The sequence below is a fragment of the Saccostrea cucullata genome, unplaced genomic scaffold (assembly GCF_032062105.1).
Source record: "Saccostrea cucullata isolate Sc308-1 unplaced genomic scaffold, CSIRO_AGI_Scuc_v1 ctg3961, whole genome shotgun sequence".
Classification (NCBI taxonomy): Eukaryota; Metazoa; Mollusca; class Bivalvia; order Ostreida; family Ostreidae; genus Saccostrea; species Saccostrea cuccullata.
The window spans coordinates 10,463-82,551 of record NW_026930164.1 but is presented as its reverse complement, the minus strand read 5'-3'; the positions used below and the strand labels follow the sequence as shown (position 1 = coordinate 82,551).

Below are 72,089 nucleotides of genomic sequence, written 5' to 3'. Positions count from 1 at the left end.
GAAAATTAACATTAAATACCATAGGGTTTATTACTGATAGGACGTTTGTGTAAATTATACACATGAAGAGGTCTGATTTCCTTTCCGAATGAAAAACGCTACCTGTTTACCTGGCCTGCTTTCAACTATGTATTACGCAATACCCCCGGTATAATCGAACACAAAACATTTTCATCAGATCAAAAAGGTGTCAAAGAACAATTTTATTCGTATAATCCAGATCGAAATATTTACCATTTTTGAGTTATAAAGCAAAAACTTTCAAGCTCCCTAAATCCCTAATCATAGGGGCCAGCCCCTTTTGAATAGTATTATATGAAAGCCCTTGCAATTATGCACAACTTTTGTTCAACATGTCTTAACAAAATATTTTTAGTTTTCAAGATAAAAAGGAAAACATGTGTAAATTTTCGCTCTTTTGGGCGTTCTATTTTTTGACCCCTATATAGCGCCATTTTGGATACAGAAATCGAAAAACAAAAACTGATGTGCACAACTTCAATCCTTCTGTTATCTAAAACCAGTAAAATTTCTGCTCCAGCTCTAGTGGTCTCTGAGCCTTTGTCTGGAAATGAAAGCCTACAATTTTTCGTTTAAATGGAAATAACTCATAACCGGAAGTCAATTTTTGAAATTTTAGACAGCATTCTGATAGAGTTTATTACCGTCTATAATGTCTGAAAATTTGAGCAAAATCCATTGAGAAATGAGTGAGATATGAGGCCTCAAAGTTGGCGTTTAGGAAGAAAAAAAAAAGAATAATAAGAATAATCTTAATCTTCAGAATCAGTAGAAGGTCTTCCGTTGGAAACGGAAGACCTTAATAACTAATCCCAAATTCCCCCTCCCCCATACTAAAGGTTATTTTTGACAGATCTAATAGGCGAAAGTAATCTATCGGGCATATATCAAGTTGATTTTTTTTAATCTGCAACAATTTGTTTTACACATTAATAATATGAATAGGTGCCAATTGTTCTGTATCAACTTCACTTTTTTATGCAGCAATCATTATCATATACATATGGTGTTTTCTTTTAGATTCGATACGCAAGGACATGCTTTACATATAAGATTTCTTAAACAATGCAAACTATAGAGAAAGGATAAAATGGTACAATGATATCAGTTGCCTCTTTTAAATTTACCACTTTGCAAATGTAATGACCGACACAATTATAAGCAATGACATGTACAATCTGCCTTTGAATGACTTGTTAACAGAAGTTTTTCTAGCAAATCGTTATGTCATCATTAAACATTGACAGAATTGTATTCATATATTTCTTCTGCCCGATCATACTAATGTTATCAGTCGACTGATTGATTGATTGTATACTGTTTAACTTCCCTCTCCAGAATATTTCACTGATATGGAGACGTCACCATTGCCGGTGAAGGGCTGCAAATTTAGGCCTATGCTCGGCACTTACGGCCTTTGAGCAGGGAGGGATCTTTATCGTGCCACACCTGCTGTGACACGGTGCCTCGGTTTATACGGTCTCATCCGAAGGACCGCCCCATTTAGTCGCCTTTTACGACAAGCAAGGGGGTACTGAGGACCTTTTCTAACCCAGATCCCCACGGGGCTGTTATCAGTCGACAGGGTATGCTTACAATTTGTACCCATCCATGGCCTCTGACCCTTTTTCTGATGTTTTAGGGTCCCTATCTGCCTTGATCGCAATTTAATTAATTAATTAACTTAATTAATCCTAATTTTGTTCTTTATCATCAAATGTCAAGAACAAAATTAAATAAAGCTGGTGTTTAAGATTTTTAAATAAAAAATATGGAGATAACGAACAAGAATTAGGCTCAAAAGTCCATTCAAACAAGACAATTCAGGAGATGAGCTTACACTGACCTCTAAAACATCAGAATTGGGATCAGGTACAATAGTTATGCGAAAAAAAAAATCTTCCGACCAAAAAAAAAAAATCCCTAATAAAATAAATTTCATTGTTACGTCACAATTGTGTATAATTGACTTGATAACTCCTTAATTTACGTAATAATCCTGTATTTTCACTATAAAGGATATGACCTTTTTAACTTCAAATACTCAGTATTGATTATTCCTTTTGACATAGAGTAATCCCTGCAAAGACCTTGACAAAGACCCTTAAATCGAAAAGGGTAACGATTTTGTATTCCTCTATATGATAATCAGGTATGAATTCAGGTATCGTGTTACTGAAGATTTGTATTCTTCCTTTATGGTTTGATGATCACTTTAATAATCATGCGCTGCTATATTAGATAAAGCTCATTCTGTTTGAACTTAAACAATTTTATGCTTTTGAAAGAAATTTCGTGAATAATGACACTGAGTATATGCAAGGAAAATGCATACAACTCTTTAACAAGACGTGTTTTACTTGCATTTTGAAGAATATTTTTTTCTCTGTTTTAACTACATAATTTGAATTTTTGCGCTCGACTCTTGTAACATGGATAACAGTTGCCAAACATACTGAATTTATCTACATGGCATTCTTTTAAATAATATAACCGGTCGACAGGGAGTGTTTACTCCCCATTTACATATAAACTATTTCTGGAAATTTTAGGGATCTGTGCTTTTTAATGAAGTTTTCAGATCGCTCACAATTAATTATCTAACCTATTTTGCATTTTAAAAAAAGTTTCTGAAATACTTCTAAATAATTATTCAGTCTGTTATATAAAAAAATAATGGAATAGGAAGAAAAAGGACACGCAGTTATCTTGTTCAAAATAAATTATATATATAATAAACAATGAATGTGTACAAATCTAACAAAATGATCTACATCTATATGAATTTCCATTAAATCAAAGAACATTTCCGACAGTCGTAATTAAATACTGAGTTAAATCTGAGTGCAGTACATCATTGATTAAAACATTTCATTTTCACTTTGATTCCTATAATTATCATAACTTTAATACTAACGCCTTTGTTTTAATTTTAACATAAAGAGTAAGGGGGTTATAAAAGTTATCTGAGACTTGGATTTATGTCTTTTTGCTGCAATTCAACTGAAATTGTATAATGTCTACAATATACAGGATCATTGCTTTTAAAAGTTTTTATCCTAACGATTAAATTTTAAATATGCTCTTCAGTGAAGTTTTGTTGAGAATTTTTTAGAAAAAAAGGTATTACGTCTTAAAAATGGCAATTGAAGACAAGTATATTTACCTTTGCAATGTTTTAAACAGCCTTGCTATGAAATAAGAAATTAAATATCAGTTCTGTATTCGTGTTCTTTATAAGGAAGAATAGCTATAAAATATCTATGGTATTAATTATAATACATATCTGTTTCGCAGGCATGGTGTAAGTAATATGTTTATCAACATTAACTATTTATGAATCAGAATAAGGAAAATATCCTAAAAATAATATAGTACTGTAGTAAACGGAAGGCAACGGACAAAAATAACTAAAAAAGTGGTGTTCTTTAACATTCGAAAGCAGAAAAAGTGTAAACATTGTGTTTTTTTTTTCTTCAGAAAAATATTTTGGGTTGAACGAGAAGCATTCAATAAATACACAATGAGAATATTAAGCTTTTTAAATTCATTTATATCCAATTTAAGTGAAACTGCGTTTCAGTTTCATAAAAGAATTGTGATTTATATATGTATAATAAGTATAAGGATGGAAATGGAAATTAACTCTCTTTTTTATATTCCTATTGAGGGCATCCTCTTTTAATCGATAAATATCTACGGTTGAAGTCCTGAAAGACAAAATTTCTTCATAAGCGGACTTCATAAAATAAAAAATGAGATTAACTTTTCTGTACTGTAAAATATAGTGATAGGGGTGAATTTTTCTTTCTTTTTTTAAATCACGTATTAAAAGATTGAGAGGCATTATGATAACCATTTTTCCTTCTGTATTGAATAATCCAGAAGTGAAAAAAATTTAGATAGATTGTCTGATTAGTACGTACTGGTCCCTGCTGACAAAGCAGGTAACAACATTGTCTTCGTTTGTAAGGCTTATTATATAAATTGTATTTTAGATGAACTTGGATTAATTTTACAAGTGGTAATCAATCTTACACTCATATTTCCCATTCTAAGGAAGAAATTCCTCAAAATCATATGTAAGTTTTGATTTTTTTTATATTCCAAGGAACCAAAATGAATTTTAACTACCATATATATTGGATTCCAATACATCATAAGAATTCATACAAAGATACATAGCCAGTTCCAGTAAATTTTCAACCAAGCCACATCGTTACTCCTCACTAAAGATATTGACACTAGTGAAGGAAAAACTTCAAGAGTACTGTGCAACAAAATATTCAAGAAATGGTGTAAATCAGATGCGGATACTTTAAAATTCCAAGGAGCTTTTGGACAATTTGAAATCAAAAGATTTCACAAAAATCAACAGCTTTAAAACAGCCAGACGATGGGCAAGATGGGAAAAAGAAGACATTGACACCTTTTCAGAATGGATCAAATGTATCAGATCCATGTTAAAGTCACGTATTAAAAGATTGGGGGGCAATATGAACCAGAAGTGAAAAAAGAATTAGATATATTACATGATCAGTAAGCACTGGTTCCTGCCGACAAAGCAGGTAACAACATTGTCTTTGTTTGTAAGGCTCATTATATAAATTGTGTTCTTCTACCCATACTTCCCTTTCTAAGGAAGAAATTCATCAAAATCATATGTCAGGTTTGATTTTTTTTAATTTTCCAAGGAACCAAAATGAATTTGAACTACCCTATATATATTGGATTCCGAAACTTCATAAAATCCTTACAAACAAAGATACATTGTGGGTTCCAGTAAATAATCAATTCAGCCTCTTTCGTTACCCCTCACTAAAATATTGACAGTAGTGAAGGATAAACTTCAAGAGTGCTGTGCAACAATATCTTGAAGAAGTGGTGTGGATACAAAATTCCAAAGAACTTTTGGACAATTTGAAATCATAAGATTTTATCAAAATCAACAGCGTAAAAACTTATAACTTTTCAACTTTATATAGAACCATTCACCACTATAAATTAAAGTCCAGGGGCCCGTTTCACAAAAGGACTTACGAGTTCAGACCACATTTAATTCTTCATGTAACTTTTTAATTCAAATCATATCGAAAATTATTTTAAACTTTTTAAAAGGAATATTGTAATATATTTTTGACACAAGTAATTTCAAAGAGAATCGATTATTTTGAAAAATTTTACTACCATCTGAAGATTTTTGCCTTAGTCGTAAGTTCTTTTGTAAAATCCAGGCTTTTTGATTCATTGCCCTCTACTTTTTCAATAAAAATGGAACTTCTAACTTTACTTACCTTGTCATTGGTCATTTGCGAAATTATTTTGTTAAAAATCATTCTTTTTGTACACGCAAGTACTCTGAAGTTGACATCAAAGTTCAGTGTATAAATAATTGATTAACAATTAGTTTGAAAAACGTCAGTCAGCATTTGATTAAAAAATAAATTGTATATGCTGACATGGTCATTTCATCGATCACAGAACTTACGAAATGATGACTCTAAACGACACTACTGATATTCTTGTTTCATAACTGTTTGTCAATAATTTACCTCGTTTTAGAAATTGTTCGTACGTAGAGCATGCTTTTGCGAATCGAATCAACTGAGATATATAAACTCAATATACAGGTGATGAAGGTATATTGCTGCAGAAGTAAGGGAAGTTGACGATAGAAAAGTTAAAGTCATCACGTTTATCATAGAGCTTTATTGTAAGATTACCATTAACATTCTTTTCAAGTAAAATATCCAAATATGAAACAGAATTTTCAGACTCTGTGGTATTTCTTTTTATCTCAAGCTCACCAGGGTACATCGTAACGACATAAAAATGAAAAATTCAAAAACAAAATTGTTAATTGACAATTCGTCGTCGATATATCTAAATGTCCTGTTGAATGCCACAACAAGTGTGTTTGTTTTCTTTTCACGCATACGATTTTGCACATATTCTGCTTCATGTAAATACAAAAATAGGTCTGCTAATAACGGGGAGTATTTGATACCCATGGGAAATCCAAAAGATTGTTGAAAGATCTGGTCTCCAAAAAAACATATATATTGTCATTCAGAAACTCAGGCATCTTTTTGATGTCGACGTCAGAGTACTAGTGTGCACAATCAGAATGGTTTTTTAACAAAATGATCTTGCAAATGAACGATGGCAAGGTAAGTAATTTAAGGAGTTCCATTTTTATTGAAAAAGCAGCTGTCAATGATGAAGAAAAACCTGGACGTTCTTTAAAAGGCATTATTTGGTCTTTGAATTGTACTTGTTTAAAGAACATCGACCGAATTCTGAGGATGTTGTAACAGTTTAAAAATATTGATTTTTTATATGAACATTATCCCTTAAGCTTATACAGACACTGGGCCAAAAGTGGGAGCGACCCGCCTGTTTTAAGGAGTTTTAAGGGTGTGCATGTTCCCAATTCATTTCTTGTATTGCTTAAACGATTTTTGAGATTGATCATAACTGATCGTTGTGCAATTTACCTTTTAATGACAATCTTTATTTACTTCACTTTGTACATTACATGTACCATCATTTGGTATTATTTAAAGATCAATAGATTCAATATTTTTAACAATAATAAAAAATAAAAAGTAAGGCACATCTTGTTTACACATTAAAAATATGTTTAAAAGCAGTATTTACCTTGTTCTTGTCCGCGCTACATGTGGATGAAATCGATTTGCATTTGATATAGTATCTCATATGCCTACATGATACATTTACATCGCATTGACAAAAGAATAAAAAGTATTATGATGCTGTATCGATTCTTACGAGGCAACATTGAAAAAAAAAATCTATAGTTGACCAACGCATTAAATTTGCATACAAAAAGCATTTCTCTACAATATAAAATATCATAATGATCTGCATAATTAAAAATTTATACCCTTCTACCTTATGAAATGAAATATCTGCAACAATGTACACGGTCTCACTATTACTTATCGATTCTGACATGTATTTTTGGATAAGCCCTTATTAACGAATTTTAAACTTTGGGAGGGGGTATAATATGAAAAGGTTTAGTTTTGGGGGTTATCAAGCATTAAAAAAATCCATGGTTATCCTTTTTAAGCCATTTGAGGTTATTATCAAGGTGGCATAAGCATAAAGAAGCTTCATCCTATTGTATACTAAATAATTCGTTTAAATGAGTAAACACAACATCCCCACATTCCAATAATTTCTTTTTGGAAAGATTCTAGAGTATGATGTTCATTTCTTGAGATAAATTTGTTATCTTGATGGAAGACAAATGATGACTGAAAACATTACATTAATGTAAAAGGATTTTCAAATGGTACATACATGTACTCCGTGTGACTGTAGTTAAGTTCATTGATCGACTCAGTCTAAGATGCATACTTTACAAAAATGTAGATGGAAACAGAAGTACAACCACGACACACTCTACATTTAAACTTTTTAAACCAGAAAAATTAAGAGCCAAAGAAAGACGGATACACAGACATACGTCTGTGGAATTTTCCGACGGCACATCATTATGTTTCTCCTGTTACCTTGTGCGTGTTAAAATATTATTCTCAGAGCCTCAAGTTTTGATTTTTGACCGTTTAAAAATTGTTTTAGTGCATATGTGATCTAAAGCATCCAAACAATGCCCAGTTCCCCTGTCACGCTCTGAAATTCAAGTTACTTAGATGAGGAGATGAAAACATAGAATTTATGAAATTATAATTTGTTTCATTTGAAATTCAAAAATCTATCTGTCTATTGAAATATATAATTGAAATATAATAACAGAAATGAAGATTCTTGATGTTATGTAAAATATTGTATAACTTTCTTTTGAAAAAGACGAAAAACAAAAAAAAAGTCTATATATAAGAAAAAGGTCAATGTCACAAAAACCTGACTTCAATTCAGCAGGCCTATGTCATCCAAAGACATTCAATACTGTACAAACATCATATTTAAAAATCTAATATATTTACCTGTATACTAGTATATATAAGAGAACAAAGCATAAGTGTACGGGTTTTTTTTATTTGTAAAGGTACAATATCCATTACTGTCCTATTGATGTTTTTGTCGATATCGTATTCAAGGATATAGCAAAATTCATTGTCTTCTATGCGACAACCATCACGATGGTATCTATTCTGTTCTTTATTGTCACGATATTATGTAACCTTTTTATTACCGGCAATATTCTTTTGCTTGATATTGCATATTGTATTTCATGTTCATTGAACCAATTTTGACGGATAAAAATAACTAGACTTCAAATTATTTCCTTTAAAAAATTCTTTATATCATCTGCCCTTAAGTACTCAATCACACGATTATTATACTAAAAATTCAATAGTTTGATAATAAAAGGCGATTTAGGACTGCTCTTATGTTTTCCTCTTTCACTTTTAAGCATACATTTTTTAAAAGATATATTTTTGCTATTTGTTGTTAGTTAAAACTAAGCAAAAAGGAGTAATTGAATCTTGAATCCGCCTTTTTATTAATTAAATTTTGAGTCTTAAAAGTCAAAAGTAAAACGTCGTATTTCCAGATCCAAATCTTAAATGAGTATTTTGGTTTATCATAAAAATTGAATGTAAGTTCTCGTATATTTCTAATAATCATGGATAATATTTATAAAGCGTACAAAAACAAAGTACTCTTAAATGTTGCGTTGGTCATGGACTTTCAAAAAATATTGTTCTTTAGTTATTTCTTCATTTAACAGTCAAGTCTTTGCATTGCTGTACATGTACATTGCTTTACTGAATGCCATGAAATTTTGAATTTAAAGAAAAACATATTTATTTTTTATAAATCATCTGTTAACAAAGGGAAGGGTGAAATACAAAACTACATAACATTTTGTTTATTTTCATTTTTATTTCAACAATTATTTAAATTACAACTACATATGCAAACTTTTTTTCCAACTTCTTTTTAATAATACACTGCTTAAATCCTTTTTGATGGGGGCATCAGCATGGTGTACATTGTATATACGGAAGCAAACAGGATATTTTTATACTGTATATACAGTCACATTATAAGAGATAGGGTCTAAAATTATCAATATACAGTAAAGCATGCAAGTATACGAGGGTTGTCCGTAAAGTTCGTGGACAACATTGATAATTACTGACAAACATTGATAAAATATATGAAACTATTATTTTCATTGAATTCATGTTTCATTTTATTAGCATACAAGTTTTCAACAAAAACAAAGCACAAATAGTTATATTTTTATTAGATTAAAAAAGACATACACTCAGCATTAAAATGAAAATTCTTGACGTTACCCGACGTCAAAAGCATAACGAGTACACGTTACTTTTCTCAACATAGTCACCGTTTAATTCAATACATTTCTTATGTCGCTTTAACCACTCATAAATATGTGTACAAAATGTTCAGGTTTCACACGTAAAATAATATTTAACAATGCCTGTCTCATATCCTGTAATCACCCAACGTCTCTCTCGTAAAAACGATTTTATTTGTGGAAATCGGTCGTCACGTTATGAAAGTCATTTTACAGCACTGCAATCTCGGAATGATGGTTTTCCTACACGCTTGTCATCCTTTAAAATGTTCTTTCCGTCCGAAAATATTATATCGTCGCTGTAATATCAAAATGTCGTAAGTCGATTTTTGGCGCGAAAGTTTTATTGCTATTTTGGAATCTGCAATATCGAATACATGTTCTGTCAAAACGTCATGTCTCTAGGCCAATTAGAAAGTGAGATACAGACATGTGATAAAAGGGCGTATGTCCATTGGATGCATTTTTTTTCTGACAAAAGGTCGTATGTCTCTGGGCACTGACAAAGATGTCACTGGCCGTCTGATATCAAGGGAAAAATTATAATTTTAGTTAAATCTTTTATATTTTTTACTAAAAAATGTGTTCAACATACAAAACAAAGTATATTTATTTAATAAACAGAGAAATCAATAGAAAGATTGATGAAAAGTTAGATGTTAGGTTACTTCATGACAAACTGAATTGTTTTCGCAGTTTGTAACTGCAATCAATTTATGAGTATGTTAATTCATATAATACATTTTAGAGCGTTCTAATATCAGATTCGTACGCTTACAATACACTGCAAGGGTTTGTTTCAATGCTTTTCTGGAGATACGACACTTTGTACTGAAAAAACATCCAGGACAGAAAGGAACACACAAGACATACGACATTTTGAAAAAAATTGTTTTTGTCTCTCCTGAAAAGTTGGGATTTTTGACTTACGACAATTTGATATTACAGCGACGATATGCCACTTAAATACTAATCTACGACTTCTTTTACTATGTTTTTCAGATTGTTTACAAAATGTATTGGTCCCTGTAGGTGTTTATCCGATCTCTACGCAGAATTTTATCACTGCTCACTGCTCCACCTATTCTGAAAACGTCCCTCTTTTGGAACAATTGCGATCTGTCTTGATAAGTTCTAACTTTGATTGCTCAGCCATTTTGCAATTTTAAACGTTCAAATTTTGCATGCTTGACGTGATAGCTTCGGTCAACCTCATAATGTAAAAGTCATCCAGATTTCAACATAGTCTTATAAAATACAAATGAAATTTATAAAGTGATACATAATTTTGTAATTAAAATTTTGTGGTGCTCCAGGTCTCCATTCCAAGTCTAATTATGAAGCCATAATTGAAAATAAACATTTGAGATTGAATAAGATTTTACATTTTTCAATTCACATATAGTAAAGAATTAGAAATATGCTAACAATAAATATCAATGACGCAACTTTTATTTGATTCTTAGCTTGTCCAGGAACTTAACGGACAACCCTCGTATATTCTACAAGAAAACACTTTCTATCATTAGCGTTGCAGAATCAAAATTTTGAGGTGCAGTTGCAAAGAAATTTTGTTTTACAGCTAGGAAAATATACATTCGCTTATGGTTTCCTGCACCATATACACCCATATGGGTCAAATCTTGTTAAATTCCTATGATACATTTTTTTCTCCTAATGCTGTTCTAAGAATGACAAAGGTTATTAGTTTGTTTTGAAGATACCGTGAAATCATTAATTTTAGTTTTCGTTGTTTTCGAGCTATGAAGAGACCCATAAATTTATGACCACCACGAAATCAAAAAACTCATATGCATTTCTAAATATTCTCCAACCACAAAATCAAGTTCCCACAAACCAATTTTTTCCTCAGACCTCAAAAATTTGAACTTACAAACACGTGGTTTTTCAGTGGTACGGTGTTCATGTTCTTTCAACAAATTTGCATAAACAATAATTCTATGGATATATTATTTCATATCTAATACGTAGATAGGGTAAACGACAAATTTACATCTGCAATGCTTGTTAATTGGAGAATAATTCAATCTTTGATATTAAGTCGTTTGGTTTCTTGCTGAAGTAGTTCAAATTGGTTTTCCAGAAAATCGTCGGCAAAGGACAACGTTTTCCGCAACGCTTTTAAAGCCAATATGTTTATGTTGGTTTTCAAGCAATCTTCCTTTTCATAATTCTTCATCGGAATTACATGTGCTCTTGGTATGGCAATTACATCCGCAATTTTGTTTACAATTTCCTCAACGGGTTTGCTGAAAAATACATCGCTGATTTCCTTGTCAACCAACGGGCACATCCTGTCAATTTTCGTTACATAAACAAGAAGTGGAATTCCTAAAACGAAAAATTGTTTAGGCATAATTTTTTTTTTTAAAAATCGACTTATTGCAAAAACTTCGTTAACAAGTGAAAATAGTTTAGAAATAAAAAAAGGAGACTTTTAGCGAAAACTTAATAAGTAAAAAGTGAATAAAATCAATTATTTTGCCATACTCTTTGTTCATGAAAATATGCCAATAACAAGGAAGACGTGAATGTTATCAAATTTGATACCAGCAAGAAATCTAGTGGCAGCCTTGAATTATTGTTTTAGGTCAATTTAAGAAAATACCAATATCCCCCTCCACTGAAAAAGGGAAACGGTTTTCATTTTGAATTCGATCAATTTTACAAAATGCCTTACTTGTCAGTGAAATAATTGCTTCAGATATTAAACATTTTATTTTAAGAGGTCTGGCTTGGTTTCAGTACTCCTCTCCATCCATTCTTCTTTCCCATGACAATGAAACACTATGCAGGACAATGTTAAGGATATATGAAAAGGGTTGATTCACCTGCGGCACACTAAAACGTTATGTGCGTCATAATCGGATACACTTGTAAATCAGTAGTACGATGAAAATTGGTCAGCTGAAACTGGACAAGACAAAAAACAACTAACAAACAGGATAGTACAGGGCTGAAGATGAGTTTACGAGAGATTACACATGGGGTCCTTCATTTTGTGCTGGAATTTTACATTCAGCTGTTACATTAATGCATTATGTGCTTCAAGCACATTGAATATTATAATGTCCAAAATATACATATACAGCTCTGTAATTTTTTATCATTTGTTTTAGGAACAGGGAAATATTTCCTTTGTGTTTATAATCTTCAAACCAAGGATGATCACTACCATAATGCAAGCTCCATTTGAAAATGATTCTTATGGAAGCTGTTATCCACAAGGTTGAATTTATGAAACATTATTATAGCATCTCAAAAGTTGTCCAAGGTAAAACTGTAATCGCCTTGAGTATCCTGAATCTGATAGGAATTTAAAAAGGAGGACCGAACTTCTAAGAATTAAAATACTTTATGATATATATTAAGTCACTTGTTTCATTTCAATGTATGGTATACTAAACGTAATAGTCTTGAATTTCGTACTTATACAGCTTTTTTAAATCGCATTGCCAATTGATTATGAAATTTTCGATATTAAAACTACGGAAACTCTTTGACAGTTGTACATGTATATGTGTCATCAATATATAGGACACAAGCAAGTTCAGAACACTTTTTTCTAAGACAACAATCGTAAAGGGGGTTTTCAATCCAGTAGGAAGAATATCATTGTATGTGTCTGTGATGTAGGTAGGTGCATAAAGTGCAAATTTAAATGAGACTTAAAGCAATCATTTTTATTAGCAACATACATATTAAAAGTTGATGCAGTTGTTAACTTTTCATACTATCTTTAAAATTGCTTGCTTTAACAACATTCATTTGTTACATGTAACAGGTGTAATCAAGTATATAAACTCTAAAAGAGAACGCAATTCAACTATAAAAATTAAATACGTAATGATTGATATGATGCATTTGATTAATGGATGCAATTCTATATTGACTAATCGCCCATGATCAGCTATCAATAACGTCATAAGAAAATTTATTTAATGCAATTCATCAACAACACTAACATCTTTCAGGAAATCAGGATGAAGACTTTCGTGATTCTCGCTTTGTTATTCTGTAAGTAAGCATTGAGTCGTGTGTGACAGGTAGACATAAGATGATTCCACCTCTGGAATATCCTGTGGTCCTTGTTTTATGCCCTTTTGAAATATTTGTGTTGTTTGTAGGTTTTTGAGATCAATTACTATTCGGTATCTTCACGCCATTTTTCATATATCACTAGATATAAAGACTATAAAGAAAAGCAGTCCATATGCTTTACTTTGAAGTAAATAAATTTATGGAATGACCCAATTAAAGGTCTTCATTATTTTGTTATGTTGTTTCTTCTGTAATGAAAAGAAGCCTTAATTATCAAATTAGAATCGTATGCTTAGATACACTCCATTATTTCAATACATCATTGATTTTATGATTTGCTATTTTAGGTACCGCAATTTAATATTGTTAAATGTATTTTCATAAATCAATATATTTTTGTACCGATTCTAGTGTTAGAAAATATTACATATTCAATATTGAAATCTTGCGAATATGTTAAATTTCTATAATTAATATCATAGTAAAAATTAAACCAAAAAAAACCCCAGTTTTTTTTTCAATATTGCATTCGTCATATACAACCAAAATCTGTATTGAAATTCAAAAAGCAAATTCAACTAACCAAGAATCAATTTTATCATCATTTTCAAATGTGATTTAAAACATTGTTTCAGTTGTTCACAGGAAGTTTGCCTTAATGAAAGAATGTGTTCTTTGAGAAAGCTCTAAACACTGCCTGCACACTAAAAAGCTCTATTTATAGTGTAGTTTAATGCAGTTAGAGTGATTTGCCCTTAGAAGTAAGATTTAAAAAAATGTTATTTACATTTAATTACATGACTTTTAATAGATTAAAATATTTTTAGTATTACATACATGTAAGACCAAGAAAAAGTATTTGAATTCATTATTTTCATTAATTTTTCCATGGTGAATAAGCAATAGTGATTTCTGCTCACAAATAGTCCATTGTCTTGAGATATTTTGCCTGAGGAAATAAGGCAGGTACCCTGTGTTACAAATAAATGAAATTGCCTCAATATGTACACCTTTATATATTATATCTTTCTTCAAGTCTAAAAAGCAGTTTCTGTTAGTGTTTAGAGCTTCCTTTAGGGAACTATTTTTTTCCCGTTTCAGGTATTTTTGGAACTGGTGAGTGAAATTTTTATTTCTTGACAAAATTGATCTTTTCATCATATGAAAGAAAACATAATGAAATGAATATACCACTTGACATTGTGATAACGATAGGAAACTATTTTGTGTCCTCACATGAGTAAACCGATTTTAAAACGGTTTACATATACTTGTGTCGATATACTTGTGTTGATCAAATCGATATACATATACAACATATTTACCATTGAACCGCTGATAGCGTACATGTATATGACTAACGATGCCTCACTGATAGCTGTTACATAATCAGAACAAAATAGATATGTATTAATTGTTTTTGTTATAATTACGATGTCTGAGCAAAGGCGTTCATACTGATAAAGCCTTCTAAACAATAATGAAAAAAACTTGAAATCCAAGTGGTTCTATCTAGACACAGTCATTTCTGTGAACGACAAAATTAGCCCCATAGTTCGCTTATCAAGTTGAAAGCGCCTTTTTCGCTGCCTTTTATCAATTTAACCATAACAGTTTCTGGAAGGCGTACAAATTCACAAGAAGCAGTGATGGCATGATCGATTAGCTGATTCTTTCACCTTCTTTTCCACTGTAATGAATGTCACCACCCGAACCTGTGAGTTCTTTTAGAATACCCTTTAAAACGAACTCAAAAAAACGATTGGCTGTTTTGTATCGTCTTGTCAGATTTATTCGCATTAAGATTCGATTTGTCTTTTACTTATAACAATGTCTGCTATTAAAAAAGCCCAGTGATTCCCTAAATTGTATAAAACATAGCGATAATAGATTGCATTTCAACACCAGTTGTGGGGTTGTCCGCCGGCAACCAAAATTTTGTCTGAAGTTAGCAGATGAAAAGCTATCTTAACTCCTTATGGTATTGCCACTAAAAAATAATAAGAATATATACATTCCTTTTTTGTTTTTTACATGTACAAAATTATGTTCATCAGTTGAAATAAGTTTCCATGCAGAGTTGCATTTTCAAGTTTTAATCAAGTGCAGTTTGAAAAATGGAACAAAACCTAAGTTATGATAAAGATACATATGTATCATCAGCACACTAAATGAATTCATGATAATTTAATTTATCAGACAAAAAATTAATGCACACGGCGGTTGTGACCTGTCGGCACGCGATGCTCAATCCTCCATGGCACGTGATCCCACCTCTGATGTTTTGGAGGTCGCTTTTTTCCCTGATCCTATTCAATATTGTTTTATTGACTTTGCTATTGAATATTGTTCGTTATCTCCATATCCTTCATGCGCAGTATCTGATGATCAAAAACAAATTTAAAATTCCATTTATATTCCTAATGTAACAAAAAAAAATACTTAAAGTGGAGTATGTTTGTTTAATGTTAGTACATTTATTAAGTAAAGTCGCCCGCAAGACGCAGTGGTTAGAGCGTCTGCTCTAGAGGCGTGAGGTAAGCAGTTGATCCTTACGTCGTGGGTTCAAATAGAATTGAGGGACGTGGAAAGTGGTCTTTCGGATTAGACGATATAAACCCAGTGCCGAGCATAGGTCAAAATTTACATCTCTCCACTAGCAAGTGGTATCCCAACATGAGTGAAAAAAATTCTAGAGGGACTTTAACAACAAACATACATGTTAAAAAACTTTTTCAGTTGGAGAATGAAGACACCCCAGGCAAACAGATATAAATTAAGATTAACAGTATTAAAAATTGCGTAAAGAATGATTCATTGCAATGTCTGTTTCTCACCTACATGTCAATCAGAGGCTCCATCAAAAACATTAGAACAGTAAATAACCTATTTATGAAGTAATGTAAAAACATATGGGAGGTATTTAAGATCACAACCTTAAGGTTTTCTGTATATGAGATAAATTTACAAGATTTGCTCAGAGAAAATTCAACATTTTTTTTTCAGCAGGCTTGGAACATTGTATCAATAGATTAAAATATTTATTTTAAATACATCAGATTACCATAGACGTGCAATCAAACAGTCTTTATTCTAGATGAAAATGTTAATTGTTAGTGGTACATAGAAATGTAAAATGCATGTTTATTATAATGCACTTGAATAATTTGTTGAACCTTTATATAAAAAAAAATGATGTATGATTAATTTATCTATGCTTTTTTCAGCCTATATGGAAACGGCAGATTCTTTTGAAGCATCTCATAATGGTCAGTAGAAACATACTTTTAAATACTTTATAGGAAATGAAAATTAAACAAAATAAAGACGCGTGTGTTGTTTAAATCCTTGATAAAAAAGTTTTTAAAGGTCAAAGAATCGTTTGACATTTTTGTCTAAACAACCTCTTGTAGCACACTCCAAAAGGACGTGTTAGACATTATGAGAAGTTTTTGATAACAATCACCTGCAAAACATTTGCAGACAGCTGACTCCAACCCACATAAGCATTGTTCGCAACATTATTAAATCCATGATTTACGAGGACACCACTGTTACCCTCTATTATCCCCGACATCTACTTTTTTGAAATACATTGTATATCAAAAATCATTTTGTTTTTATAGGCAAAGAAGAGAAGTAAAAAAAATGTTTTGAGATTTATATAAAATTTCTTGAGATTAGAACTTAAGGGACAAGGCCCTTGTGAATAATTAATAGCTAATATAAGATATTATAGAAATTATATGCGTTATATTGCATATTTTTGCCCACACAAAAGTCATATTTTGAAAATTTCTTGAGACGTGCTAAATAATATAAATTGTATGAGAAATATAAGGTAACAAAACATATTATATTTTCAAAATTGGTTATTGACAATTTCTGTTTTTATGATCTGATAATTATAAACTAGCCTGGTTTTGTATTATTTTTCAGAAAGAGGAGAAAATATACAAAATTTGCTCAATTTTTACTATAAAACTTATAGAGCAGAGGTCTGCCCAGGAACAATGTTTATATATTTCATTGACATCGTCATTCTTCACATTATATCAAAATATTGAGCCTGAGCAGTCCTGCACTCAGTGACTTTTACTCAAAATATTGACGTACATGTAATATATACCCTTTTTTGTAGAAATTATGGCAATTTTATATTATCGTCATTTTCCTGACCTCATTTCTAACATATGACGTCATTGCTTATGAAAATATTCAGTACTTTAAATTCAGCATGTACACCCCAATTTCAGAACATAATTATATATTTCTCTGTCAAAGTTTGATTTTTGGGGTAAATATTGGTCATTACCGAATAAAATTCTTAGGGAAAGGTACGGGTACCGGAGTTTTTGGCAAAATCACCATATGAAAAGCATAAAAATATTAGTAGGAAAGATTTTCATTTTTCAATATTTCAGTTTTTTACGTTTCCTAATATAACTACTGTTTGAGGTGGATTATATTTTGTTTTGTTTACAGTGGCTCCAGTTCGAATTGCAAGATCCGCAATTGTAACATACATATACGAGGGCTGTTGGTCAATCATTGAGACTTTTTCATAGAGGAACGACATAAATTCATATAATGCATAACATATTATTTAGAAAAATATCTGCAAAATTTCTTGTTTATAAGATAATTCGTTAAACCCCAAAGAATCTATGATCTGAACTCTTTGATGAAGACCAACGTCGCTACGCCAATATTTTTTTTGTCAACCTCTTTTTAGAAGATATGCGAACAGTGACTTTTCTGTTTTAATGAATGCTTTATTGGATTCTCAGAAATGTTTCAAAATACAAGCAAATAATGCGATGGAAGCTAATAATACTGATTATTTTTTTTTATAGAGTTTGCTTGTTTTTATGACCCTCTCATTATTAGATGATTTGAATGAGTTTTAACACCTTTAAAAAGATAAACATGATTATGTAAAGAAAAAATCAAAATATATCAATCTTTCGAACAAAATAATGGACCTTATCTCTATTTATAGGAAATATATTAAGAAGAGATTGTTGTATTGACTGTGGCCCTGGGTGCTGCTGTTATGCTAAGGAATGATGTCTTCAGATAGTAAAAATGCATGTATATCATGTATCTGATTTGAAAAATAAAAATACAGAAAACTGAGTATTCAATTTTAATGTTTATTATTCCTCCTATACAAAACTTTCATTTCTCTTTTCAGACATCTGTATGAAAACGATCCCAAATTAACTTAAGATAGGATTCCACTAATATTTCTTGTATTTTAAGATTAATGAATTTTAATGATAATGACAATATCACTAAGTGATGGTATCAATGAGATTAAAGTTGACCGCTTTATATTAGCGGCAAGGTCAGGTCAAGATCATTACCTTTGCCCTATACATTAAGAATAAAAAATACTGTTGCCAATCGTGCGATCCCTACTTGCATTTCAGAGGGTTGATTTTTTTTCTTTTGTATAAAACGAAACTACCATATAGGGCCTACAAGATGATATTACTTAATCGATATAAACAGTTTAACTAGAATGAATATTGAATGATCCAAATTTTCCCTACTTTTCTTAAATTTTTAGGATATATTACTTATTTTTAAATACTTCATATATTTAATTTTTTATTATTTTCACATATGGTAATATAATCACATAAAGATATAAAATGATACAAAAACAAAAAGTGCTGATCGTTTACTAAGAGAGAAAAACACTTTTTACTGGGTTTTTTTTTTGGCTCAAATTTGTACTTAGATTGGAAGCTTTTAAAAGCTAACATAGTTCTAGTTTGATTGAAAAATCATATTTATTTGATATATTTTGAAACTTCTTTCCATCATTATTAATTTTACTTACATTTGAAAATTTCTTCAAGTCTTTGGTTGCGTAAAAATGTAAATTTAATTTATTGTTCTAAAATAATTATGAGAGGCAGAAAAGAAAATATTTTCATACGTACGTCACCATTCCGCCAACAATATAGTTCCTTCTAGTTTTCAAACGCAATGTACCATTTCTATGTAAAGTTGTACAATTGTGATGAGGAAAGAAGAATATGGCCTTTTGAATCCCTTACACCTAAATATAAAAGACATAAACGCATATATACATATACTTTGAATATTTCATCTAGTCAGCAACCAGAGAAGAATCCTACCTTAACGATACTGCGTGGAGAATTTGAATTTATAATAACGTTAATGTAATCTTTGAAGTATGTTGCATAAAATGTTATCTTCATTAGAAAAGATGAGGTTTACATTTCTTAAAAGTGGCAATTTCAAATGCTTTAGTTATGATATTTATTATTATTATTACATATCTTAAAAAAAAATACATTTACAAACGATTTCAATCTGAAACAGTATTGGAACAAACGTCTTTTTGTCCCCCGCTTTTGCGAAAGGGAGGGGACACATAATTGCATTTGGTAGTCTGTCCTTCTGTTACAAAAACTTTATAATCTTAGAAATAAACTTAAAATGATAAGAGATATTCATATTTCACAAGTACATTTTCTGTGATATGACTTTTCTAGTTATGCTATGTTTATTGAACCCGTGACCTTGAAGTTCGACCTACTTTTAAAGTATTTAACAATACACTAAATTGGTCATAACTTTTAAGGCCAGACGATACGTACCCCAAATTTCTGTTTTGTATAATCTCATTATGTATGAAAAATATACAAAATTCTAATTACTTTCTGATTTCTAAACCTGTTTTTAATTGTTTTTAAAAATTTAAGACACTAAAAATCTGATTTTGGCAAACTAATTTTCCCCCCTAAATTTATATGAGAAATGCCATTATCTGGTATCTTGCACAAATGCCCGGTAAGGTACATTAATTTTTTGTGAGCAAACATGTTAAAGTAGTAATTCTTCAATGACAAAATCTTGGAAAAAATTTAATATATTTTATATATATTCTGTCCTTAAAAGAGAAAACGAAAAGTAGGACTTTCACATTAAACATAATATTATAATATATTATTTGTGACAAGACCTTTCTAAATATACTATTATTATTGACTCCATGACCTTGAAGTTAAACCTACTTTTATATTCACTAATGTTATCTTTCCTTATAACTCTTGGTGGAGAAGAGATAGGGCTTTCAAAGAACAAAATACACTTAAAATAGTATTTTGGCCTAGGAAAATTAAGAAAATTGAAGTATCAGCCAATCTGTCTTTATCCTTCGAAGTTATTTTGAGACAACCCCCTTGCTTAAAACATGCATGGGAAATGACGCCAAAACGTCACATATCAAAATTATAAATTCCAAACTTTACCCGGATTTCAATTTCTGGCAAAAAACTATGAATTTTTATGCACATATGTACATATTTTGATATGAGCACAGTCAACGCGATGGATCATATTTGTATATGTCAAAGCAATTGCTATGACTAGCCGAAAAAACCTATTTCGTCAATCGCGTTTTGTGTGCTCATACTTAAATTTAAACACTTTGCATTTCCGGAATATTCCCATGACCTACATTTTTAATGTAAAATCACTAAAAAATGTAACAAAGATACCTGTAACATTGTCTTTTATCCAAAAGTACATATGTAACAATAATTTAAATTCTAAAAATATATAATTAAATATATCTAATCATTATAATTCGGATTTTTGTCCCCCGCTTGAAAAGTGGGGGATATTAATTTGGGTTTGTCTAGCCGTCCGTCCGTCTTTCTGTCTGTCTGTAACGCTTTCGTTTCCACACGATATCTCGAGAACCCTTTGAGCTTCTGCAATGAAATTTAGCATAGCACCTCCCTATGGACTGAAGAAGACCCCTATTGATTTTGAGGTCAAAAGGTCAAAGGTCAAGGTCATAAATAAGCAAATTCTGTCTGTTAAAACACTTTCGTTTCCACACGATATCTCTAGAACCATTTGAGCTATTGCAATGAAATTTTATATAACAACTCCCTGTGGCCTAATGAAGACCCCTATTGATTTTGAGGTCAAAAGGTCAAAGTTCAAGGTCGTAAATTTATACATTCTGTCTGTGTGTAAAAATATCATTTCCGGGCGATATTTCAAGAAGATTTTGAGCTTATGCAATGTAATTTTATACCAAAACTCCCTAGGACGCCTCTCGCCCCTCTCAAAGTGCCCCGCCCCGTTTGTTTTATTAGTATTTATAGTATTACATGTCGCTATTTTTAGCGCAGGGGCATGAGGAGAGTTATTGCGTATAAAACAGGTTCTCGGCGGACTTTATGTTCTTATTACATCTGGTAGAACTGTTTAATAAAGGCTAAATAAATCAAACACCATGGATTGTGTAAAATTTTGAGAATACCGAACATGAAAACATGAATATATACATGTATGTGACTTCAGTTCTGCATATACTTCACATCGTATAAAGCGATTCCGTGGTCCAGTGGTCATGTCTCTTGCTTCAAATGTGAGAGGTCCCGGGATCGAATCTCGGTCGATTCTTTCTTTTTTTTTTGTTTTTTAAATACTTTTTTTTTACTAAATGATAGTATTCAGCATGTGAAATGAAAAATTTATGAGGTTATAAAATCATTATTACAGTGTGATAAATATTCCATATAAAAAGAATCTTCTATACACATAATAAAGAATAACAAATCTTCATATGCATATTGACATACATGTATTTTATTTGCTTCAGTATACATGTATACATTTAATAATTCTACAAATTTAATTATTTACAACTTAAGTCAGGGGGATCCGACACCCCCCCCTCCAGGAACTGCGCGTGGTTTACTTTTTCCCTAAGCGGGGGACACAAATTCTCTGAATTAGCTTGTTTAATTTCGTTCGGCGGTTTCTGGACAAAAAGTTTACGCGTACCAGACGACAAGTTCGACAAATGAAATATTTTAAAATGTGACAGATGGTGAAAGCAGACTACACCTGATGTGATTGCATTATTAAGACTGTCGGTAGACTCTGCACAACTGCAATCAATATGAAAAATAATATCAAAGATTTCTTCCTTTATACTTTAAGACAAGGGCTATTTGGGGTCTACGATAGCGGGTCGAACAAGGATTTAGTTTGAAATATGTTATTTTCCCTCTTTTTTTAAGGAAAAGGAATGCATTCATATGTAACATATAGGTGACATTTTCTTTATTTTATTATTACCTATCCGGGATATATTTGGGCAAATGCACAATCGCAAAAAATTCAACAATGCCAAGTATACGCGTCCTTAATTTTTGCGTCGTTTATTTGTAGCGTAAAACTTGAAAACAACGGTGAAGTGAAGCAAGAAAACGTGAAAAAAGTAAGTCATGGTAAATTCTTCAATTTTTCAGTTTTCTCCATAAAATTGGTTTTTTAAAGTATTGAAACTTGTGCAAAACAAAATTTCTCCTTTTGTCGATTTTTATCGTTTATCGTCACCGTGTCTCTTTAAAAAGCTTTCTTTTTTAAATCTAGGTTAAAATAACTGTATCAAATATTACTAAAACCAGTTAAAACTTTTCCTGTCACACTGGACACCTCTGCTCTCATATTTAAAATCTGGAAAAAATTTAATCGTTACACACAAACGCAAAACGAATATTTCGTTTAAAAGGATGAGGATATTTTTAACAATAACACGAGATAAAAATTTTATGAGAAGCATTATGTTGAAAAATCTGTATAAAGGATATAAGATGATTCTGATTATTTCTAGTGACATTTTTCTTGGATTAAAAAGACAAAGACAAAATAAAAAAAATTAATATGAAAAAATTGAATGTAGATATCACTTTGAAATTAGAATATTTAAGAATGATGTACTAACAATATTTAATTACAGAAATAATTGCAAGCACAGAGATGGGTTGTAGTCCTTCAAATGTTTATCTAGACATTGTTTATTTGTACAGCCTGTACACTTATATAAAATCATGTTTTATGGTTGTACAACTTCAACTTCACAGACTTGCACGTAGGCATATTTTTCATGAAGCGCGTAAGCGCTTCATGAAGTGTGACAAGCCTAACAAGCCTGTGTGATTCACACACCAATAACTCACACCAAACTGAAAAAAAATTCCATAAAAAACTAATCTATTTACTGTATTAATGCTGTTCAAAATGTATTAATGTTTATGCTCGCTGATTTGAACACATTACTTGTCTGATTTGCTTTTGGTCACCTTGTGTTTTATATGATCTTTATGTCGTATTATCCTAGGTGAATAGTACCACTATGATAGTGGGAAAATACGGGTATTAAAGTGCAAGACATTAATAATGCTCCAGCTAATAATTTTAATTTTTATGTAATGTTTTAATACATATGGTTTATTTTATTCAGCGCTTTCTTTTGATTTCCTTTCTTTTTCAATTTTGTTCAGTTTTTCCAGTAATCAAGTTAAAATTAAGTAGTCAGCGGACGAAAACCACACATCACCGTTGAATCGTGAATATGTGGTAGAAGATCAAACTCTACGAATTTATCAATTATTTGTAAAATAAAACATTGTCTCGTATTGAAAACATGACTCCCATCAATTGAGTTTTTTGAATACTTCATATGCATGCAATGGAATTGTAAAAATCAGATCAAACTTTCTCTCTGCATTTTCCTTACAATAAATTACGTTGTACTCTATTCTAATAAAGGTTTAGAGTCTGACGACCCTCTACTTAGATATCTGTTTAGTATCTCACCAAAGTAAATGGCAAATTAATCATGACATTCATCATCTTATGGCTTTTAAGCTGTAGTCAAAATACCTTAGATATATATAAAGCTAACCGGATTTATGTACTGGTCATGATATTGATTTAAACGTTCGATATAATATACTAAATTTCCTCCTCTGACATCATGCATTAAAGTCTATTAGGTACTTTATTTTCTATGTGGAAACTTGTAAGAGTAACAATTTTTAAATGACAAATATTTGGAAAAAATACATGTATATATCAGCGACCTTAAGGAACATGTTTTCTGACTTTGATTTATTATGTACATTAACACTAAATATTTCATTATATTGCTTTTCCTTTCTTTATAGCTTTCTTGGAATATTGTAGGAAACATGAAAAAATAATGTAGTGTAGATGCAGGTGTATATAAACAGGAATTGTGTACTTAAAAATATGCATGAAAATTAGCAAAACTGATTCAAAGTCATAATCTTCCGTATAAATTTATCATTCGCTCATAGATGAGGCACTTTCTGTGTGAAACCCTGTGCACATACGGAAACACTGACAGTAAATAAAAATACTTTGAACTGATGGCACGTTTTATGTTGATCCTCATGTAGAAAAATATCTATATAATGCCATCAGTTTTAAAGGTCCTCAATCTCGTGGTGTACTTATGCACATCTTTATTTTTATTTGAAAATTTCACAAAAGGTACGTATTTACTCTTTCTATTTTTTGTTATTATAAAAACAAATGTCAAAAAAAAAAAAATTCAAAAAAGCTGAATAGGTTTATAAGGCAATTAAGTCTTGAATTAACATTCATTTTATCTAAGTTCATAAAATTTGGCATATAAATGGTAATTTTTATTCAAAGTGTTTGGATTGTTTCAAAGGTAATACTCAGGATATAAAATATGAGGCACAGCAGTCGTCTACAAATGGATCCCATTCTGCACATTTCGCATGTGATGACGACATGGACACATTTTCTCTGACCAGGGATGACGTAAATACGAGCTGGTCATTGACACTTGAAAGACATTATACAATATTCTGGATTTTCCTGAGCATTAGTTGTGGTATGCTGAAAATGATCTGTGTTAAACATTTTCTGTGCCCTAAATCAAAGTTTGATTTCAAATCATAATTAATAATAATTAACTCCTTTTTAGATTAGATTTTTTATCATACTTCTGTTAATTAAAATGTTTCCTATATAAAGTTCAGAAGGTAAAATAACTATCTTTAATAGTTCACGCATAGTTTTTTGCTGTCTACCCTCGGAAAATTTTCATGCAGTTGTTGCCGCTAATTTTGATTTCCAGCGATAAATCTTTAAACTGATGATGTCATTGTGACTTCAGTAGCATTGTGACGTCATCAGGATTTCATATTATTCTTGCAAAATAATCTTATTCCAAAAAAATTCAAACATCGGGGAATAGTTCTCTCTCGCGGGTTTGATAAAAGAGCTATCCCACTCACACCCAGTGGATAAGTGTATAATATGTTTGATATCTGAGGGATTGGGCATACATTTAAATATTACCGGGTACGTTTAAATTAGATTTTTTTTCTACAGGAAAATATGATATCCATATACAGTACGACACCCATAAACCCCAACATTGTTCGCAGATTGTGAGAACGTGCGAAACAACTACCAAAAGTGAGATTGTCACTTGCAAACTCGATTCCTATGGACCTGTTGTAGGAAACAAAATAATCATCACAAGGCTTGACGATGGCGCAATACAAATTGATGAAATAAAACCAATAAGTATGAATCATAAAGCAATGTTTTACAACTGCTTTATAAATTGTAATCTAACATTGAGAGTGAAACAGTCTCTTTTCTTTTCTTAAAAATTAGTATTTGAACCTTGGATGATCCCGCTAAAGAGCCACACTGGTGGCATTGAAGGCAAAAAGGCTTTAGACGCTGATCTGAACACCAACTTTGTGACTGAAGAAAGGAACAATGCAGCATGGTATATGATGCTGAACACTAGTTACGAAATCAAATGGATACTTCTTCTTATCAGAGGAGGTAAGTTATTTAGGCTAAAATCTATCCAGTTTGTAAAAATAATATATCAAAAGATATTTTGGTACGACCTTATTATTATTTTTGTATTTTACATCAATAAGGAGAATATGAAGTGCACATATCTAAAACTTTACGGCATCTAAATACGTCGACCCTTTGCAAAAAACTGAAGTTTGATAATGCAGCAACAAAATACCACATTATAGTAGAGTGTTTTAAAAAAGTGGAAGGGAACTCTGTTGTAATCAGGAGAATCAACGAGGGTCCATTGTGGCTGTTTGAAGTGCATCCTATAAGTAATTATTTGTAATTTTGACAATAATAAATACTATGTGATCTTGTTTCATCCAGTAACCAAATTTTCTTCATTGTTAAAGCTGTTAAATGCACATTTAAAAATTGTTAAATGTCAGCTTGAAATTTTAACACACATTTTGATCAGAAATCCCTTTTTACTGATACAAAACTTCATTCAGTTATATCCTCTCTTTGAAATAATGTATGTAATACTTTTGAAATTTTGATTGTAGTTTGTCCTGCAAATCACTTTGGAATAAACTGTGCTAAATGTAGGAAGACATGTGTTTCCTGTAACCCTATATCTGGGGTATGCAACCAGTGCAGAGGATCTTTGTATGGTGATTATTGTCAACATCAATGTCCATTAACCTGCACTGTGATGAAATGTGACCAACAAACCGGACGTTGTCATAGTTGTAGAGAAGGTTACACTGGAAAATACTGTGATTTCCAAATCACGACCACCTGTAAATATCTATTTATTAATCTAACCTTTTAACAATAATGATCTTTTAGTCATTTCTTGTTGCATATTTTTTTTGTTCAAGATAGTGTATTGTTTCTGATATATTATGTGTTATAGATACAAACATTCAACGTAATGTGAAATAAGATTAGCACTGCCAATTTAAAATCTGAGTACGGCTATTTGCTAAATTAATACACACAATTCAAAATTCATGAGTTGCTTTGCTTGTATTCAGTTGCTACTAATATGTGTGTTTTTCTTCTATATTGTTTTGATTGCTTAAAGGTGATTTGTTCAATCATAAACATTGTTTTCTGTAGATAACAAAACTGAAGTGGTGACCATCAACACAGATTCTGAGCGGAACAAGCCTCGTACTGTTGTGATGGATGTTTACATAGGTATACACATTCTATATCATTATCTCAAACAATACGAATAACAAAGAAAAAAATGGGGATGCCTCGGTATTGAAATTCTTTTTTTTAAATATGAGACTTGAATATTGAGAGAATATTTAGATATTAAATACCCCTGTCCCTTATAAGAATGAATACACCAATCCTTAATTTTTGAAAAGATGGAAAGATATTTCTAATGTTTTGTAGAGTGATTGATTGATTGTATATTGTTAAATGTCCCGCTCGAGAATTTTTCACTCACATGGAGACATCACCAGTTGCCGGTGGAGAGCTACAAATTTTGTCCTATACTCGGCACTCAGGGCCATTGAGCAGGGAGGGTTCTTTTTTGTGCCAGCACCTACTGCGACACGGGACCTCGGTTTATACGGTCTCATCCGAAGGACCGGTCTCCACGTCCCACAGTGGGATTCGAACCCGCGACATAAGGATTGACTCCTTACTTCGCGACTCTAGAGCAGACGCTCTAACCACTGCGCCACGCGGGCTTTTGTAGAGTGTATGATTAGGCTTTCATACCCAAATTAGTTGAAAAAGTGTGCAAGAATTATTTAATTATGTTTTGTAAGTGGGTGCGTCACTTACCCTTATTTTGCACTAAAAGAATGTGTAGTACTTCATTAAATCATCAGATAATGTACGCCAGTCAGCCAAATAATTTGCAAAAACTAAACTTAACATATATTTCAATGGTGTGTAACATCATTGCAAATTTATCATTATGAGGGGATTGAAATCCGTAAAACAATGTACATGTAAGTATTGCGAGTTTCATATTGTGACGTCATAAAAGTTGTTTTTCCCACACTGTCAAACGTGTCATACCATCGACGTATATATGGACTCTTACGTATAAACAAAACAGATGCTTTTTCATCAGATGACAATAATGAAGGAGACCAAAATCAATTCCCAATCCTGTTGGTGACACTGAGTGCAGTGGTTGTTTTATTACTAGTGGTTGTCGTAATTCTTTTCGTATCAAGGTAAATTCTTAATTTGATATATATTAATATTATATTTCTCATTTACTCCAAGATCCCTGATTGCTTAAACTTGATCATATGATCAAAGTATATAATAGCATATTGACTTGATTTACTTATTATATATCTATTATGAAATACAAATTGACTTGATGTTTCTAAATTTGATGATGAAATAATTTTCTAAAACAACAGTATTGCTGAATTTGAAACAGCTAATACAGTTTACGACTTGATGTTTCTGAAAAAATCATACTTCAACTCTTGTTTATAATTTTGTTCTGTAATGATTAGTAAGACATAACTACATGTATGCCTTTAATAATGATCTACTTTATCATAAAATATAATGTTGTGTGGTTATTTTCCCAAAATGAATCACTACAAAATATAGGTTTAAAAAGAACCCTTTAAAATTTATTTAGTGATTTTTCCAAATACTTCTATTGGTAGATTATAGTTATCATAATTACATTAAAATTAATTTATTTTGATCTCTGTCTCTAAGTATTAAAACTGACAACAGAGATACATGTAATTTCTTGTTTGTTCCCATTACTTTAAACTGCATAAAATAATATAACAAATGTAGCCCTTTCGTTTGGTAAATCCATATATATATATATATATATATATATATATATATATATATATATATATATATATATATATATATATATACAGACCCTGAGACGTGCTACTACCCCACACGCTCGCTGCACGAACGGTACACGAACGCTACACGGTTTGCACGAAACGCTGCACGGTTTACACGAAACGCTACACGGTTTGCACGAAACGCTGCACGGTTTACACGAAACGCTTTGCACGAAAGGCTGCACGGTTTACACGAAAGGCTGCACGAAACGCTTTGTACACGTTTCTCACACGCTTTGTGCACGATCCTCGCACGGTTTGGCCTCGGTTTGGAATTTTCTACTCGGAATATCTCGGGCATTTTTACCTCTTTATCATTAATTGAATGAAAATCGCTCAAAAACCACATTAAGCATCTGTTTAAATTAAATTTAGTACACTTATATTATAAAAACCGATAGAAATATTCAATACTCTGACAGTTGTAATTAATTGATAAATAATTGTCAGTTCGAATTTATTTATTTATTTATCCAATTGTTTAAAAACGAAATGCCGATATCGCAAATGACAGTTTAATAAAATACAATTTTCATATACAGGTATTAGTCATTCATTTCAATGTAATATTTTTACGAGTATAATTTGATAAATTGATTTAATAAGTTGAACACAAATTCGATTTCTCACCGCAGGAATATAAACTCATTGATATTTAATAATATTGATTATATTGCATGTGTTTGATTTCCGTAGGCGGATTATTATTTTTTTATTTTGATTTTAAATTATAAATTAAATTTGCCTATATACTCTACTAACGATTATTGAAACATTTTTAAAGATTTTTTTTTACGCAAGCATTATCAATAGGAGGGAAACCGGTAAAGGGCATAAAGGGGGGGGGGTTAATGTGATCTATTAATCTATTCTATTCTCTTTCTACATGAAACTTATCAAATTACATCAGTATACCCATCATACTGTAAAATCCTTCATTTCAAAACAAGACTAAAAGTATGTTTGTATGTGTACATTTTTTAATAGTCGCGGTATTTGACCATACATTGTACATACAATATAGATCAATCTTTATACCGACATTCAGGTATATTACAAGAAAACTGAAATATCTTAGATGAAATAAAAAGTACGTGATTTATTAAACAAATAATATACATTTATTCATGAATTACTCCTAAGCTTTTCTTACATGATATTCATATAAAGCCTACCTGTTTTACTGTTTACGGCTAGAAAATCGGATTTACAAATAAAAGATGAAATCCGCTGATTTATAAGTTGTTCCCATCAAATAGTTATATAACTATTTTATTTTTTAAAAATCCAGTCGTAATTTCCAGATGTCATTAAGCCGTGAACTCAACATGTACGGTTATATCTGCGCATACATTTGATAACGAATTTAAACAAGAATAGAAAATAAAGCATTTTATTAAACTAACATTAGATTGAAAGCTACAACAAAAAATTAAAGACTGAACTGTCTAGTAATTTAATTTAACACCCACCCCCCTCGTTTATAAAGATATGGTCGTCAGTGCACGTGAATTAAAATTATAAAATCCATTTTTTGACAATAATGAGCAACAAGTTTTACAGACCCTGAGACGTGCTACTACCCCAAAAAAGCGTGTAACTTTCGTGCGCTTTCCGTTTCGTGCAAACCGTGTAGCGTTTCGTGTAAACCGTGCAGCGTTTCGTGCAAACCGTGTAGCGTTTCGTGTAAACCGTGCAGCGTTTCGTGTAAGCTCCAAAGCGTTTCGTGCAAACCGTGTAGCGAGCGTGCGAGAAACGTGTGAGAAACGTGCGACTTTCGTGTAAGAACCGTGTGAGAAACGTGTGACTTTCGTGCAAGATTCATTCGGAAGTCATTTCATTTTAAATATGGCTATCGATGGGTCAGGATGTCAAATTGTATTAGTATTTTATAATTGAATTAGTTATGCTTGTGATATTTTAAGAGTAAAAACAAAAACATGGAACAACAAAATGAAATTACACGGTAATGTATAAAGTATATATTTGTTTGTTTTCTTTTTCTTCTAAAGAAAATGTGTTCAAATTAATCAACTATATACAATAATTTAAAGGGCATTGAATTCCATATACTATCAACGCGATCATGCCCTCTTAAATATTTTTTTTCTCAAAAAAGAAAGAAATACAGGTATTATTTTTTTATTTAAAGCAAAAATATATCTTAACTCGGCTCTTGTATTTACATTTTAAGTACGCAAAAGAAAGTTTTGAAATAATGTATCATTTAATACCATTTAATACATAAAATTTGTTGCTCATTATTGTCAAATAAATGGATTATAATTTGAATTTACATGCACTGACAAGCGCATGTTTAGAAACGGAGGAGGGGGGGGGGGGTAAATTTAATTACTAGTACAGTCTTTCATTTCTTGTAACTTTCAGTCTAATGTTAGTTTAAATAAATGCTTCATTTTATATTTTTTTTAAAAAATCTTTTGTTAAATGAGTGCGTAGATAAATCCCTTAAAAATATATTGGAATCTTCTTTCCGCCTTTGAACTGTGATCAAGGTAATTTACAACAGCGATCACGGGCTCCGAGTACATGGCAACTGAAAACCTGTTCTGATATATGTACATGTTGAGTTCACTTACTGACACCTGAAAATTATGACTTTTTTTATTTCTTTGAAAGAAAATAGTTCTATAAATATTTAATGGATACAACTTATATATAAGCGGATTTCATCTTTTATTTGTAAATCCGAATTTCTAGCCGTAAACAGTAAAAATAAACAGAACTGATTTGATAGTCTTTTCATGAATATCTTGTAAGAAAAGTTCAAGAGTAAATCATGAATATTTGTATATTATTTGTTTTATAAATCACGTACATGTAATATACCTGAAAGCCGATGTAAAGATCATTCTACATTGTATGTACAATGTATAGTCAAATGCCGCGACTTTTAATTACTGTACACATATATACATACGTCTAGTCGGGTTTTGAAATGAAGGATTTTACAGTATGATGAGTATACCGATGTTATTTGATAAGCCTCATGTAAAAAGAGAAAGAGAATAAAAATAGATTAAGACATCACATTTACCCCCCCCCCCCCCACACACACACCTTTACTGGTTTCCCTGCTATAGATAATGCTTAAAGGTAAGATTAAAAAAAAATCTTTAAAAATGGATCAATAATCGTTAGAAGAGTATACAGGAAAATTTTATAACTAAATCAAAATCAAGAAAAATAATCCGCCTACGGAAATCAAGCACAATATAATCAATACTAAATGTATTTAAAATCAATGAGTTCATATTCCTTCAGTAAGAAATCGATTTTTTGTATAATTTATTAAACTATTTAAATGCAAGAAAAATGAATAAATGACTAATACATAAAAATTGTATTTTAGCAAACAGTCATTCATGATATCGGCATTTCGTTTTTTAACATTTGGATAAATAAATAAATACGAAATGGCAATTATTTATTAATTAATTACAACTGTAAGAGTATTTAATATTTCTATCTGTTTATATGACACAAGTGTACTGATATCAAATTTTACAACTGCTAAATGTGGCTTTGCGAAAGATTTCCATATACTCGGTAATTAATGATAAAACCGCAATAATGTCTGAGATATTCCGAGTAGAAAATCCAAACCGAGGCCAAAACGTGCGAGAATCGTGTACAAAGCGTGTGAGAAACGTGTACAAAGCGTTTCGTGCAGCCTTTCGTGTAAACCGTGCAGCCTTTCGTGCAAAGCGTTTCGTGTAAACCGTGTAGCGTTTCGTGAAAACCGTGTAGCGTTTCGTGTAAACCGTGCAGCGTTTCGTGCAAACCGTGTAGCGTTCGTGTACCGTTCGTGCAGCGAGCGTGTGGGGTAGTAGCACGTCTCAGGGTCTGTATGTATTAAAAGATATTAAATGACGCATCGTTTCAAATGTAAAGACAAGAGCGGAGTCCTGATATATTTTTAATTTAAATTAAAAAAAAAAAGAATATTACCGGTATTTCTTTCTTTCTTTGAGAAAAAAAATGTTTAAGAGGCCACGATCGCGTTGATACATGTAGTATATTGAATACAATGCCCTTAAAATTGTTGTACATAGCTGATTTATTTGAACACATTTTCTATAGAAGGAAAAGAAATCAAACAAATATAAATCATACATTACCGTTTAATTTAATTTTGTTGTTCCATTTTCTTTTTTATTTTTACTCCAATAATTTTAATTCAATTATAAAATACTAATAGAATTTTACATCCTGACCCATCGATAGCCATTTGACTTCCGAATGAATCTTACACGATTCTTGCACGAATGTCGCACGTTTCTCACACGGTTCTTACACGAAAGTCGCACGTTTCTCACACGCTTTTCGCACGCTCGCTACACGGTTTGCACGAAACGCTTTGGAGCTTACACGAAACGCTGCACGGTTTACACGAAACGCTACACGGTTTGCACGAAACGCTGCACGGTTTACACGAAACGCTACACGGTTTGCGCGAAACGGAAAACACACGAAAGCCACACGCTTTTTTGGGGTAGTAGCACGTCTCAGGGTCTGTATGTATATATATATATATATATATATATATATATATATATATATATATATATATATATATATATATATATATTAGTGTTGGCAAATCGGACGATTTTTATTAACCGGTTACTCGCTTAATCTTCCGATCGAGTACCCGGTTACTCGGATGAATTTTTGTTGTAGTTTCCGTATTTATTATTGATCTCAGCCTTTTACATATTGATAGAAGGAAATAATAAATGTTACATATATGAACTTTATTTACAAATACAAACTCCAAAAACAGAATATCTTCGAAGAATTTTGATTTTAAATGTCACTTGAAACGGGGAATTTGTTTTTGTTTAAGAAATGATTTTATCGACACCCGAAGATATGTGTCGGGATCGAGAATTAATATACCCTGTAACACTTTGTAATTACTGGTTATATTTGTTGAGTTTCATGCTAGTCACAGCTGGTTATCGAATTATTTTTCAATCTTATGTGATTTAGCATATTTGTAGTTCCGCCCGTATACGACAACTCCGATTCACAGAGATTTCGAGTCAGTCGTTCGTAAACAATATTTCCACACTTTAGATGTTTGCGGCGGCATCTTGTTAAGTATGTTCCTCTGGCTAACACAGGTCTAAATGAGGTACAGATGTATTTATAACTCAGGTCTTCAAAACGTGTACCCCCTGGCAATTAAAGTCATCAATTAAACTAATCAAAACAAATCGATCCGATTTGTGAACCACTAGAGCAAGCCCAACGGTAATTAAATTAGGGAAATGTGTCAATATACATTTACAAATAACAAAAAATAATTTTTTTTTTACGTATTTACTATGAAAAATGCATTTTTATCCGAGTAACCGATTAGCAGTTTTACTAACCGATACTCGCATCGTTCGACGGTTAACCGGTTAACCGGGTACTCGTTGCCAACACTAATATATATATATATATATATATATATATATATATATATATATATATATATATATATATCGACTTCAAAGAAACGCATAATTATTGACTTCGCACGTCGAGCTCGCTCGATAAGCATTTCCCTATAATCGATATATCTATGGGTCGACCTTATCAAAAGACTATATTAATATCATATACCTACCTGTGTAACACTCAATTTTACTGTTGTGTTTACACAATCACATGATGTAGTGATTCCACTTTCCGGATAACCGCACTGTAGATTTCTGAATCTATATCACCAATATCTGAAACTGATGACGTAGTTCACAGAAAAGTAACGTTTTTTGCGCATCTAAATGTTTCCTGACAATATGCTTTGTAAAATTGACAGATATAATATTCTCCATCTCTTAAGTTTTTTTTAATATATTTTGCAAGTGGTTAGGGGGTATATAAAAATTATCATTAGGCCTACAACTGATACTTGAACCGAAGGGTCGTATCATGTCTCCTTGTCAGGCACGGATCATCACATTAAACTAGACGCTTTTCATCTCCATTGATCCTCTGATCCATACCTGTCAACTCAACGTGATAGGACTGTTGCAACCGCTATTGAAATAACGACCACTATTGAAATAATTATATCAAGAGTGCATTTCAATAATAAACATAGGTAATAACTACTATTGAAATACAACCACTATTGAAATAATTATATCAATAGTGGTTGAGAGTGCATTTCAATAATAAACATAGGTAATAACTACTATTGAAATACAACCACTATTGAAATAATTATATCAATAGTGGTTGAGAGTGCATTTCAATAATAAACATAGGTAATAACCACTATTGAAATACAACCGCTATTGAAATAATTATATCAATAGTGGTTGAGAGTGCATTTCAATAATAAACATAGGTAATAACTACTATTGAAATACAACCACTATTGAAATAATTATATCAATAGTGGTTGAGAGTGCATTTCCATTTCTATAACAAACATAGGTAATAACCACCATTGATTTATTCATTTCATTAGTGGTTGAGATGCATGTCAGTAACAAACATAGGTAATAACCACTATTGAAATACGACCACTATTGAAATAATTATTTCAATAGTGGTTGAGAGTGCATTTCAATAACAAACATAGATAGTAAACACTATTGAAATACGACTACTATTGAAATGATTATCTCGATAGTGGGTGAGATTCATTTCAATAACAAACGTAGGTTGCAACCACTAGTGAAATAATGTTCACCTTAGAAATAAAGATTTCAATATAGATAAAATTATTTATTTCAATAGTGCTTTGAATAATGAATCCAATATATATTGAAATAATTATTTTAAACATTGCTGACGTGGTGAAACTTTTCTTTCTTTAGTGGTAGTATTTCAATAGTGGTTGAAACCTATGGTTATTATATTGAAATGCACTCTCACCAACTATTAAATAGTTATTTCAGTAGTGCTCGTATTTCAATAGTGGTTGAAACCTATGGTTATTATATAGATCTGCACTCTCACCCACTATCAAATAATTATTTCAGTAGTGCTCATATTTTAATAGTGGTTGAAACCTATGGTAATTATATAGAAATACAATTATTTCAATAGTGGTCGTATTTCAATAGTGTTTACTAATTTTGTCTGTTCTTGAATTGCACTCTCAGCCACTATTGATATAATTATTTCAATAGTGGTCATATTTCAATAGTGGTTACTAACTATGTATGCTATTGAAATGCACTCTTAACCACTATTGATATAATCATTTCAATAGTGGTCGTATTTCAATAGTGGTTACTAACTATGTTCGCTATTGAAATGCAATCTTATCCACTATTGATATGATTATTTCAATAGTGGTCGTTGTTTCAATAGTGGTTGCAACATAGGACCCTTCAGATCAAATTACTGTTTTGATAATATATATTTTACAATGAAAAGAAATAAAATAGAATTTCAAGCTTAATTTTTTTTTATGTTAAAGGTGGAATAATCTAAGGTCAAAAAAAGATAAGAAATGTCCCCCTCCAAAGAATCTTCCAAGATCGGAGTCGAAAAATGAGTCAGAGTTAGAGGAGATCCCTCAAAACGAGGCTGGATATGCAGAAGAAGAAGTTATTGTCGTAGAATACAGTAATTTGACGTCACAAAGGGTTTCAAAAGAGCAGTTTATCGAGGAGTTCCCGGAGAGAAAACGCAATGGTACACTACAAAAGGAATTTAATGTATGTGGCAATATCAGTCTTATCAGTTTATCATATATATTAAGTTACAGTTTAAGAATTTTATTAAATAAAATAATGCAGGAGAGGTGAAACGACGAAAAAATGACCCCCGTAGAATATTAACAGGGGGTCATTTTTGTACGTAGAAATTTGACCCTCTGGTCAATATTCTACGGGGGTCACTTTTTGTCGTCGCACAGGCACTTGGTTTTATTATGTAAAAACTGTAACAGAGAGACTTTTTCTTCCAGCAGCTAAACATGACAATTAATACTATATTTAGAATTGTAATTAAAGCAATACCGAAATCTATTGTCGTTACACTATGGGGTGACATTTACGTTCTGAAGCAAATATAAAAACATTGAGTCAATATCTAATAAAGAAAGAAAGATATTATAGTTCTTTTTTATCATAGGACCTTCCAAGTGGACTGCTAGAATCCTACTCAAACGCACTTAAGATTTCAAACAGGAGCGGTAACAGATACAAAGAAATTTATCCCTGTGAGTTTAGTCTTTGAATTTTACTTCAGAATAACATTTGTTTTTGCGAATAAGAAAACGTGATTCATTATACATTTGCATACAATAAATGGTCTGCGTGAACAATTTCAATCCGTTTAACAAGTTTTATCTTACTTTATTTTTTTTTCAGATGACTATAATCGTGTAAAGTTAATCAGAACAGAAGATAATAAAGACGATGATTTTGTTAATGCTTCATACATTCATGTCAGTGTAAATTAAACTCTTCAGATATGTTTCTGTGTCACATATCTGTCTTGTAATTTTCCTACGGAAGTATATATTTCGATTCTTGTTGTTATATATAGCATATTTACTTGTTTTAGGGTTTCGTCAAAGAACGTGCTTACATAGCTGCACAAGGTTCACCGTTTTATTTTTGAAAACAAAGTTTAATTTCCTCAAAGTTTATATATATTGCTAAACTACAGAGAAATTTAATTACTTTTAGAAAATTTATCTATTTTGAAAAAATATTATGAATTTTGATAGCATCCTGTGTAACAGGCATGTTACTCAAGTATTGGCAACTGATAATTGATTAAGTACACATGTAAATTTTAATGATGAATGATTCATATTTATTTTTAATGCAACAGGTCCTTTCAATCCCAAAACATTAGAGGATTTCTGGACCGTAATATGGCAGAACGACTCAACGAGAATTGTTATGCTGACCAGTCTGTACGAAGGAGATAAGGTCCTTAATTATTATTATATAAAACTGATACATACAATAACAAACCCTCTGTTTAGCTTAAAAGTATGAGAGAAAAAGTTAAATATGCATATAGAAAATGTTTTTGTAATGTATCTGTATGTTCTTTCTTATTAGTCAGAAGGCATGAAATGCATGGTCCTAATATAAATGTGTATGATTTCGTTGACATAAAATGGCATTTTAACGTTTAAACTTTTAGGAAAGATTATAATGCGGTTTGCATTTTACTTCCTCTTTTTAGATGAAGTGTCTGAAGTACTGGCCTGACACAGATCTGGACATTGGTCCATACACCATTAGACTGGACACAGTGGATGTGTATGACAACTACATCTTGCGCTATTTGATCGTTTATTGTCAGGTTAGCTGCATATTAACAATATTGTCTTGTATCATTCAAAAGCCTAAAAAAAAAATGAGTTATATGTAGTGTCTATAGCTTGACATTAATGACTTATCATTTTGAGAATATATTTTTGAGGGGGTTTATGTCCGCATGAACGTTTGCAATGTGAAAATGGTACTTTATTTGAAGGAAGGGGATGATTTGAATTCATATTAAAAAAACATTAAGGTTAATTGAGTTTTTAGATATATATTCGTTTTATGGAAATATCATTATGTATATCAGCAAAGTCCTTGTTATGAACTTAAAAATTAAAATTATAAAGTTTGAGTTCATCTGTTTCTTTGGAGTGACTCCAATACATAATGGAATCAAAACATCTACCTCCGATTGGAATATAAATTGAAGTGTACAAAGTCTAAAAATTAATTGAATAATAATTTGAAAGTTCGTGTTGTCATGCTCCTTTTTTGTATTGTTTTATGGATTTCTGAGCTTGTATATTGTTTGTTTGTTATCTAAATATATTACATTCTACACAGCAGTTCTGTATTTTACCCCAATGTTCTTCTCTAATTGGTCAGGAAGAAGAAAAAAGAGTGACACAGTTTCATTTCACCACGTGGCCCGACAACTCTGTTCCAGAGGAGTTGACGTCACTCATCTGCTTCCGGAATTTAGTTAAGAATGGTATGATGTCATCAGACGGACCAATTGTTGTTCACTGCAGGTAAATACATGGAAATGTATAAAACATAAAAGGTTGAGATATAACAATGCTCAATATTGGGTATCCAGTGTAGATCAAATACAGGTCACGATTAGAGGAACACTTATCAGAAAATTTGTAAATAGCGGAAGTGGAGCAAAGACCTCTTGTCGACCAGACAAAACTTCGCAAGCCCTCTGTTGTGATAGATTTATACGTTCTCAATTAGTATAAAATAAGATTTATAACATGTTGATTGGTAATAAATATGCCGAATAAAGACTTGATATAATGTTATTGTAAAGGAAATCACTACAGCTTAAATTTTGGAAATCATAGTTTTTATATTAACAGAGATTGTAACATCATTTTTTTTTTATTATATTGTCTCGATATTGAAGCAGTTTAGAGACATTTTAACCTTGTGCAAATGATTATGGAATGCTTGTATAAGCACTGTCTAGTTTGTTTTCTATATTTGGTCATTAATGATGGTTAGAAATTAGTGAAAATTTGTATAATGAGCGAAACCGTTTTGGAATTATCCAACTTTCAGCTGTCATTTAATGACCGAGTCATACCAGACAAACTAGAATATGATTCTCATATATCTTTAAAAAAGTAACCAGAAACCAAATTCCCTGCCAAATATAAAATTGAAATACCAGATGTATGCTGCGCAATTTTCATTTGATTCCACAATTAATAAGTCATCGTCTAAATAGCGATAATGAGCAACGTAAACGCTATATTTTTTTAAATATAAAAACATTAATATTTATACCTAATACTGGCAGTTTCCAGACGCATAATAAGTGTCTATTATTCTATATCTGATTATTCAAAATATCGAATAGGAACTAGAACTTTTGAGAAAAATGTTTGTATCTTGGAAGTTTTTAGTAGCAAGTATTTTCATTCATTTCCTTGTTTTGTGCATTTTAGTAAGTTTGGTGTATTTGGTTACATCGTACTCAAAGTCTGGATTCACTGCTTGACATTCATACACGGTACTTGACATATCAAGTAGCGAGCTCGTGAACGTGATTGAAATTGTCACACAGTATTAGAAAATAAACATACATGTACATGTATTTACATATTTCTTTCAAATAATTAAAAAGTTTGAAATGCAGATATTTTTAATAGAAGTTTAAAATGTACAAATTTCTAAATTAAATCATTTAATTATTTCATTTCATTAAATCATGAATTTTATTAAAGTAACCTATGCAATACTTTTACTACTGTAAGTACATGTTTGTTGTCATATGATTGATTGATTGTATATTGTCATATGAATACTGTTAATAAATCATTCGAAGAGTCTTACTGAAAATAACACGCGCTTTTTTATTGCAGCGCAGGGATTGGTAGAACAGGGACATTTATCGCCCTTGATTATCTCCTGGAAGAGGGCGCTGCTGAGCAGACGATTGACGTCAAAGGATATATAGCTGCTCTTAGACATCAACGCGGGAAATCTATACAGACATGCGTAAGATCTCTTTATATTCAAATTCGATGAAATATATAATTTACCTGACAATGGTGACTATCTTGACTACTACCACGTTTTAATTTTTAAACGTTTTCATTTCCTCTATAGTTAAATAAATTTAATTGTAAATAAAGCCCACCCACTCTCATCACCTTGTCATCAAAGATTTATTATGAAAGTAGGTTTTGGAGCTATTCGTATTGTGATATAATAATGATTGAAGATATTTTATCAAAATTTCATTTTACTCCGGCTTTTTAGCTCACCTGAGCCGAAGGCTCAAGTGAGCTTTTCTGATCACATTTTGTCCGGCGTCCGTCTGCCTGTCTGCCTGTCCGTCCGTCCGTCCGTCTGTCCGTCTGTCTGTAAACTTTTCACATTTTCGACTTCTTCTCAAGAACCGCTGGGCTAATTTCAACCAAACTTGCCACAAAGTATCCTTTGGTAAAGGGGATTCAAGTTTGTTCAAATGAAGGGCACGCCCTCATTCAAGGGGAGATAATTGGGAATTAATGAAAATTTGGTGGCATGTTTTAAAAATCTTCTTCTCAAGAACCACTGTGCCAGGAAAGATGAAACTTATGGGGAAACATCCTCAGGTAATGTAGATTCAAATTTGTTCAAATCATGACCCCCAGGGGTAGGGCGGGGCCAAAATGGCCGATCAAAGTTTTACATAGAAGTATATAGGAAATTTCTTTCAAAATCTTCTCCTCAAGAACAACAAAGCCATAATTGATCATATCTATATGGAAGTATCGTCAGGTGGTGTAGATTCAAGTTTGTTCAAATAATGACCCCCAGGGGTAGGGCGGGACCAAAATGGCCGACCAAAGTTTTACATAGAAATATATATGTTAATTCTTTAAAAATCTTCTTATCAAGAATAGCAAAGCCATAATTGATCATATTTATATGGAAGCATCCTCAAGTAGTGTAGACTCAAGTTATTTCAAATAATGACCCCCAGGGGTAGGGCGGGGCCAAAATGGCCAACCAAATTTTTACATAGAAATGTATAGGAAAATTCTTTAAAAATCTTCTTCTCAAGAATAGCAAAGCCATAATTGATCATATTTATATGGAAGCATCCTCAGGTAGTGTAGATTCAAGTTTGTTCAAATCATGACCCCCAGGGGTAGGGCGGGGCCAAAATGGCCAACCAAAGCTTTACATAGAAATATATAGGAAAATTCTTTAAAAACTTCTTCTCAAGAATAGCAAAGCCGTTATTAATCATATTTATATGGAAGCATCCTAAGGTAGTGTAGATTCAAATTTGTTCAAACAATGACCCCCAGGGGTACGGCGGGGCCAAAATCCAAAATGGCCGACCAAAGTTGTACATAGAAATGTGTAGGAAAATTCTTTAAAAATCTTCTTCTCAAGAATAGCATAGCCATAATTGATCATATTTATATGGAAGCATCCTCAGGTAGTGTAGATTCAAGTTTGTTCAAATCATGACCCCCAGGGGTAGGGCGGGGCCAAAATGGCCAACCAAAGTTTTACATAGAAATATATAGGAAAATTCTTTAAAAATCTTCTTCTCAAGAATAGCAAAGCCATAATTGATCATATTTATATGGAAGCATCCTCAGGTAGTGTAGATTCAAGTTTGTTCAAATCATGACCCCCAGGGGTAGGGCGGGGCCAAAATGGCCAACCAAAGTTTTACATAGAAATACATATATAGGAAAATTCTTTAAAATTCTTCTCAAGAATAGCAAAGCCATGATTGGTCTTGGGACTAGTTTTGGATTTTAGCTTTTCAAGTATAAACCAATTCTGCTTTTTCCTAGCCACAGTGCTCAGGTGAGCGATGTGGCCCATGGGCCTCTTGTTTCAATACTTTTAGGAGCAGTATATCTTCCTGCATGACTCACTGATAGAAGGATTCACAAATAACAGTGCTCGCAGGAGCGTGTTGTCGGTACTTTAAAACCATATTGGAGTACTGTGTGAACTGTCCATTGTTTTTTGTTTTGTTTTTGTTTTTGTTTTTGTTTTTTTGAGGGGGGGGGTTGTCTGTTGCTTTACGTTATTCTCTAGAATTTTTCACGTATATGGAGGTGTCATTTCTTTTGGTGGAAGGCTGCACATTTATTCCTGTAACCGACAGTCAGGACTATAACGTTGTAATGGATAAAAAAGACTATTGGGTCGTTAGGGAATTTTTTCGTAGCAACACCTACGGCGACACGGGACCTCAATTGACACGGCCTCATCCGTAAAGCCGATCTCCACGTTCCGAAGTGGATTTAAACCCGTGATTTAAGGACATTTGCTAGTCAAGTTTATCCGTAGAAAAAACGTTTATATCATGGGTTTATTCACTTATAAAACTGTAATTGAGAGTGATCTCCCGTATAGAATTCTCTATGAAATGAAAACCAACAAAGCGTATTTTACAGAGGTAAACAAAAGCACATGTGCTTCCTTCAACGAGTAGAATCATCTCTACAGTAGGAAAGAAATACGGTGATTGTTTTGTTGTACATTGTGTTCAGGGACAGACAGTAAACAGTGGTCAACAGACCGTTATTTACCGTATACCCATGCTGGGAAGGACAATCACAAGATATGACAAATGCCGAGAACCTGTAACTGAATGAGGTCGTGCGAAGGAGGCAACATTTACATGAAATAACTGTAAACAAATATAAAACAAGTCTATGCCAATATTTTTATGAAAATTTGTTTCCAATATGGTAAATTACTTAATATAACCAGTCAAACAGTTTTTACCATTATGAATACGAATTAGATTCTAAGGGAAGTAACTCTAAAATAATAAACAGTGTTGGTAGATCTGTGTCATGTTTCTAAATTTGTGTTTTAGTCATGATATCTAGATATTATTGGAAATGGGGATACAATAATGTATATAATATATAAACTTTCTCAAATGACTAAAATTTGGAAAATTATTATGGTAAAAATTTAAGTAGGTCCTTTTTATCAACATTTTTCATAGGAAATGCATTGAGAATTGATTTGACAAAATTTAATAAGGAAGGGTGGTTTAGTGGGTTAAGGAGGAAAGACACACCAATTTTTTATTTTATAGATCTCTGAGTCAACCTTTTTAAACAATGGTTTCATCATCGAAAGGCCGACATTAGCTCTAAATTATTTTATATTATTTTTTTGTATTTTTTCAAAGAAAATGAAAAAAAATATTTACATACAAATTAGATGTTTTCTTGTAAAAATTTTGCTGTAAATGAATGCATCACATAAATACCTAATTAAATATGTAAAGAAAAGCTGTACAGATATTGAAAATTTTTAAATAAAAAATATTTATGAAAATAAAACATAATTTGTGAATATTTTTTAAACTTGTGGTTAAAATCTTCTTAAAACCAACCACAACTGGGGTGGACATGTTCATTAATCGTATTTATAAAAGAAATTGAAACAAAATAGGCAGATTTTAGAGAAATAATTTTTTTTTAATTTTGGCCAATCTCAATGAAAATTAAACCGATCCCAACCATAATTGCACAATTAATGGAAATAAAGAACGTTTCCATAAGAACACTAGTCTGAATGGGTGTAATAAGGGTTGAAACATTATTGAACTTAACAATAAAAGAGATTTCTTCATTGTAAATACATGAAGAGTCAATAAATTAGCATTTTATTCATTTTGTGTTAATTTTGATCGGGATCAGTTTAATTTTGATCGGGTTAGGTCCAAATATTAAAAAAATTAATTTCTCTAAAATTTCTCAATTTCGTTTCAATTTCTTTTTAAAATATGATTGACAAACATGTTGTCCTCAGTGGTGACTAGTTTAATGGTGTTTTAAACCATAGGTTAAAAAAAATATTTACAAATAATGTGTTTTATTTTCATAAATAATTTTTTTATTAAAAAATTAAAAAGTCTAACCAGTCTTTCTTCACATATTTTATTAGATATTCATATGATGCATTCATTTACAACAAACTTTTTATTCGAAAACAACTTATTTGGATATAAATAATTTTTTTCATTTTCTTTGAAAAAATACTAAAAAATTCATATAAAATAATTAAGAGCTAATATCGACCTTTCAATGCTGAAACCATTGTTTAGAAAGGATGACTCAAAGATCTATAAAATAAAAAAGATGGTGTGGCATTCCGCCTTAAATGTACCAGAATATAACATGTTTATTATCATCACACCTGTTCAAGAGTTCTTGAAAAAATCTAAAAAAAAAAAAAAAAGCCAGGAACCTTGCCAATGTCCTTATTTTGCGACACAAGAGCAAACGATGATCCATTAGCCAAAGAACACATATTCGTTTATTCATTGTTCTTTAAGCGATTACTATTATAAGAAGGAAAGAGTGTGTTAATGAAGATTTTCAAATGCAGTATTGAAGAATTTATCATTAATTTGTATTAGTATCAATAACAAAATGAGTATTTTTAAAAGATAATCACATATTTTGCATTATATTTACCCATAGAAATTGACATTTAGGCCTTGTTTAGAAGATAAAAACAATTTGATATTTTCAAGGGTTTTTCCAGTTTAAATGAGACAATTTACTTAAAGGTTGGCCTTTAGAACCCGTTTCTCGTGATCAATTAAAAGGGGATGCCTACTTCTCATAGGCATCAGAGATAAGTTACATTTCTCCAAGAAAGAGAGGCAAGTTGTTTCATACAACAATTCATCCTTAGCTTGACAGATTGCTTAAGAGATTTTGTTAAATAAAATGTCGTGAAAACTTAAAACATTGTTATGATTGTGTATTATGAGGGTTTATCAATGACATATTATTAATTATCAATTTTTTTCTATATAATTGTTCTATGTATTATCGGTCTTCTTTGAAACCTGTATTTTAGAATAATTGATTTCATTTTATGTTTAGAAAGGGCATTTTTGCACATGGCAACAATATCTTATTCTTCACATCTCTTACCTGTCTCAAGATATCAATGTCATTTACTCACACTTGTTATCACCTTTATTGTTAGATCTTAGGATTGTGTTCTTTGAATTTGTTTCGCTTAGCTCTACACAATTTTAGTGCTTAAGGGGTCCCGACCCTCTGCTATAAATTTCATAAAATCTAAAATTTCTAATTTTGATTTTCATGAACAACAATAACATTAGAGCCACAGGAAAATAGTTTGAAGTATGAAGCGCTGCTTGTTTTTACAGAAATGATTTTTATGTCAGATCATGATATGAAGAAAGAGTAGGCCTTTCAATTAATTTTTCAAGTTGCACATATGGTAAAAAACATTGCATAGATAGATTTTTAAGTACATGAAATTATCAAAAAAGATAATAACTTATGCATACATTTAATTACATTATTAAAAAGTTTAAATATTTATAATTGACTTTTCCGATGTTGTGTTTTAAGGATAGGTAACTCAGGTGTGAAAAATGACCAACTTAGTGCCAATTTATGAGTTATCGTTTATAGGAATGACTTATAGGCTGCTTCTGAATTGGTATTGTTATGTACACAAAAGGGTTCCTTACATTGTTTTGTACACAAAAGTGTTGACCGTGAGAAAGAGAATGCCTTCACTCTACCTGAAATAACAGGGTCAAATGAATAGGGAACAAACTATATTCAATATTTTTAACTCTCTTTGACGATTATTATGAAGAAGAAAATTTAATGTCATGTTTTTGTGTGCGCGCTTTTTCGCTTCCTATATAAATTTATATATTTTTACAAGTAAATGCAGCAATTGATCATCTTACTTGTGTTACGAAGCACGAAGGGGAACGACCGAGTATAAAAATTTAATTAGGTTAGAACTAAGAAGGAGGGTAGATTTCACTTTTTATTTTAATCAAAACTTTTAATATGTAGTGAAATGGTGTCCGCAACTATACAGTAAATAAGTTTAACATTGGTACTAAATTTTAAAACCACTGGATTCTACTGAAAGCAAAGAAACACTTGGGAAATGCTAAAACTGCCTTGCGTGTAAACAGTTAGATACCCCGAGCCTGCTCTCAACATGTTTCAGCAGTGGGTTATCGTTCATAAAACCGACCCCTAGCGGCAGTTGAAAGGCCTAGAAAGAGGGTGTTGCAGAGACTCGCGATTATTCCTTATATATCGAGAAGGACATTTAAATACCCTCGTTATGTCTAAATATAGATACAACTACGTAGAGGGCTATGTTTACGGCGGGTATTTCCTGCTTGATACAACAAAACAGTTTCGTAATTTTGCACGAAAGAGGTTGGAACAACAAAAAGCACAATGGCTAAAACAGCTTTTGAAAGATATACTGCAGACATCGTGCGAAAATATTTTTCATGAAATACAACTGTGTCCCATAATCACACTGTTGGTGCCTTATCCTAGACATTTTATTTGTTTCGAGTCAAATCTTGGCTACTAACTAGGAGACCAAAATTGCAATAACTACAGTATATAAAAAACTTATTATTTAAACAATACAGTAACTATATTTTCCAAGACAAAACTAAATAAAGCATTAGTTTTAAGTCACAGCATATCAAGGAAAACAATTTAAGCCTGCATTTCTATTATATCGATTAGTTATTAACTTCTTGACATCCCCCTCCCTCTCTTTCAAAATATATATAATTTCTGCACTACCATTACATATGAAAAAAATGCAAAAATGATCCATACCAGGATTCGAACCCATTCTCTGGTAAAAGTACTAGTTGGAATACCACCAGCATATCCACTAGACCATTTCGGACACGATGATTTTCTAGTGTTATTTAAAAGTACACATTTTGCATTTCCTTTGGAGAATAATTTTTATTTAATTTTTGTGTTTTTCAAAAATGTGCCTCTTTGAAACAAAAATCGGAAATGGCTGTTTTGAAGAAAATTCCTGCCTCTTTGTGTATACATCAAAATTATTCTGTTTCAATAGGCACTTTTTCAGAACAATGGGGATTCCCTATTTAAAAAAACGGAAAATCTGATATATTTTGCCGAATTACTAACTTTCACATCATTTAAGGCAAATTGGAAGTCAATACACACCTTCCAAATATTGTTTCTCGTTGTGCTTTATATATTAATGCATTTGAAAAAAAAATTAATATGAGTTTCTGCAACATAAAAATTCTTCTAGTAATCTGCTACACATTTAGGGAAACTAACAAAAGAACTGCAACACCCTCTTCCAACACAGAAAATAGAAAGAGTAACTACATATATTTATTATCAAAACGTTAAATTTAGAATATGAGGTGAATATGAAAATAATACTTAGTATCATACCTATTAAAATCATGTCAGAAAACATCATCAAGCGATGCTTTCTAAGTCAGAAAATTACAATGTTATATGTGGTTGTAAGAAAAAAAAAATACATCTGTGAGGAGGAGTAATTTTTCCGTTATCTTTCCTCTAAATATTTCTTCATGCGAAAAAAAATGTCAAAATAATAAAAATTCTGTATATAGTACTTTAAACATTAAACCATTTTTAAATGGTCCTTATAAAGATACAACTTATTCAATTTATAAAGCTTTTGAAGTTGGATTGAAAAATAAAACAATTAGGAAGAAATTGATTGAAGAAATAGAAAGTTGCAGTAAGTTTCCATCATATGTTAGATTTCATCAAATTGACTACTCAGAAGTCTTAATTAGGACTCTCTGAAAACAAAAACTATGAGTAGTATTCATATTTTGTACTTTGAAGGATATATGTCTTATCAGAGGGTCGGCACCTCTTAAATTCATGTCAAACATGCAGATTCCCCCTGATAATGCAACTTTCTATCCTAATTTTTAATTGGCTGGACAGTACAAAAGTAGCAGAGTTGTCAGAGAGCAGATGTGAGTGAGTTTGTATGTGAGTCAATCTAAGATGATTCTTTGTAAATTCAGTACGTTCCATCTACCACATTTATTCTAAATTGTATTTGTGAAAATATGTTTTGGACTTACATGCAAGATACTTATGTCAACATGCAACTTATTTATGTCAACATGCAAGATAATTATGTTTACATGCAAGATATGTAAGTTGATATGCAAGTTGTTATCTTGCATGTTGACATAAATAAGTTGCATGTGAACATAAATATCCTACATGTCCACATAATATCTTGCATGTTAACATAAGTATCTTGCATGTCTACATAATTAACTCGCATGTTGACATAAATATCTTGCATGTGTACATAATTACCTCGCATGTTGACATAAATGTCTTGCATGTCAACATAATTATCTCGCATTCTAACATAAGTACGTCGCATCTTCTCATAATTATGTTGCATCTTGCATCTACGATGACAGATACGGGCGTCAGAACGGGATTTTACCCATAATTAAATCAGATTCCCTTAAAAGATTTGTAACTTGCATGTCAACATAATTATCTTGCATGTTCACATAATTTTCTTGCATGTTAACATAATTTTCTTGCATGTTAACATAATTTATCTTGCATGTAGGGGGCAGAAATATGCCACCATAATTAAATTTACCCATATTTAAATTATATTTTCTCATAAAATTTGTAACTTGCATGTTGACAAAATTTTCTTGCATGTTGACATAATATGTTGCATGTCTACATAATTATGTCGAATGTTAACATAATTTATCTTCCATGTAGGGGGCAGAAATATGCCACCATAAGAATTCCTCTGGACATTGATTAATTGTGCAACATATACACTTACATAAAATGTTTTTGGTCAAACAACTTCAAAGGATACTGGTCGCCCGCGTGGCGCAGTGGTTAGAGCGTCTGCTCTAGAGTCGCGAAGTAAAGAGTCAATCCTTACGTCGCGGGTTTGAATCCCACTGCGGGACGTGGAGACCGGTCCTTCGGATGAGACCGTATAAACCGAGGCCCCGTGTCGCAGTAGGTCCTGGCACGAAAAAGATCCCTCCCTGCTCAATGGCCCGGAGTGCCGAGTATAGGACAAATTTGCAGCTCTCCACCGGCAAATGGTGGCGTCTCCATATGAGTGAAAAATTCTCGAGAGGGACGTTAAACAATATACAGTCAATAAATCAATCAAAGGATACTGATATAAATATCAGTTTCTTGAATACCGTGTCTTCTTAACATGGTAATTAAAAATTATTTTCAAAATAGAGAGAACACTAATAAATATATAAGATAAATTTTCCTCATTGATAGGAAATCGTTTTGAATCCTACTTGTCCTTTCAAACTAACTAATGTAAAAATATTTACAGTTTTCATCCTGAAATATATCAATTTTTATGCTCGCTGATTTGAATACATAACTTGTTATCTAGTTTACTTTTAGTTATCCTTTAATTTGTTTTGATTTTTATGCTGCAATTTAGTCAACGGAAACTTTTACGTACGTACCACCATAGAAGTAGGAAATTTTAGGTATTAAACGTCTAGACATTAATAATCCTCAAGCTAAGAATTTTATTTACTTTTTTATGTAATAGTTTAATATTCATGGTTTGATTTATTTAACGCTTATTTTTCAGTTCTTTTCTTTTTCTTGTTTGTGCAGTTTGTCCCGTGATCGAGTTAAAATTTAGCAGTTAGCCGACGAAATACACAGGAGACAGCTGGATCGTAAATAATAGATATAGACCATCAAACTTTTCATTAAATCAATTTTAGAATGAGTTCATATTTAAAAGTGCCTCCCATAAACGGTATTTTATTCAACTTATTTTTTTTCATAAAGAGGCACTGCTAATTTTGACTCAGTTTTCTTAAATATATGTTTCATATATTGTAAAATTAAGAATGAACTTTATAAGCATTTACCTAATGATTCTTTGTGTTGTACTACATTCGTATAATAGCTTGGGGTCTGACGACGCATTGCTTAAACACCTGTTTAGTAGCTCATGAAAGTATAAGGCAAATCAATATATAGATATTATTTCATAATGATCTTGCAGTTTTTAAGTTGTAGTCAAAATATTTTAATCATATATAAAGCAAACCAGATTTAGATACTGGTCATGATACTGATTCACAATTGAATAATATGGAAAATTTCTTCCTCTGCTATATTTTGCACACAAATACATAGGTACTCTTAATTCTTTATGAAGAAACTTGTTTAAGAAACAATTATTTGGTGACAACCTCTTGGAAAATTTTTGTATCAACGAAATCACGTTGTCTGACTTTAATTTATAAGGAACATTAACACTGATAAATTCATTACACTGCCTCCCTTTCTGTATAGCTTTCTTGAAATAATGCAGGACACATGAGAAAAGAAAATAGATGTAGTGTAGGATATATGCAGTCATTATCTTCCGTAAAAAGTATTTATTCGAACATAGATGAGGCAGTTTCTGTACAGAGTTCGTTGTTACAACATCTGCAGGTACGGAAACACTGAGAGTTGATAGAAATACTTTTAACTGATAGAACTGTTTTGTGTTTATCCTCATGTGTAGAAATATTTATATGATGTCATCAGTATTAAAGGTGTACAATCCCTGGGTATACTTGTGTGCATCTTTATTTTTATTTGATAATTTCACTAAAGGTACGTACATGTATTTACTCTTTCTAATTTTTGTAATTATACAAACGAATGACATAGAAATCTTAAGAGTTGAACAGGTTTGTCGTGCAAATGAATCATGAAAATACATAAGTTACGAGGGGTTATCAAAAACTTCGTGGACTGAGGCTATAAAATTAGTACTATGCAGTCTGTGCTTTCAAAATTTATATGGAACATAAAACAACAAAATATAAAGAAATGTTGAAAATCTTAGCCTGATACGTTCATTATTTTCCAAATTATTATAAAATGAAAAAGCCAATATATGATCACCCGGCGCTGTCGTCGTTTATTTTCATGACGTCCTATAACGTCATTGTTTTTTCATTGTCCGCTTCTTCTACCTCATACACTTTCTTGATGAGAAACCCTGGAGCTGAGTAAGGACTTAAACCCGCCTTGTTTATATGACTTTACAATGTCATGAACAGTGGCCTTCAATGAATATAATATTCCAAATGGATTAATACATTGGGAGAGATCCGCGCTTGATTGTGCCGGCATATTTTGCTTTTGGGAGGTCAATATCTACAACGCATGATCAACGTCATTTTTGACGTGATTGATTTTTCACTCCTTGACTGCACATCGACATTAACTGTGTATCCCTTTTCTCTCTAAATCTATTTTTACATTAAAAGACAAGTACTCTGGGTGCACTTTATTTCGCTGTAGCCAGTTTCAACATATTTCAGGTCTATATCAGTTTTTTCAGGGGCAGAACTTTATAGAATGTTGGAATTGGAAACCCCTCCCCCTTTTAACGTCATTTTTAGGGCCTCTTTTGTTTGGACATTCCGTGTAAAATTTGCGATAAAATTTCATAGAACTTTCAGAATGAAGTTAAAATTTCGTATTTTATGGAACAACTGTGTCCAGACACATACCTGTTTTAATGGAATTTTTGGATGTCAAATGACCATATCAAAAGAGTTTTTCCTCAGTTACACATAGGTCGCAAAAACGTCGTGTTCGAGGTTGCGCCGCTTGGACATACCATTGCTTACAAAAACATCACTAATTTTTTGAAAAATAAAATTTATGATTTATGGTTTATTCTTTAGATAGAAAAGATGATGCTTACTAGATATATTAAAATTCATTGATGTGCTTAAAGCGGTTTTAATTTTATGACGCTAGTCCATGAACTTTTTTGATAACCCCTCGTATATTTATGTTTATAAAATTGGGCATATGACAGTAAATGGTATTTGTTATGTTTTGGGATTGTTTGAAAGGTAATACCCAGGATGTAAGATGCGATGCTAAACAGTCTTCTAAAAACGGATCGTCTTCTGCACATTTCGCTTGTGATGACTACATGGAAACATTTTCCCTTACCGGAAATGACGTAAAGCAGAACTGGTCAATGACCCTTGATAGAGATTATTCAATCTTCTGGATATTCCTAAGCATTAGCTGTGGTAGTTTAAATACTAATATATTATGGACTAAAAATGATCTGTGTTAAACGTATTCTATCCCTAAATCAAAGTTTGATTTCAAGTCAATATGATAAATAATAATTAACCCACAGACTATCTTTTCTTTCCTTTAACTTTATATATGTTTGGTATCTGAGTGAAAAAAAAGTTTCAATTACACTTTTCATTTTCATTTTTTTACAGGACTATACGACATCCACATACAGAAAGACACCCATAAACCCCGAAGTTGTTCCCAAATTGAAAGAACGTGCAATACAACCACCCAAAGTGAAACTGTAACTTGCAACCTCGATAACTATGGACCTACTGAAGGAAACAAAATTATTATTTCAAAACTAGATCATGGCGCCCTGCAAATTGATGAAATAAAACCAAGAAGTATGAATTATTATCCAATGTTTCATTCCTGTGTTATACCTGGTAAATAGCGAGGGTAAATTGGAAGGAATTCATTCTTTCTTTCAATTAGAATTTGAATCTTGGAATATCCCGCAAAAGAACCATTCTGGTGGCGATGAAGGCAAAAAGATTTTAGACGGTGATGTAGACACTTACTTTGTAATTGAAGCACGGGACAATGCAACATGGTATATGATGCTGAACAATAGTTAGGAAATCAAATGGATACTTCTTATTAGAGGAGGTGTATTATTTTGACTAAAATCCATCCCGTTTGAAAAAAAATAAAAATATTAACGAATACTTTGGTAAGACTTTATTATTATTTTAGAATGCTTTGGTATCTTTATTATCATTTTGTGTCTTAATTCACTTAGGCAAATACGAAGTGCACGTATCTAAAACTCTGTGAAATCTTAATACGTCGGCCCTTTGCAAAAAACTGAAGCTTAGTAATCCAGCAACGAAGCACCGCATTATAGTAGAGTGTAATAAAGAAGTGAAAGGGAACTCTATTGTAATTAGAAGAATCGACCAAGGACCATTGAGGCTGTTTGAAGTGCATCCTATAGGTATTGTAAACCAACTTTTATTTGCAAAAACTTTATTTCGCGATTTACCTAGTTTGCTACGATTAATTTTCTTGATCAAGCCTTATTTGACCCTTCTGTTTATAGACACATACACTTTAAGGACCGCTTTGCGGCGAGAAATATTCGAGAATACGAGGCTCTCGCCAAACCTCCCGAAAATTTCTTGCACACGAATAAAAGTTGGTTTACATCAATTATTTGTAATTCTCAAAATAATGAATAGTATATGTGACTGTTTCAACCAGCAACTAAATTTTCTTTATTGCTGGAATCGTCGAACATATATTTGAGGATTGTATTTTATGTTAGAAATGCAATGATTCAAATTATGATCATCCGCAATTTTTTTCTGACTGGCACACAATTTTATCCATTTCTTTTTGCTTTTGCAATGCCTTTTAGTTTTATAAATGAATTGTAGTTTGTCCTGCAAATCACTATGGAATAAACTGTGCTAAATGCAGAAAGGCGTGTGTTTCCTGCGACCCTATATATGGGGTATGCAACCAATGCAACGGAGCTTTGTATGGGGATTTTTGTCAATATCGATGTCCATCAATATGCCCTAAGAAGAGATGTGACAAACAAACCGGAAGCTGTCGTATTTGTGGAGAACGTTACAATGGAAATGGCTTCGAATATAAAATCTCTACTAATTGTAAATATTACTTTTTTAAATCAAATCTTAAATCAATAATGATCAGTCATATTTATTGTTGCAGATATTGATCATAACAAAGTCTAATTGTTGGTAGATTATGTTTTACAAACACAGGTAGTTTATAACATTTAAAGATAAATTAAATCGTACACTTTGTTCCGTGCAGATATAAAAACTGAAGTAGTCACCACCACTACTGATCCGCAGTGGAATAAGACAAGAGGTGCAGTGATGGATATTTTTAAAGGTATACACATTCTATATTGATGTTTCTAAAAATGCAGGATAAAATGGGAAATTTTGAAAACTCTGGGTTTCTTCATATTTAAATTATATGTTACACTTGTTTGAATGTTTTATGTTTATCCTCATGTGGAGAAATATTTATATGATGCCATCAGTATTAAAGGTCTACACTCCCTTGGTGTACTTATGTGCATGTTTATTTAGATCAATTAGGAACTATATTTGTAAAAGATCATAACAGATCATTAAAAGAACTTGTTTTTCAAATTTGGAAATTCTGCAACCATCTGGGGCAAAAACCTCTTTTGATCTCAACCTTACTTTTTCCAAAGGAATTGATAGCGGAAAAGTGAGACTGGGATCATAAGTGCATGAGCTCGAGTAAGTCTTAGGGCCCCCAGGTTTGACCCTAAAAATGCAAGCTTCGAATATAAAATATTGTTACATCATGAATCATATGTTGCTTTCGTGCACCAATGTCAGACCATCAGACTTTGGATTCTTACATGTATATAATAACCTGTAAGTGGAGTTTCTTTTCAGAAAATACAGATGATAAAAAAGACCAAGAAGAATTCCCAATACTACTAGTGACTCTGAGTGGCACGGTTGTTTTATTACTACTGGTTGTCGCTATTCTCTTTGTACTAAGGTATCACAAAAGTTGTATTATTAATGCAAAAATAATAATCAATACAACATATTTACAACTGATGATATTAAGATTTGCTAAATATGCCATTCGGTTTAAAATTCACTTGTTGCCTCATGTTTTACCAGAACTTATCAGATATTCCCTCATAAAGATCAATTTATTTTTCATTCACCTTACTATATAAAATTGTAATATACCTAATTTTTACTCGGGAAAATAAATAAAATTAATATATCAATATTAATACATCTTTTATGTAAATAATCATATCTTTTATGTCAATTTTTAACAATCATGAAATATTAAGATATCATATAAGAAAATAAATCTGAAAATCAATTTCAGGGTGAAAATTGTTTTTGATTAAATAGGTGGAATAATCTAAGGTCAAAAACAAAAAGGAAAAGTCAAATTCCTGATAATCTTCAGAGACCAGTGTCGAGAAATGAGTCGGATCTAGAGGAGATTCCTCAAAACGAGGCTGATTACGTAGAAGATGAAGTTATTGTCGTTGAGTACAGTAATCTGACGTCACAGAGGGTTTCAATAGAGCAGTTTATCAAAGAGTTGCCCGAGAGCAAACGCAATGGTACACTAGAAAAAGAGTTTGATGTATGTGGCAATTATTATCAGTCTTATTAGTACTTCTGTCCTTTAAGTCTGTAATTTATAAATTTTATCAAGAAGAATTTAATAGGCCAATATAAATTTTAAATGTTTAAAAAATGAGGTAGCTACACCAATCTCTCATACAGTTTCTTGCCAACATCAATTTAAGTATATGGCAGGAAAATCTAATTGTTATGTTTTAGAGACTTTCTCAAATAACCATTACATTTATTGAAGGATCCCTTGGGTTAATGCTTTTTTAGCATTTTAGCAGATATTACACATTCATTTATTGCGTTATTGCTCAAACTGCAACATGTATATTATCTAATACTATACTTAAAATTGATTGAAGAAATATAAAAATCTTAAGTCTAGAGTGTAGCCATGGGACAGGGGAAAAGCGCAGAAAAATCTAGCTTTATTACTATATGGGATTGACAATTATGTTTGTTTGAAACATGGAATCAATATTAAGTTTAATAAAATGTTATAAGTATTTTTTTAAAATATAAATATTTTTTTAATCAAAGGACCTTCCATGTGGATTGCTTGAATCCTATTCAAACGCACTTAAGATTTCAAACAGGGGCGGTAGCAGATACAAAAGCATTTATCCCTGTAAGTTAAAGTCTTTGAACTTTACTTCAGATTTAACAAAGTTTCTTTGCGCAAATAAGTAAACATGGTAAATTATACATTTGCATAAAATAAATGGTCTGCATGGACCAATTCAATTAAAAAAAATGTAATCTTATTTCCTTTTTTCAGATGATTATAATCGCGTGAAGTTAATCAGAACAGAAGATGATACAGATGATGATTTTGTAAATGCTTCATACATTCATGTCAGTATAAAATAAATTGTTTTAATATATTTCCGGGTCACATTTCTATCTTGTCATTTTCCCACGGAAGTACTAGTTATTTCGACCCCTGTTGCTATATATAATATATTTACTTTTGATTTAGGGTTTCGCAAAAGAACGTGCTTATATAGCCGCACAAGGTCAACTGACATGTTTATTTTTGAAAACAGAGTTTCATATTCTCAAAGTTAAAATATTGCTAATACTACAGCGAATTTTGAAAAAGTATTAAAATAATCTATTTTAGACATAATTTTAATAGCTTCCTGTTTGACAGACAATTTTTCTTAAAATATTGGCAACTGCTAATTCATTCAATTACGTATACGTGTTAATTTTCAAAATATTTACATTCACTGAATATTTACTCCTCTATTTCTTAAGAAAAGCAATTGCGTTAATCAGTGCATGAACAAAACTAGACATATTACCTGTACAGATTTCTTGATCAGTGACTGTTCCATCAATGAAAAGTATTAAGTCGTACATATATGTATCAATAAAACAAGAATTAGTCTTTTTAATCCTTCCTTGTTTGATTTTTTAAACAGATATAAAAATAAAAAATAAAATGTTTTTTTTTTTGATTGTTAGTACGGGAATGAACGTCGCAGCTATTGCAGAAAAAAATTACATAACCTGCTTACGTGGGTTATGTATTTTTTCTGCGATAGCTGCGACATTCCTTCCCATACTAAAAACCAAAGAAAGAATTTTATTTCTTAAATCTAAATGACTCATCAATTATTTTAATGCAACAGGTCCTTTCACTTCTAAAACATAAGAGGATTTCTGGTCGGTAATATGGCAGAATGACTCCACAAGAATCGTAATGCTGACCAATCTGTACGAAGGAGATAAGGTCCCTGATAATTACTATACATAGCTGATACAGTGAATAATAAGTCCTCTCATCATAATAATAAGAAAAAAAGACTAAATGTGTATATAATATATTATTTTTTTAGTAATTAGTAACTTCCTATTAGACATGAAGACAACGATGCTCATATAAATGTTAATTCTTTGATATATGAATGGTATTTAACATCAAGACCTTTGAGAGTGATTATTATGCGGTTTGCATTTAAACCCTCTTTTAAGATGAAGTGTCTGAAGTACTGGCCTGATACAGAACTGGACATTGGACCTTACACCATTAATCTGGACACGGTGGATGTGTATGACAACTGCATCTTGCGCTATTTGATTGTCTATTATCAGGTGAACTGCATGTTAACAATATCGTCTTATATCATTCAAAAGTCTAAGAAAATTGAGGTATATATTTTATCTATAATAGCTCCACATTATTGACTTATTTTGCGTATATCGGGGGGGGGGGGGGGGGGGGGGGGGGGGTTATGTCTGCATACACATTTGCAACGAGAAAAATGGTATTTTATTTGAAAGAAGGGGATGATTTGAATTTCTGGGAAAAAATTGAAGGAATAAAGGTGGTTTGAGGTTTTTTTTAAGTATATTCATATAATGAAAATATTATCATGTATATCAACAAAGTCCTTGTTATAAACTTGAAAATTAAAATTATAAAGTTTGAGTTCATCTGTTTCTTTTGAGTGACTAAGTACACAATGGTATCAAACATCTACTTCCGATTGGAATATAATTTGTGGTATACAAAGTCTAAAATTAAAATTAATTGTTTAATAATTTGAAAGTCCGTGTTTGTCATGCTCCTTCTTTGTATTGTTTAATGGACTTCTGAACTTGAATATTGTTTGTTATATCTATATCATTTCACACTGCAGCTCTGCTTTTTACCCCAATGTTCCCCTTTAATTGGTTAGGAAGAAGAAAAAAGAGTGACACAGTTTCATTTCACTACGTGGCCTGACAACTCCGTTCCAGATCTAGGATCTGACGTCACTCATCTGCATCCGAAATTTAGTTAGGAATGGTATGACGTCATTTGACGGTCCAATTGTTGTTCACTGCAGGTAAATACATGGAAATATATATTATAAAAGGTGGATATTTAACGATGATCAATATAAGTTATCCAGTAAAGATCGTATAGAAACCATGATGAAGAGGAAAATTTGTATAAATACCGAAAGTGAAATCCGGTTCGTAAAAGGAGCAATAAAGACGACTTGTCGACCAGACAAGTGAGCGCTCAATTGGGATCAAATTAATACATTTAAGTTAGTATAGTATAAAATCTTTAACTTAATAATTGGTATGAAATATATCAGTGAAGATGATGTAATATAATGTAATTGTAAAGAAAAGCGTAAGTTTTCGAAATAATGTTTTTCATTAGTAAATCAAAAGAAATGGTACCATCAACTTCACTTATATATTATATTTATTTGTCTCTGATTTAAAAGAACATTGCTCTCAGAACATGTTCTTTAGTTTCGATATTGAAACAGTTTAGAGACATATTCACCTTGTGCAATTGATTATTGAATGTTTATATAAGCGTTGTCTAGTTTGTTGTCTATATTTGATCATTAATGATGGTTAGAAATTAGTGATAATTTGTATAATGGGCGAAACCGTTATGGAATTATCCCACTTTCAGCTGTCATAAATGAAAAGGCATACCAAACAAAATAGATTATGATTTTCATATTTTTGTTAAAAGAGAAAGTAAAACAAAAACTAAAAGAGAAAGTAAAACAAAAACAAAATTTCCAGACAAATATAGGAATGAAATACATGTACCTGATGCATCTTACGTAATTTTCATTTGATTCTACACTTCATAAGTCATCGTCTATACAGCGTAAATGAGCAACATATATGCTATGTTTTCCAAAATTTATTAAGAAATAAGGTATCATTTTTTGAGTTTTATTGAGATGTAAAACGGGTTTGTCACGTGATCAAATCCCATAAAGCCGGAAGGGCTTTATGAAAGATTTGATCATGTGCCAACCCGTTTTACATCTCAATAAAACTCAAAAAATGATACCTTATTACTTATATTTACATTTGTGACTTATTCATACTTTATATTTGCCTGATTGTTACTTTTAACGTGTGAAATGCGTTAATTTTTCAAACCCAACGGCATGTATGTAAACCACTAAACGCGCGTCGACCCTTTATGACGTCACAGAGAAATTACGTCGAACGTTTATTCAAACGCACATCTATGACCTCTTGACCCCATACTTGTATTTATACAGTTATAAAAACGCTTGCCTTCAGTAGTGTTATATAATCGAAAACATTTGCAAATGTAAATATTACAGATTAAACTTAAACAAATCAATATTTATACCTAATGATGACAGTTTCCCGATGCATGATAAGAATGATCACTCCTCCATGGCACCTGATCCCACCTCTGATGTTTCAGAGGTCCGTGTTTGCTCTGGCCCAATTTTGTATTATTTTATGGACTTTGATATTGAATACCCTTCGTTATCTCCATATCCTTCTCCATCTATTATTCGGTATTTGATTATTCAAAATATCGAATAGGAGCTAGAATTTGTGAAAAAAATCTAGGAAGTTTTTAGTAGCAATTGTTTTCATTCATTTCATCGCTTTGTGCATTTTATTCAGTTTGGTGTATTTGTATATACATGCTAAAAGGCTGTATTCAGCTGCTTGACACTCATACTTATCATATAAAGGAGTGATCACGCGATCGAGAATTAAATTGTTACACAGTATAAGGAAATAAACATATTTACATATTTATTTCAAATATTTAAAAAATTGGGAAAATTTAAATATTTTATTTGATTTGTTCAAAATATACAAATTTCTATATAATTATTTTGCTCCCAAATATGGCACTATTAATTAAATCATAAATTTAATTAAAGTATAATTTGCACTATTTTTACAACTGTAAGTATGTTGTCATATGAAATCTGTTAATAAATCAAGAGTCTTACTGAAAATGACACGCCCTTTTTATTACAGTGCATGGATTGGTAGAACAGGGATATTTATCGCCCTTGATTATCTCCTGGAAGAGGGCGCTGCTGAGCAGACGATTGACGTCAAAGGATACGTAGTTTCTCTTCGATATCAACGTGGGAAATCTTTACAGACTTGTGTAAGCTATTTCAATCTAATTCATTGTAATCTATAAAGTACCCGGAAAAGGTGTCAATCTTGACTATATTTCCTTGTTCTAATTTTTATACGTTTTCATTTCTAATGTGGTTAACTTCATTTATTGTAAATTTTGTCGGACTTCCTGCTTTGTTACCAGCGATTTATCATTAAAATAGGTTTTGGAACTTTTTGTTCTGTGATATATAATTGAAAATATTCTATTGAATTGTCTATTTGCTCTCATTTTTTACAATACCTTTCAGGAGCAGTACATCTTCTTGCAAGACTCACTGATGGAAGGGTTAACAAATAACAGTGCTCGTAGGAGCGTTTTGTCTGTAATTTAAACTTGTAATTAAAACTGTTTGGACTGTCTACTGTTTATTGTGTTTGTTTGTTTGTTGTTCAACGTTAATCCTGATATTTTTTGCACTGATGTGGAGATTCCATCACTTTCGGTTGAAGATTGCTAATTTATTCCCATAGTTGACAATCAGGCCTATTGACCGTTCACGGTAGCCTAGTGGTAGAGCGCACGCTTCGTGATCGGGAGGCCCGGGTTCGATTCTCGTTCGCGGCGCCGCGTCAAACCTAAGACGTAAAAACAGGTAGTGACTGTTCCTTCGCCAAGTGCTCGGCATCAGAAGTGAAAGTCACGGGTCTTTCGGATATGACCTTAAAAACGTAGGTCCCGTTTTACGGTAGACGCTGTCACGATAAAGAACCCTCACTGCTCAATGGCCTTGAGTGCCGAGTATAGGTCAGATATCAAGAAAAGGGTTTCAAATTCATTGCCAGAAGTGTAGACCGGCTTTTCGTATCAGGCCATGTAAATAGATTTTCCATCTCGCAGCAGGTGTTTGTGTGAAGAGATCCCTAATCAATTGTCAATTGTCAATTTTTCACTAAACTTGCTCACTTGCTGATCTTTGCCTCAAGAACTACTGTGCAAGGAAAAATGAAACTTATGTGGAAACATTCCAAAGGGCGTGTTAAATCAAGGTTCTTCAAATCTTACCTCCTTTGGGGTAGGACGGGGACACATTAGATGACCAAAGTTTTACTTAGAAATATATTGGAAAACTCTTTGAAAATCTTCTGAAGATGTAGATTCAATTTTTTAAAACCATGATAGGGTGTGGCCACAATGGACAATGAAATTTTTACATTGGAATATGTGAATATTTTTAAAAAATTATGTACACAAATTTAAATTTTTTTTTCTTTTAGAATATTTCATATACTTTTCTACCAAAACAAATATTTTTTAATGCTGTTCTAAAATGACCTGTTTGTTATTTTGACAAAATATTTTAGAAGCCTGATATCCTATGAATTCTTACAAACAAAGATACATAGCAGGTTCCAGTAAATGATCCACCAAGCCTCTTTCTTTACTCCTAAGTAAGATATTAATAGTAGTGAAGGAGAAACTTCAAGAGTACAGTGTATCAATATTTTCAAGATGTGGTGTAAATCAGATGTGGATACTTAAAAATTATTAGAAACTTTTGGACAATTTTAAATCAAAAGATTTAAACCAAATCAGCAACTTAAAAACTTACGACTTTTTTAACTTTATACACGACCATTCCCCACGATAAATTAAAAGCCAGGCTTTTCGATATCATTGACAGCTGCTTTTCAATAAAAATGGTACTTCTTAAATTTACTTACCTTGTCAATCGTCATTTTCAAAATTATTTTGTTATAATCTTGAATACTGTTCGCTATCTCATATTAAAGATGCTTGAGTTTCTGATTGACAATATCTATGTTGTTTCGGAGAACAGGCCTAACAACAATCTATTGAAATTTCCATGGGTACCAATTACGCCCCGTTATTAGCAGACATATTTTGTATTCACATGAAGCATCTTGTGCGTTAAAAGAAAAAAAAACACTTGCCTTCAACCCAATATTTATATATCGACGAAGTATTGTCAATAAATAAACAATTGTAATTTCCATTCTTATGTCGATACGATATATCCTGATGAGCTTGAGATAAAAGATACTTCAGAATCTGACACATCTGTTTCATATGTGGATTGTTTACTTGAACAAGAAGTTAATGGTAATCTAGCAACAAAGCTATGATAAACGTGATGACTTTAACATTTCTATCGTCAACTTCCCTTACTTAAGCATACGGAGTTTATGTATCTCACTTGATTTGATAAGCAAAAGCATGCTAAACGTATGAACAATTTCTAAAACGAGATACGTTATTGACAAACAACTTGATGAAACAATAATATTAGCAGTCTCGTTTAAAATAACCATTTCAAAAGTTCTATGGCCGATACAATGACCTTGTCAGTAAATACAATTTACCATTTAGTCAAATGCTGACTGGTGTTTTTAAGCGGTTAGCTTCGCTAGCCGCTTTATGGCATGTGTCCGATTTTTATCGACACCGGAAACTTCCATAAGGCGCTACCTATCGACAACGGAAACTTCAACAAAGCCTCTACCTAGTACCTATGATTTGTTTCTAATACATACAACATATGTTAAATAAAATCAAGACTATCAGAACAACATAATCTTTCGGTTTTTTAATTTTTTCTGATTTTGTTTGTCAATGAAATAAATTTATAATTGTTGTATTAAAAAAAGTTTATGTATAGGAGCATTTGGTGTCGAGATTAAATTTCTGTGACGTCAGCTGATGGCGATCGGCCCTGTGACGAAATTCGAAGTCAGCATGAAGTTTAGCTGATAACATTATCAACGCGTTAGATTTAAACTTTAGGAAGAAATGTATAGCGAGAAATATCATATTTGAACCCAATGCTAAACGAAAACCAGTAGGCATTTCCGATTTATGTGTTAAATTGAAGCCTGAATCGAACAGGTGGTCAAAATGACGTTGGACATCATGTGTATTTATATATATAGGGGGTAGAATGTTTCGATATTTGGCTAATTTAGAGACTTACTGATAAAAATTCAGGTGCCTGTGATTAATTATAAGGCACCCCTCATGAACAATAAATATTTGACCGAATTATGCTACTGGGCACAGGGAGGACGGGTTAATTACTGGCTAAAGGGGTTGAAGGTTATTACCGACTGCAAAACATCGGAGAATCTCTCGATCGAGTTTCATTTTCCAAAATATTAAGGCATCCCTTTAATTAACTTAAGTAATACTAGTACACGAAGAAAGCCTTTATATAAAAATACTGAATACATCTGTAAGTTGTACAGTTATGGATTACGGTTTGTTTTCTTCTCCTTTTTTCTCAATTGAAATTATTTAAAAGATGATAAAAGCTTGGTTTCCAGGGATAAATTCTGTACTCAGTCTAATTATTACAAACGATTTTAAACGATCACATTTCTATTAAAAAAAAAATAATGGGAGCCTGAAAATACTAAAATTAATTTTAATTTTAAAAAAATTGGACAAAAAAATTTAATCGGCATTCGATCCTTTTCTAAAAATCAGCCGATATAAAATATGCACAGAAAAAAGAGGCATGAAAAATCTTGACGATAAGCACAAATTGAAAATTATATCTAATGAATGATTATTTTTGAAAGTTTGCTAAATTCCTATGCAAGGTATAAGTTGTAAAAATACTTTCTAAATTTGAATTTGTCCACTTTGTTAATTATCATTTTGAGCCTTTGAGAAGAAATAAAGATTAATATACAAATGCTTACAGACATATTGATAGAAATTCGCATACTTGTTTTTAGTAAAAAACAAAAACAAAAAAAAACAATGTATTGCTTATGCGACATATTGAAGAAAGTGACAATGATACCTAGGTAATTCTTGCAATGGACAATTAAATTGTTTGTTATACACTGACTTTTAGTGAACCTTTGAATTTTTAAAATACTAGTATTGATGGATTAAACAACAACTTTCATTTCACATGTTTTTTTTTTTTTTTTTTTTTTTTTTTTTAACAATATTTCATGAAAAATATTTGCCAAATACTCAGTATATGATCGTTTATACATATCGTGCAAGACTCTTTTTCAAATAATTGTCATATACCATTTATTTATTCGAACATTTAATTGTATGAAAAGTCAATAATGTACATTTCTTAAAACTTTATTATTCATGTTTACTTGTCTTTCTTCCTTGAGAGAAATAGTTCATGATATTAATAAACAGATGTACTCGGTATCTGTATCAAAATACAGAATGAAGAGTGATCGATCTCAAAAGAAAAACGGATCCTTGAAAGTTCTGGTGCCTAGGAGAAGTAAGCATCCCCAATGACAGGTCACACCTGCTGACCAGAAGTGAGCCTACGAAACTGAAGCTCTCTGAAATTAATTAATTCTCTGCTCGTCCATCCGTTTTTCCCAGACTAGCCAGCTAAAGATCTATGTACAGTACTCCAAATCAATTAATCTAAAGAATTTGAATTATCATTTTATTTTCTGTTTGAGTTGTTTGCTATAGTAGCCTTTTCAGTTACCTAATTTCAGAATCAATAGAGCATGAAAGCCAATTAAATTTGCAACATCAACATAATTTCTTTTTCGTTCTGAGCACTCTTGGACGCCACCAATGGAGACAATGAGGGGAGGGAGAAAATTTTGAAATTGAACTTCCTGTCTTTCAAACTAAAAATCTCAGGTTGATATTTTGAAACAAACATTTGTGACATCAGTCTGGGATGTTATTGGTTATATCATTTAGTTAAGTACTACAAAATTCAGTGTGTCTGCTTCTTCGCTGATGACACTGGAAAAAGGTATGCATGCCTACTTTAATAGCATCATTCAATGCATTTTTTGTTATTGTACACTGTACATTTTCGACGAAAGCATGCTAACCGCTTTTCAGTAATTTTAGTACTTTGATTCATACATGTACTCATTGTTATTCCTTTATTTATAAACTGAATTGACGACGGATATTTCCGCTATTTCCCGTTCATGACAAGGAGCTCACGTCGGGTGTGAACGGTCGGCAGGGGCTGTTCAATCCTCCATGGCACCTGATCCCATCTCCGATGTTTTGGTGGTTCGTGTTTGCTCCCGTTCTGTATTTTTTTTATGGACTTCTGATCTTGAATACTGATCGTTATCTCCATATGTTTAATGCATATAAAAAACAGGATTTAAAGTTTGTTGAATATAGTGGTCCGAGGGGATAAAATCTACTACTGATGAAAAATATAACATTAAAGCTATTCCTTTATTTTGATATAAATTATAATACGAGATTGTCAGAAAGTTTATCTCCTGAGGTTATGATACATGCAATTCTTTATATATAACTTGATGACTCCTCTGGCCGATTTCCTGATGTTTGACATACATATTTGAGACATCGAAGCTAAACCAAAGGCTCCCAATACATTAAAATTTGCTGGTGGTACAGAGTTCACTTGTTTTATTAGTATTTTTTCATGTACAAAAAATCTGCACGTGGCTCAATGAATTCGTAAATTTTTTTTAGACCTGGGTGTAATACATCTGCATGACACAGGTTTAGAGCTTTAAATATCAAATAATTTGCTTTTATGATCACGTGACCGTTTAGGGTACAATCGTGTTTAGAAGACAGGATTAAAAAGATGATCCAGATCCAATTCCAATTCTGCTGATGGTTTTGTTTTGTTTATTACTCCTGCTTGCCATTATTCTCTTATAAAAGTAAGCTGCATCTTGTTTTATGCAAAATGTATAATTTATTAATGATATCGACAATTGCACTCAAGTTTAATCTGTATTTAATTAAACCAATACAAAAGTCGCGTGTAAAATAATCATATTTAAATCAATGCCGTACACTGTACATGTACCTATATAAAAATTATTATGAATGAACGGCAAATAAGCATTATGCTTACTAGCCTTTTCTTAGTGTAGGAGTTAATAAATTTATTCAAAATTATTTTTAATGTAATTTCGAATAAAAATAAATATTGAGAGACATGTTTCAATTTTTTACTAAAACTATACTAAGTTACCAATTAAAGAGAAACTTTATCATGTTCCTTTTTTGGTTAATTTCATGGACTTTGATTTTCGTCAATTATTTAATATTTTGTTGAAATTGTTTTTCAACGTAATAGGTGAAACAACGATCAAGAAAATTGTGTATGTATCTGCTAATCTTTAGAGACCAGGGGCCCGTTGTACAAAAGGACTTACGACTTAAGACCAAATTTAATTCTTCATTTTAACGTTTTAATTAACATTATATCGATAATTATATCAAACTTCTTAAAAGGAATGTGTTTAAGATAATTTTACACAAAGAATTTCAAAGAGAATTATTTATCTTGCAAAATTTTACAATCATCTGAAGTTTTTGGTCTTAGTCGTAGGTTCTTTTGTAAAAAGGGCCCCAGGTTCGAGATGAATCTGATCTATAGAAGTTTCTTCAAAATGAAAGCGAAGTTATATAGAAAAGAAGACACCGATCTAATAGAGTGTCGTAATCTGACGACACATTAGGCCTCCTCTGTCGAACAATTTATACGGAAAATACCAGAAAATTGAGCAGTAGTATAATAAAAAGAGAACTCGATTTACGTTGCAATTTCTTTTACTCTATTCATATTCTTCTTTACTTATTGACATTTCAAATAGATTTAAAATATGAAAAGAAACATCTTCGTCAAGAGGTTTACAAAAGCAATTCTAAGTATCAAGGAATGGGTGGTGGAGTAGAGGTCAGGCATTGCTTCATGTTCAACCTTTAGGTAAGTGATAAAAATCTTGCTAAAATTGTTTAAAAATTAAATGAGTTTTTTTTTTATATCTTTTTCTTATCATTGCTACAGAATGGTATTCTTTACTCATTCTTTATTTGTAAAGCAAGTGTTTTAATCAATTCTCCGTCTTTTTATAGGACCTTCTGAACGGATTATTGGAATATTACTGGAACGCACCTAAAACTTTGAACAGAAATTGGAACCGATACAAAGGAATTGCATATTTAATTAGAAAGTAAAAATATCTTTATTTTGGAAATTTCAAAACCATTTTCATATGGTTTATATCACATTGCCTATATAGGAAGTATTTCGTAGTAAATCGTGTATCAATATCATATTTTAGGGTTTCAGCAATTAAGTACAAGGTGGGGGGGGGGGGGGGGGGCTTTTTCCAAGGCCAACTTCCTTTCACTTCAAATTTTTTTTACATACAATATTACATTTCCTTCATTTAACTTTACTGTGGTAAGAAGTGGGGGGGGGGGGGGGGCAACCAACCTTTCAGTGGTCATTTTCAATGGAAAAGGTATTGTTGGGAAAAAAAGTGGGGGGGGGGGCAGGCCCCACTATTGCTACGTCCCTGTGTAGAGGCTGAGCCTTACTTTATTATATGTCATGTATTTGTATATGCGATAGATATCGATGATTATACATCCTAATGGTCATTTTTAAGGTCTTCCGTTTCCAACGGATGACCTTCTACTGTTGGTAAAGATTATTATTCTTTTTTTTTCTTCTACTTCCTAGACGCCAACTTTAAAGCCTCATATCTCACTCATTTCTCAATTGATTTCGCTCAAATTTTCAGAGGTACTAGAAGTTACTAAACTCTATCAGAATGCTGTCTAAAATTTCAAAAAGTCACTTCCGGTTTTGAGTTATTTCCCTTTAAACAAAAATTTATAGGCTTTCGTTTCCAGACAAAGGCTCAGGGACGGCTAGAGCTGGAGCAGAAATTCTACTGATTTTAGATAATAGAAGGATTGAAGTTGTGCACATCGGTTATTGTTTTTCAATTTCTCTATTCAAAATGGCGCTATATAGGGGTAAAAAATTAGAACGCTTAAACGAGCCAAAAATTACTCATATTTTGCTTTTTATCTTCTAAACTAAAAATATTTTGTTAAAATATATAGAAAATAATTTGTGCAGAATTAGAAAATCTTTCAAATGATATCACGGAAAAGGAGCTGACCTCTAAATTTAGGGATGTAGATGGGCCAAAAGTTTTTTTTCCAGATATCTCAAAAATTATTGAGAATTTGTTATACATCAAAGAAGCAAAGTTGTTGAAAATCTCTGTTAAAATCTACTGATGTCATCAAAATACGTCCTGTGACGTCACTTCCGGCCAAACCGGAGGTAGTTCGAAACTGCATATTTTTGCCGTTTTTGACATGTTTTGGGGAAATATTTGTCACTGGAAGCATAAAACTTAATTTTCTGTCTGTCGACGTCACTTCCAGTCAAACAGGAAGTAGCAAAAATGGCTTTCTTTTGCAATTTTCAACAAAGATTTGGAAGATTTAAATCATTAGAGTCGTCATTTCTCTCTTTCTTTTTTTTAATAAAAGTTACTTCCGGTCAAACAGGACGGAAGACCTACTCGTTGCTTTGCTACGAGCTTTGCTCTAGTTTCTTTCAGAAATTGTGTCAGAAAGGTTTGAAGTGTCTATGGGAATGATCAACATCGAACTTGCTGAGCCTTCCTACTTAAAGTGAATCCGTTCGTGACATGACCAGTTATTTGGCTACCCTATAACATATCGCCATCTTTTATTTATTTGTTATTGTGAATTTCATGGGATATCAGTGAGGAAGTGATTCAAGCAGACACTTGAGAAGTTTCGGATCTTCCTTAATTAGGATCTTTGGCATATTTGGGGAAAATAGCATGCATTGATTTTATGGGATCTTTTTATTGATATAGTTGTGCAGTACATATTTTAAACTTAATACATGTGTTTGTCACTCTAGTCTAGTCATTAACTTTGTACGGTAAATGTACATGGGCAACTGGGAGTTCATTGTAACTGTATACCCCGTTGAGGTTTCAATAATCTCTCCCAATGTCATTAAGTCAAATGCCATATTTTAAAAAAAAGAAATAGTTTATTTTATTACAAAGAAATGTCGATCAGTGAAAATACTTTGAAAAAATGTGCTTACATTGTACATGTACATCTATTAGTGTACTGGTATATGTAATATTTGTCTCAAAACACATTGTAAAAGAAACGATTTTTTTTACTTTGAAAATATAGATTTGATCTATGAAAAAGTGTGATGATATCATTATTTCAATGTATCTTCCTGGAATTTCTTAGATTTCCATGGAATTCGATAGATTTCCAAATATCCTTGTGCCAATTGGGCCAACATAAGAATTATCATTGTTTGACATTGGGCCAACGTAACGCCTACATGTCGATGCAACGTTGCGTCGATGAGCAAATTTACATTGGCCCAATAAAATTTTCAGACATTGGGCCAACATGATTGACAACAGTGGTCCAACGTTGGACCAACGTCAGAATTATCGTTGTATGACATTGGGCCAACGTTGCGCCAACATGTCGGTGCAACGTTGCGCCGATGAGAAAAATAACATTGGCCCAATGTAATTTTCCGACATTGGGCCAACGTAACTGACAACAGTGGCCCACCATTGGGCCAATGTAATCTTGATTTCTGGGGTTGAACTTTTCACTTTTTTCATTAAGGCATATTTTCTAATTATAGACATCACGTGGTGACGTCGTGGTGTAATGCTTCCTGTAGTATAAGTCCCATTAAAGTCTATAAAATGCATAATGATAGCAAAAGTTTTATCTATGACTTTTCCGATTTATTAGAGTTACATATTATTAAAAGAAAGTGTTAATTTGCCGAATTCTGATCCATGTGCTGCCTTGACAAACCCGCGTAATTTATATTGATTTTTTTAATTAAAAATTTCACAAGTTTCAATATATTTTTCCCATGGCGTTTTCATACCTAGCACAACGAATTTTGTCTAAACATATCGTATTTTTAAGCTCACAGAATAACCATAAAAACTTAATTTTATCAATTGACATCTTTTTTAGAGAAAATTAATTTATAAAAAATAAATAAAACTCATTTTTTCTAAAGTACATCTATAGAGAAAAATCAAGGAAGACTCTTTTTGTATAGAAAAGGCATCAATGAATTAGATAACATAATAAAAATGAATTAAAGTTAAATGCACTGATGTAGAAAACATATTTTCAAAATGTTTGGTATCAAAGTTCCTTTTTGGAGTTATCTTACCTGTTGCCCGGGATTCAAAAACTTTGGCAAGTCTCCGCATACGTATGACTATGATAGCTACTCATTATTGGCTTCTGAACTGGACAAATATAAAAGAAGAAAACTAGAGACGCACACTATTTTATCAATATTTATAAACACAGAGTGAGATAATATATTATTGAAACACACAAATTTGTGCGTAAAAATATCAACTTTCAATACAGACTCTGTTGACGATCATATGACAATGGGTTGATTAGTCTGAAAGTATAAATTTATTACAAAAAAGTTCTCGTCATACTGACATCCTTTGTTCACGAATTATTATGTAACATAAACCCAGACCTTTGTTGTTCTTTTATAAGACAAAAACGGACATCTTTTTCCATCGGTCACTCCGTGTTCATGTCATGTGTTCCTTGTTTATGATTAGGGTGTCGCTCTCAGTTTAGTGCATATTATTACTTTAAAAAACCTGTATCTCTAAAACGTTTGAAAGACTCTCTTACAGGCGGTCCCTCGGCAAATCGTGAGTGGACAAACTACATAAAACCGGAAGTAAAAGTATTTTTCTCTGCATACATCACAAGTCACATGATGTGGAGGACCCTTAAAGACCACGCACGGAAACGCTTATGCTATTAATTAATATTATCAGAGAAAACCTTATATTTCAATTGATGCTCGTGAATGATGCTCTCAGGGTCTAAGCTTTTTATTCTATGGACCTACTACTGTGCTACTTTACTGTCAGTAAATCTAAAAGAACGTAAGTCTTTACTCTTTGCTAAGTTTTAATAGCAATTAATATAAAGCCTAAGTATACTAAACACACATTTTGTAGATGTATCAAAAAGTATTTCAAAGGATATGAACTGAGATTTTGTTTTGTTCGTTAGTTGTCAAACCTCCCTCTCAAGAATTTTCACTCGTATGGAGACGCTACTAGCTGAAGGTAGAAAGCTGCCATTCTTAACATTTACTCGGCACTTACGAGCATTGATCAGTGAGGGATCTTTTCCGTGTCAGCACCTACTGCGACACAAGACCTTGCTTTTATACGGTCTTTTCCGAAGGACCGATCTCCACGTCCCATTATTGGATTCGAACCCGCGACGTAAGAATCAACCCCTTACTTCACTACTCTAGAGCAGACTCCCTAACCATTGCGCCACACGGGCGACTAAAATAATATTAAGATTATTCTAAATGCAAATAATTTTGTAAAGTACATGAATCATGAATAGATAATTTTGTTTGAAAGGATATAAAGATATTAAGATTAATTTACATGCGAATATATGTATACTTTGGGGATTGTTTACAAGTTAAGTGTCAAAGATGTGAAGCACAGCAGTCTTCCACAAATGGACTACATTCTGCAAATAACGCTTGTGATGACGACATAGAGACATACTCTCTCACCATGGAAGGCAAAAACCAGACGTGGTCAATGACTCTTGATAGGGTACATCGAATCTACTGGATTTTCCTCAGCATTAGTTGTGGTATTGTGAAATATCATGAGCCTATGAAATATTACGTCGTAACAACTTAAACATTTGATTGTTGGCATGTTTCATATAAATCACCATATTCATCGCCAATGCAAGAAATTCACTGGTGTTATCTTTT

General features: G+C 31.8%; 5 protein-coding genes and 1 long non-coding RNA gene across 6 annotated transcripts in view; 5 read left to right on the top strand and 1 right to left on the bottom strand.

Moving 5' to 3' along the window:
* The window catches only part of LOC134283158 (uncharacterized), an 18,897-nt gene extending 15,646 nt beyond the window's left edge, over positions 1-3,251 (bottom strand). Inside the window, exon 1 of the mRNA XM_062765616.1 lies at positions 3,188-3,251. The gene's annotated coding sequence lies outside the window, so the exon portion shown is untranslated. The remainder of the gene's footprint in view (positions 1-3,187) is intronic.
* Positions 3,252-13,325: 10,074 nt separating this feature from the next.
* On the top strand, positions 13,326-17,926 carry LOC134283153 (uncharacterized). The gene is made up of 3 exons (XR_009995428.1): positions 13,326-13,396; positions 16,633-16,674; positions 17,891-17,926. It is a non-coding gene; the product is annotated as an uncharacterized LOC134283153 (long non-coding RNA).
* A 6,712-nt stretch (positions 17,927-24,638) lies between these two features.
* On the top strand, positions 24,639-42,426 carry LOC134283157 (receptor-type tyrosine-protein phosphatase alpha-like). Its single transcript, XM_062765615.1, has 17 exons — positions 24,639-24,769; positions 24,954-25,139; positions 25,643-25,840; positions 25,934-26,110; positions 26,212-26,406; positions 26,641-26,877; positions 27,200-27,280; positions 28,182-28,287; positions 36,395-36,635; positions 37,054-37,141; positions 37,293-37,369; positions 37,489-37,525; positions 37,762-37,862; positions 38,125-38,244; positions 38,814-38,959; positions 40,301-40,436; positions 42,298-42,426. Exons 1-17 carry the CDS (start codon positions 24,691-24,693, stop codon positions 42,379-42,381), a joined length of 2,289 nt encoding a protein of 762 aa, XP_062621599.1. The 5' UTR covers positions 24,639-24,690; the 3' UTR covers positions 42,382-42,426.
* Positions 42,427-48,176: 5,750 nt separating this feature from the next.
* On the top strand, positions 48,177-53,030 carry LOC134283156 (uncharacterized). Its single transcript, XM_062765613.1, has 4 exons — positions 48,177-48,246; positions 52,183-52,368; positions 52,573-52,770; positions 52,862-53,030. Exons 1-4 carry the CDS (start codon positions 48,177-48,179, stop codon positions 53,002-53,004), a joined length of 597 nt encoding a protein of 198 aa, XP_062621597.1. The 3' UTR covers positions 53,005-53,030.
* Positions 53,031-54,662: 1,632 nt separating this feature from the next.
* On the top strand, positions 54,663-60,818 carry LOC134283155 (receptor-type tyrosine-protein phosphatase alpha-like). The gene is given in 12 exon segments (XM_062765612.1): positions 54,663-54,672; positions 54,835-54,943; positions 55,318-55,558; positions 56,089-56,176; positions 56,327-56,403; positions 56,528-56,564; positions 57,186-57,286; positions 57,529-57,648; positions 58,236-58,301; positions 58,303-58,385; positions 60,334-60,469; positions 60,735-60,818. Coding segments are annotated over 12 exon segments (1,152 nt in total).
* A 10,285-nt stretch (positions 60,819-71,103) lies between these two features.
* The window catches only part of LOC134283159 (uncharacterized), an 8,753-nt gene continuing 7,767 nt past the window's right edge, over positions 71,104-72,089 (top strand). Inside the window, exons 1-2 of the mRNA XM_062765617.1 lie at positions 71,104-71,223; positions 71,783-71,962. Of these exons, the coding sequence (XP_062621601.1) occupies positions 71,145-71,223; positions 71,783-71,962 (259 nt within the window). The 5' untranslated portion in view covers positions 71,104-71,144. The remainder of the gene's footprint in view (positions 71,224-71,782; positions 71,963-72,089) is intronic.

Bases quoted from the DNA above. Each gene is read 5' to 3' on its own strand.
- LOC134283156 (XM_062765613.1), top strand. From the start codon at position 48,177: ATGCAACTTTCTATCCTAATTTTTAATTGGCTGGACAGTACAAAAGTA. The intron at 52,369-52,572 runs GTAGTTTAAATA...ATTTTTTTACAG, and splicing joins ATTCCTAAGCATTAGCTGTG to GACTATACGACATCCACATA. The intron at 52,771-52,861 runs GTATGAATTATT...TCTTTCAATTAG, and splicing joins TGATGAAATAAAACCAAGAA to AATTTGAATCTTGGAATATC.
- LOC134283157 (XM_062765615.1), top strand. From the start codon at position 24,691: ATGCCATCAGTTTTAAAGGTCCTCAATCTCGTGGTGTACTTATGCACA. The intron at 26,111-26,211 runs GTAAGTTATTTA...TACATCAATAAG, and splicing joins ACTTCTTCTTATCAGAGGAG to GAGAATATGAAGTGCACATA. The intron at 26,407-26,640 runs GTAATTATTTGT...TTTTGATTGTAG, and splicing joins GTTTGAAGTGCATCCTATAA to TTTGTCCTGCAAATCACTTT.